The sequence below is a fragment of the Hylobates moloch genome, unplaced genomic scaffold, assembly GCF_009828535.3.
Source record: "Hylobates moloch isolate HMO894 unplaced genomic scaffold, HMol_V3 SCAFFOLD_2, whole genome shotgun sequence".
Lineage (NCBI taxonomy): Eukaryota > Metazoa > Chordata > Mammalia > Primates > Hylobatidae > Hylobates > Hylobates moloch.
Genome location: NW_026652277.1, coordinates 106,869,846 through 106,941,934, shown reverse-complemented (window position 1 = coordinate 106,941,934; position 72,089 = coordinate 106,869,846). Strand labels below are relative to the sequence as shown.

At 43.1% G+C, this 72,089-nt stretch overlaps 1 protein-coding gene across 2 annotated transcripts; it reads left to right on the top strand.

Moving 5' to 3' along the window:
- The first annotated feature begins 29,343 nt into the window (after positions 1-29,343).
- Positions 29,344-70,068, top strand: GABRR1 (gamma-aminobutyric acid type A receptor subunit rho1). 2 transcript variants are annotated; one of them, XM_032155202.2, is made up of 10 exons: positions 29,764-29,921; positions 44,314-44,364; positions 46,526-46,632; positions 48,349-48,416; positions 49,532-49,755; positions 57,491-57,573; positions 62,139-62,279; positions 65,513-65,665; positions 67,095-67,291; positions 68,508-70,068. In XM_032155202.2, exons 1-10 carry the CDS (start codon positions 29,800-29,802, stop codon positions 68,799-68,801), a joined length of 1,440 nt encoding a protein of 479 aa, XP_032011093.1. In that variant the 5' UTR covers positions 29,764-29,799; the 3' UTR covers positions 68,802-70,068. The 2 variants fall into 2 exon arrangements, with proteins under 2 accessions (XP_032011102.1, XP_032011093.1); XM_032155211.1 differs by lacking the exon at positions 44,314-44,364 and having other exon boundaries at positions 29,344-29,921.
- The last annotated feature ends 2,021 nt before the right edge of the window (positions 70,069-72,089 follow it).

Genomic DNA, 72,089 nt, shown 5'->3' with positions numbered 1-72,089 from the left:
GTCTATGTAGGTGGATCTTGCATGAAACAATCCATTTCTCATAGCATTTTCAGGAAAAAGGTGATTCATTCCCCACTTAGATGGACAGAGAAGTGGTTAGAAAGAGCAGACAGAAAATCTGGGTTATGCTGAAACACATCTACATGGTTATCTCTACACTCAGGTGAGAACTCGGAGTTAAACCAGGACATCTTGGTTTAGCTCCTTGAGGCTGGAAGCTGGCTTTGAGAGACACACACATATTCAGGGCAGCCAGGGCAGAGGCATTATGGATTTCCAGCACCGACTGTTAAAAGGCACTATTCATTTAATCAGTGCGCAAGGAGAATCCACAGCCCCCACTGCCACCACCATTTGAAACGTCTTGTCTTTTTCATTCTATTGTAAAGGAACGGACTGCTGTGGCCTAGAGAATTAGCACTGGTTTGGAAGCAGCTGACTCCCCACTCCCACCAATCACTAGGAAATGGTACTGGTAAAGAAGGCTGTGTGCCCTACATGTGTCTGAGGACAAGTGTGCTGGACTATTCTCATGGAGAGTTAAGTCCTGTGCTAGGAGGGTCTCATGACCCAGCCTGCCCAGCTTCCAGAGCCATCCGGAGCCTGCCCATATCTGCAGCATAAGAACATTCCCCATTAGCAGATTGGATAAAGCACTCAGTCCTGACCCCCTGACCTTCAGATGGCATTTAAAAAACGACATTTGGGCCAGCCATCGATAACATTAGGTTTTGGATTTATTTTAAAAGCTAAATTGAAAAATAAACCTTCGCTGTAGTACACTGTTGTTTAATCTAAACTGACCAGGTTAATGGTGGTGAATACTCTTCTCCACCGGGTCCATTTAGCCCAACATGGCTCAAATTGTAATGTGCATATGAATAACGTGGATATCTTCATAAAATGCAGGTTTTGATCCAGTAGTTTTGGGAGGGGACCCTGGATTATGCATTTCTAACAAGCACCAAAGAGATGTTGGTGCTGCTGGTCTGCGGACCAGGCTTTAAGTTAACAAGGCCCCAGAGCCCCCTGCTCGTCATTTGAAGTGAAACGCAGATGTGTCACCTCCCGTCTGTGGCATCCTGACAAGAGAGCTCACATTCCCCTCTCAAGGCAGAATGTATTATTATCTCTTCTGTGATCCCAAAGCATTTTGTGCATTGAGGCATTTCCTTTATGTTGTGATTATTCTATTTGAACAATGGTTCCCAGGCTGGCTGTATGTGAGTCACCTGGGGAACTTTTGAAAAAGTACCAGGGCCTAAGCCCAGCCCCATTCTGATTTTACTGTGGTCTCAACTCTCTCTCTCTTTTTAAATGACACTATTTTTAAAAGGCTGTTAAGGGGGATCACTTGAGCCCTGGAGTTCGAGACCAGCCTGAGCAACATAACAAGAGTCCTCTACAAAACAATCTAAAAATTAGTTGGGCGTGGTGGCACGCACCCATAATCGTAGCTACTCAGGAGGCTGAAGTGGGTGGGAGGATTGCTTGGACCCAGAAGGTTGAGGCTGCTGTGAGCTATGATTGTGCCACTGCACTCCAGCCTGAGTGACAGAGTGAGACCCTGTGTCTGAAAAAATAAAGGCTGGTACTAAAGTTTGAAATAAATTTCTCTGGGAGAGTATTGTGTGGACATGGTTTCTAAACTGTGTTCCCTGGAGACAAGGGGTTCTCTGGAGGGGCTTTAAGGTCTACTCTGGAGGAATGGGTGGGAGACAGAAAAACAAGAAAGAACAGTGCATGGGGATAAGAGATGGAGTCAGCCAACCAGCCCAACAAAGAATACAGAGCCTACTATGAGCAGGTGCTCTTCCAGGAACCCAGTGCTTTAGTTCTTCCAGGATCCCAGTGAAGAAGGATTTACAGAGAGAGAAGAGGTAAAGGGGGTGAGTTCCAAGGCCAGGGCTGGAACTGGGGCTTCTGTCCCCAAGCCCTTTTCACTTTTCACAGTTTCCTATAAGAAAGCTACGGAGTTCCAGGAAAAAAAAAATGGCCCAAGGGAGGTTTTAGTCTTCTACCAACGTCCTTTCAGATCATTCCAGAAGGCATCTGACTTCCTGGCCGGAGGCACGGAAATCAGGGGTGGGAGGGTCAGACAAGCACCCACGGAGCTTGGATTTGCCTGAGCTGCTTGGAAGAAGCTTCCAGGCCTGGATGCTGGGCCTCTGGTTGCCAGCCCTCTTCTGGCCTCCGGCCTTCACCTGCCTTTTCTTTTCCTTTCCCTAAGAGAGCCCCACTGTTCTACCTCCACTAGGAAGCTGGCAGCTGCTGTCTCCACATCACCAACCCTTTCCTGGTGTCTGCTCTACCATGGCATTGGAGAGGCTGTAGAGTGGCACCTAGCCACAGACCTTCCTCATCCTGCTGCGAGCAGAAAGGGTGCAGGAGGAGAGGTTGCCCCAGAGAATTTAATCACGGATGTAATAAGAAGCCCTAGAAGGTAAGCTCCCCAAGAGCAAGGATTTTTGTCCATTTCCTTAATTGTTGTAATTTAGGGTCTATTTAGGGTCTACAACAGTGCTTGGCACATGATAGATGCTCAGGAAATATTTATGGAAGAAATGAGTGAACTCTTCTTGCCCATGAGGCATCGGGTACTGTGCTGGATGCTTATTTACATTGTCATTTATTGTTAGCTACTGAGGTATCTCATTTCATGTTCAGTGTGGGGGCAAGAGCCTAGAGATTCAGAGGATGCACTTTGCTAGCTCTGTGGCCATGAGCCATTTACTTAGTCTCTCTGAGTTTTGGTTTCTCTACGTGAAAAAAAAATGTCTGTGTGTGTGTGTGTGTGTGTGTGTGTGTGTGTGTATACATAATTCTGGCCTCTCAGAGTGGATGTGAGAAGTGAGTGAGGCAATGTACCTACCCAGCCCAGGCTGGGCGTAGTGGCTTATGCCTGTAATCCCAACACTTTGGGAGCCTAAGGAGGGAGGATCACTTGAGCGCAAGCAACATAGTGAGATCCTGTCTCTACAAAAAATATTTTAAAATTAGCTGGGCATAGTGTCGTGCACCTGTAGTCCCAGCTATCTGGGAGGCTGAGACAGACGGATTGCTTGAGCCCAAAAGTTGAAGGCTGCAGTGAGCTGTGATTACACCATTGCATTCCAGCTTGGGTGACAGAGAAAGATAATACCTCTAAAAAACAAAACAAAACAAAAACTAAAATACTCAGCCCAGTGTCTGGCTCCTGAAGAAAAATGAAGTAGAAGAAAGAGAGAAGGAGAGGGGAGGAAAGTGAGGGAGGAGGAGAAGAGTGTTGCCATGTTCCCAAAAGGGGAAGAGCATTGCTAAGTTTTAACTCTGCCAAATGAAAAGATTTAAAACCACCCACAACTCAAAATATTACTTCCATCTATTATCACTGTCATTTTTTTTTTCTTTGAGAAGGAGTCGCACTCTGTCGCCTAGGCTGGAGTGCAGTGGCACAATCTCCGCTCACTGCAACCTCTGCCTCCCGGGTTCAAGTGATTCTCCTGCCTCAGCCTCCCGAGTAACTGGGATTACAGGCATAAGCCACCACACCTGGCTTATTTTTGTATTTTTAGTAGAGACAGGGTTTAGCCATGTTGGCCAAGCTGGTCTCGAACTCCTGACCTCAAGTGATCCACACCCCCTCACCACCACCTTCGGCCTCCCAAAGTGCTGGGATTACAGGTGTGAGCCACTGGCCCACTGTCATTTCTAAAACAAAAATTTGAACACTGAAACTGTGGGAAGGTCTGATTTCAGAATATACGAAATTCTTCCCAAGAAAACTCAGTCTGCACTTTATCCTTGACATTTTCACCAAAAGAACAGATGAGGGCTGGGCACGGTGGCTCACGCCTGGAATCCCAGCACTTTGGGAGGCGGAGGCAGGCAGATCACCTGAGGTCAGGAGTTTGAGACCAGCCTGGCCAACATGGCAAAACCCCGTCTCTACTGAAAATGCAAAAAATTAGCTGGGTGTGGTGGCACACACCTGTAATCCCAGCTGCTCAGGAGGCTGAGGCCGGAGAATCGCTTGAACCTGGGAGGCGGAGGTTACGGTCAGCCAAGATTATGCCACTGCACTCCAGCCTGGGCGACAGAGTGAGACTCTGTCTCAAAAAAAAAAAGAATACAGGGTGAGATAAACAGCTAGCTTAATTTTCTGGATGTTCCTTCTTAATAATAAAATAATACAAGAAATAAGACAGCATTTAAAAACAACATTGTGAATAATACTGTATGACTACATGAGTCAGTAATCTGGGCCATTTGTACACCTGGGATTCAAGTTACTGCTTATCTTAAGGCCATAGTGTCCAAAAATAATGACATCTTTCGTTTTCCACAATACTATTCTGCTCCTGTCTATTTATTGCATGTCATGTACACATGCCACATGAATATGGGCATCTAAAGAGTGGGAATATGTAGTCATATCTGTCATATCTGTGTTCTGGGAAAGTTACCTTTTCATAAACTATTACCAGATACAGCTGACAACTTTTATCAAGGTATGATTCGCATGCACTAAAATGCACAGATCTTAAGTGTATATTTCCATTCGTTTTGACAAATGTGTGTACCCATTAGCCCACAATCTACAGAGATAGAACATTGTTGGCACCTCATAAAGTTCTTCCATGCCCCAGATTAATCCTTATAATCACCTTCCCTTACTTCACAACTACTGTTCTGAGATCCATCACCACTAGATTGGTTTTATCATTTCTAAAACTTCATATAAATGGAATCATGAGGTATGTACTCTTTTATGTCCGGCTTTTATTCACTCCACATAGCATTTTTTAGATTAATTCATGTTGTTGCACATATCAGTTTCTCATTTTGATTTGCTGCTGAGCAGTATTCCATTGTATGAATAACCAGAATTTCTTTATCCATTCTTCTGTTGATGGACATTTAGGTTGTTTCCAGTTTGGAGAAATAAATCTTCTTAAAATAAATTATTTAAAATGATTGTAAAATAATAAATGTATTATAAATAAAGCTTCTACAAATATTTGTGTACAAGAGTTTGTGTAAACATATGCTCTTATTTCTCCTGGTATGTACCTAGGAGCAGAATTATTAGGTATTAACTAGGTTGGTGAATTTTTTTTAAGAAAGCATTTTATTGACATATAATTCACATGCCATACAATTTGCTTATCTAAAGTGTACAATTCAATGATTTTTAATATATTCACAGAGTCATGTAACCATTACTGCAATGAATTTTAGGATATTTTCATCATCCCAAAAAGAAACCACCTGGCCTTTCAGCCCCAATTTCCACATTCCTCCCCTCCCCTAGCCTTAAGTAACCATTAATTTACTTTCTGTTTCTATAAATTTGCCTATTCTGTACACTTCATATAAATGAAATCATGCAATGTATGGTCTTTTGTGACTGATTTATTTTATCTTGTGTAAGTTTTCAAGGTTCATCCATGTTGTGGCATGTATCAATACTTTATTCCTTTTTAATTGCCAAATAATATTCCATTGTATGAATTTACCACGTTATTTATGACATTTGGGTTGTTTTCATTTTCGGCTATTATGAATCATGCTGCCATGAACATTTGCGTACATGTTTTTGTGTAGACATATTTTTTCATTTCTTCTGGGAATAAACCTAAGAGTGGAATTGCTGGGTCATATGGTAACTCTATATTTAACTTTTTGAGGAACAGACTGTTTGCTAAAGTGTGGGCACCATTTTACATTCCTACAAGCAATTGATGAAGCTTCCAATTTATCTGAGTCTTCATCAACACTTACTACTGTCTGTCTTTTATTTTAGCCACTCTAATGGGTATGAAGTGGTATCTCATTGTGGTTTCAATTTGCATTTCCCTGATTGTTAATGATGTTGAGCATCTTCTCATAAGCTTATCGGCTGTTTGTATATTTTCTTTGGAGAAATGTCTATTCGGATTGCCCATTTTTAAGTTTGGTTGTCTTTGGCTGGGCGCGGTAGCTCACGCTTGTAATCCCAGCACTTTGGGAGGCTGAGGCAGGTGGATCACAAGGTCAGGAGATCGAGACCACGGTGAAACCCCGTCTCTACTAAAAATACAAAAAATTCGCCAGGTGTGGTGGCGGGCGCCTGTAGTCCCAGCTACTCGGAGAAGCTGAGGCAGGAGAACGGCATGAACCCGGGAGGCGGAGCTTGCAGTGAGCCGAGATTGCGCCACTGCACTCCAGCCTGGGCGACAGAGCGAGACTCCGTCTCAAAAAAAAAAAAAAAAAAAGTTTGGTTGTCTTTAATTATTGGGTTGTAGGGGTTCTTTATGTATTCTAGATACAATTATCAGATATTTATCAGATATATGCTTTGTAAATATTTTCTCCCAGTCAGCTGGTTGTCTTTTCACTTTCTTGACGGTGTCTGTTGAAGCAACAAAATTTTAAATTTCAGTAAAGTCCAGCTTATCTGCTGTTTCTTTGGTTGATTGTGCTTTTGGTGGCATACCTAAGTCAGGCGTACATTTAATCTTATAAAATCCTGAAGGTGTTATGTGAGTTGTGCATGTCTTAGCACAGAAACATGCTCACCAAAGATAGTTACTCGTGAATGAAGCTCGGGGTAGTGAATATACAACTAGAGCCTTTGTGAGGTTCAAGTGAAGAATTTGTGGAAGAAGTTGCCAAGATGAAGCAAAAAAATACAAGTTCATGCAGTTTTTAAAAGTTATCTACCAATTGCAATCAAATGAAGAAAATAGGCTTGGTTTGAAAATTCATGTTTACAATTTGTAGACAAGTTGCTCCTGGTGGGCTGTTGATGTCTCCATTTTACAGTGGAGAAAATTCCTGGACTCTGTTTCCTTATGTATAAAATGGAGGTGCTGACTCCTACCTTGCCTAACTCACAGAGTTGTTGTGAGAAGCAAATGAGCGAATGCATGGGAATGCGTCTGCCAGCTTAAAGTCCTGTAAAAGTGCAAAGTGGTGGTGTTGTCTATGATAAATTCACACAGTTTTCCCTTAAGCAACTGTTGTAGAACTTCATCTTAGTCTGTTCAGGCTGCTATAACAGAATACCATCAACTGGGTGCCTTAAACAATGAACACTTGTTTCTCATAGTCCTGGAGGCTGGGGAGTCCAAGATCAAGGCCCTGGCTGATTCAGTGTGTGGTGAAGGCTCTCTTCTTGGTTAGCAATATCCTCACTTGGAGGCAAGCAGAGAGAGATCATCTCTCTCATGTCTCTTCTTATAAGGACATCTATCTCACCTGTGAGGACTCCAGCCTCATGACTTAATCACCTCCCAAAGGGCCCTGCCTCCAAATACCATTACATTGAGAATTTGGGTTTCAGCCTAGAATTTGGTTGGGGGCAGACACAAACATTCAGCCCGCTGCAAACATTTTACCTATGTAATGCATGATTCTAAGCATTTTACATTTATTAACTTGTTTCCCTCCTTAAGAAGTATTATTGCTATCATTCCAGTTTCACAATGAAGAACTTGAGGCGTGGACAGGTTTCCCTCCCAGAGTCCATGCAAGTATAAATGGCCAAGCTGGGATTTGAACACAGATAGAACTGGCTGGAGTCTGAGCTGCTACTATTGTGCTGTCTGTCTTTCTAAGAAGATGTTGTTGTACCTCTGAGTAGCATCCCTACGTTATAGTAACTCTCTCCATCCAAAGCCTTTGCTTACTTGTGGGAGAGTTGCTATCTTCAAATTCTTTGGAGTGTTACCCATTAGAAATAACAGAAGATGCTGAAACTTTGTATAAAATGTTAATGATTTTCCATTTTGGTCTTCTAGAGGTTTGTAATGAGATGGCTGGATAAGCCATATGCTTCGTGCACACTATAACAATCTTTGTATTTATGGGACAACTAGAACCACCAACCTGATAGAGCAGATCTCATGAGCTCCTGTATGAGGCTGTCTTTCCAGGACGTGCAACATGGTGTCCAGCTGAGGTGGGAAGTGCCCTTTGGCTTTGATTGCTAAGAAGGAAGCATTCCCATATCCAAGGTCAATCTCTGTCCTCACCGCCTGGACAGTTTGGCCTTGCTCCTTATAGACTTCTCTGGTGCCTCAGGCTTTGCCTCCTTTTGCCTGAGAGGCTGTGGTAACCAGGCTAGAGAGGTACCTTGCATGACTGGGTGGGGACACATGGGGATGGAGAGAGCACTATTTCTTTCTTTTCTATTTTAAAACAACTAGTTAACACCTGTAAATTGACCAGAAAGCAAAACATTTTTTAAGCAAAATAATTCTGGTTTTCTAAAAGTTGCATGTCCCGATTACTGAGGTTTCAGAGCATGAGCTGTGGAAATTCTAAATTAGGTGAAATTTCACTCAGCAACTCCAGAAACTACTGAATATTCAACTCAAGAAGAACCAACTGAGAAAACCACCTGCATTGCCAACTTTAGCATTTTCTACAGAACAATTAGAAGCAGAAGTCACAGCCCCAAAGACCACATCACTAGAGATCGGCTGGCTCCATCTCCAGCATTGGCTGAAAGGGACAGGAAATTACCAGTTGTACCTAAATGGTACTAATAAAAAACAAGAAGCTCCTACAACTTTATAGCCACTTGAGAAAAGCAAACAAAACTGAATAACCCATCCGAATGAGTTTTCTGTTGGCAAATGAGGTAGATTAACTTAGGGGAGCCCCAACATCCATCCCACCTGAAATAGTCATGATTCTGAAAGATGCCTAAGGTAAGTTCATGCCACCAACGATCAGCTGCAACCCCTGCAAACCTGTGATTTATATTCACAACCAAGCTGCCCTGGATGTTCTCCTAGGCCCAGGTTATGGAGCAAGATTCATGGTGACTTTAGAGCCCCTAGGGAAAGCATAACCTAGGGAAAGCCTAGCCCTAAGCCTCACGGGGCAGAAATCCACAAAAATTAGTTCCACTGGTTCATAAAGAGCCTGTGTTTTCTCTTTTCCTTAAAGCAAAGAACCAAATAATCTGAAAAAAAAAAAAAAAAAAAAAAAAAATGAATGAAAACACTCTGAAGCTTATTATTTTGTTTTCATTTTTCAATAGATTAAAAGAGAGTGGAATTTATATTAACCTATTTTTAGAAATTATATGCAATCAAAGTTACTCTGTGAGTCAAGACAATCACATGCTGAAAAAAGTTAAATAGCAATACATTAAATCGCACAACTTATATTGTGTTATGTTGTTCTTTCCTATTGTATCTTTACCCATGAGTTCAATTTAAGTGTGTTGTGTATTTTATTATAAAATTAAATCACACTCTTTCTTTTCTTCAAGAGTTGACAGTTCTTAATGTGGCTTCTCATTCAAAGAATTTATTCTTGTCATCCCCCCAAGCCTCTAATTCATTCCAATGAATCAGCTCCTCTAATTAGCAGGGAAGATTCTGGAATTAATTAACTAAAAGATCTGAGTTGTCATCAAAATGTCTTTTTAGGGAACATGGTAAATAAGGAGAATGTATCACAAATAAAATCATTTTACAGATCAGCCATTTCAGGAAGGGGCAGAAGAGAACAGAGCTCACAAAAAAGCCCAGGCCTGGGATCAAAAGCACAGGTTTTCCTATCTATTAATCATGTGTCCTGGGGCAAACGACTTTATGTTTCTGGGCCTCAGGTGCTTCCTCAAGGAAGTGGAGGTAGTAACCTGCTATGCCTACTTCAAGGGCTTGTTCTTGGGGCCAAATGAAATCACTGATGTGAAAATGTTTTGTAAATGCCAAAGCACCATTCAATTGCAAACTATTATTATTCCAAGGCAGTTGGATTTGCTGGGGGGCACAACAAAAGAAGTCCTTGCATTTTGTATTCAGTCCTCAGACAACATGCTGAGGGAACCCCATTTCCACACTCTTCCATCCTAGCAACCCCCATGAAGAGCTCCTCACTGCCACAGTGGCTTTAAGCCTAATTGATCTCATGGCACTTCCTCTTTTCACCACCACATCTACCCCTAGTGACTTCCCTGAAACCTGACAAGCATATCAAATTTGATCAAAAACAAGCCTGGGGACTTCTTTTGAGTCTGTATTTGAGCCTAGAAGCCTATGGATTTCAATCAAAGGCAGGCTTGGAAATGAAGAAAAGGTTGCCTTAAACAATTTTACTATGATTCCAGCAGAGGGACACACGACTGCACTTTTCCACAGGACATGAATTTTAATTTAAAGGTTTACAATATGAATACGAAGAGCCCGCCTGCCCGCCTGCCCGCCTGCCCGCCTGCCTGCCTGCCTGCCTGCTTTCCTTTTTCTGTCAAATCATGGTAGTCATGATTTTAATGTCCCTTGGTGGAGAAAGTACATGGCTGAAGGCCATTACAAATTCAGCTATGCTTCCAAAATGAGTTTGTGTCTATTGATCACGAGAGCCACTAGGGCTTTTGGAAACAGCAGTCAAGGCATGTTATATATTCTTACTGACTCTAAATTGATAGTTCATATTTATAACCTCTAATTTAAACTGGAGATCACATTTTAAAAACCACTTATGGCTCCTGGTGGAAAGAGCTAGCAAAAGTAAGAAGTAGGGGTTGCGTCATTGGAAGGAGACTAAAGTGCCCAACTTCCCAAGAAGGATTTTGGTCAAGTATTTAATGGATTGCTCAGAGAATCACCAGATAATTGGTCTGAGTAGTTGTAAGACATTTATTATTTGTGGGTTTTTTTGAGCCAGGCCTTTAAGCAGGAGACGTTTATTATTTGATCAACAATGAAGAATAGGCTGGGTGTGGTGGCTCATGCCTGTAATCCCAGCACTTTGGGAGTCCAAGGAGGGCGGATCACCTGAGGTCAGGAGTTCAAGACCAGCCTGGCCAACGTGGTAAAACCCCGTCTCTACTAAAAATACAAAAAAATTAGCCAAGTGTGGTGGTGGGCGCCTGTAATCCCAGCTACTTGGGAGGCTGAGGCAGGAGAATCGCTTGAACCCGGGAGGTGGAGGTTGCAGTAAGCCGAGATCATGCCATTGCACTCCAGCCTGGGTAACAATAGCGAAACTCTGTTTCAAAAACAAAAAATGGTGAGAAATAAGAACTCAAAAAGAAATGTAATTTTTCATCCAATAGTGTACGAAGTGTTATGCTAGGTGTTGACTGTAATAAAAAGATGAATAAAATACAGTGATGCCATTTAGGTTGTCCTTTGAGAAAGAGGACTAACAAGGTATATGTGAAACAGTAGCCAAACGTTTTAGGCAGCAAATAATTAAACCCTAAAGTCATGTGGTACAGAATAAATACCACTGGTACATGGACAAAGAGAGCTCCCAGTGAGCTACTGTGGTCAGGAGAGGTTATTTTATGGAGGAGATGAGCTTCACATAATGGCTTGGGTTTAGATAGACTTTTCAAGGTGAGAAAAATTGGGGCAATTATGGTATTGGGTTTTTAAAAATGAAATCAATGCTAATCAGAAATACTTTTTGTTTCAACCCTTGTTGAAGTTTTTCCTAAAATGTATGAATATATGGACATCTGAAATTGTTTCCTATATTTTGAAAATACTTCAGAATTAAACTCAGAAAAAATGTAAATGTATTTATGCATTTCCTTTTTAGGAAATAAAAACTTTAGGCATTTGATAGGTTAATTTATTCGTTCATTAAATGTTTATTGAACACCTACTGTAAGCCAGGCAAGGTTCTAAGTGGTGAGTAAAATAAATATGTCTCATTGATTATTAAAACCTTGGGGAGATCAACAATAAAAAAGTAGTTATACATGCTTCAAAGGAAAAGAACAAATTGAAGTGACAGCAAATAACAGATGTAAAATCTACTTAGGTAGAACAGTCAGGGAGAGCTTTGGTTGAGATTTAAAGAATGAGCAAAGCCAAGCCAGCAAAGTGGGGAGCAGAGCTCCAGGCAGGCCCCCAGGACTAGTTTGAGGTGCCCAGGTATAGCATCATATGTAGGTTGTATGTATATGTATATAAAATCATATACATTATATATGCTATATATCCTACTTTATTTGCTTATTTATTTCAAGGAATTGCTTATGTGATTTTAGGAGCTGGCAAGTGTGAAATTTGCAGGCCAGGCCAGTAGGCTACAACTCTTGGGCTATTGCTGTAGTCCTTTTTTTTTTTTTTTGAGACAGAGTCTTACTGTCTTGCCCAGGCTGGAGTGCAGTGGCACTATCTCGGCTCACTGCAAGCTCTGCCTCCCGGGTTCACACCATTCTCCTGCCTCAGCCTCCCGAGTAGCTGAGACTACAGGCGCCCACCACCACGCCTGGCTAATTTTTTGTATTTTTAGTAGAGACAGGGTTTCATGGTGTTAGCCAGGACGGTCTCGATCTCCTGACCTCGTGATCCACCCGCCTTGGCATCCCATAGTGCTCGGATTACAGGCGTGAGCCACCGTTCCCGGCTATCGCTGTAGTCTTAAGGCAGAATTTCCTCTTCCAGGAAACCTCAGTTTTGTTGCGTTTAAGGCTTGCGAACTGATTGGCTAAGGCCCACACACATAATTGAGGGTAATCTCCTTCTACCTAAAGTCAACTGATTGTAGATGCTAACCACATCGCCACAATACTTTCACAGCTAGATCCAGTTTAGTGTTTGATTAAATAACTGGGTGCTATGACCTAGCCAAGTTGACACATTAAACCAACCATCCCAGCAGGAAACTATCACATCTAGCACAGTGTCTGGAGTACTGTGAGATAAGACAAGAAAGTCAGATAAATTTGGGAAGTTGGGTAGAGGTCTTGAGGCTAAGATAGAGTTTAGCTTTTATTCCAAGTGCATTGGGAAACCACAGAAATGTATCAGCAGGGAATGGAGATTCATGCATCTTAGAGCCTATTTTTCATTCTCTTAATCAGTGGGACCCAAATTAAAAAATAAGGCACTCTGGCTACTCTCTGGAGAATAAAATAAAGAGTGTATTTTGGGGAGAATAAAATAGGGAGCCTAGTCAAGATCTAGTGGAGAGGCAGAAACCAGTGGAGTGACTTCAATAGAGAACATTTGATAGACGGAGTTGTTAACTATGCACAAGGTGGATAACTTTTAAAAGGTGTAGAAGAGGGAGCAACTGCAGAGAACACCTGTCGGGCTGAGAGAAGAACAAGGAAGGAACTTGGAAATCTAGAGGAGGTCCTGTAAGGTCTGTGATCAATGCTGTGATGAGAAGGTGTGACTCCTGCAGGAACACGCTATTCACCACTGCGGGGAAGAAGAAACTTGCAGGGGGCTGCTTGCTGGAACCATAAGGACCTCAGCTGCTTTGAAGAACACCACAGGAAATAGCTGCACACTGTGCCCCTTCCTGCCACTTAAAAAAAAAAATAGAAAAAAAGATTCTTTTCTCCCTCTTCCAGCCTTGTAGACTTCGTCCTGCACCCTCTACTGGCAGAACCTAGCATTGTATTGACCGGCAAAGTAGAAATGCGGTTTACAGAGTCAGTTCAAGTATTATATAGTAGGGCAAAGAAAGGTGGGCTTGAGGATAAGAGCAAATAAATGGATAACTGGCACTGGGATCAAGGGTGGACTCGGTGGCCAGGTGTGGTGGCTCATGTCTGTAATCCTAGCACTTTGAGAGGTCAAAGTAGGAGGATTGCTTGAGACTAGGAATTCAAGACCAGCCTGGGCAACATAGTGAGACCCTGTCTCTACAAAAAATATAACAAATTAGCTGGGCATGAAGGTGCATGCTTATAGTCCCAGCTACTCAGGAGGCCAAAGTGGGAGAATTGCTTAAGCCCAGGAGATTGAGGCTGCAGTGAGTGGTGATCACACCACTGCACTCTAGCCTGGACCCTGCCTCAAAAAACAAAAATAGAAATGAAAATAAATAAATAAAAAAGGGTCGACTTGGAGTTGAAGCTCTTAGGAAGCTATTGCAGTGGTCAATGGGAGAGTTGATGGGGACTGGATGAGAGTGGTGGCAACATAGTTGGAGAAATAGACTTATTTTATCTATTGGAGGTAGGTGCTCAAAAATGTTAAGCTGACGTCTTTAATTATTCATTAGAAGAGAATATTGAAAATATGAAAATTCCATGGTATGACTTAGGCTCTTAACATTACACAAATAATTCCAAACATGAAGTCATAGTGGCAGTATTTATTAATTTACTTATTTGTGTAGGGAAATAAATAAAAAAGTTTAAATAAATGGAGAGATATTCCATTTTCATGGATAGAAAGACTCAATATTTTTAAGATGTCAGTTCTTCCCAACTTTGTAGATTCATTGCAATTCCAATCAAAGTCTCAGTGAGTTACTTTGTGAATATTGACAGATTCTAAACGTTTATACAGAAACAAAAAAAATAGAATGGTCAATACAATATCAAGGAAGAACAAAATTGGACTACATATACTACTCAACTAAGACTTGTTATAAAGTACAGTAATTAAGACAGTGTAGTATTGGTGAAAGAGTAGACAACAGATCAATGGAATGAAATCGAGAACCTAGAAATAGACACAAATGTATTAAACTGATCTTTGATAAAGGATCAAAGGCAATTCAATGGAGAAAGGATAGTTTTTTTTCCAACAAATGGTGCTGGAATAAGTGGACCGCCACATGCAAAAAAAAAAAAAATCTAGACATGGAAGGTATCTGGAAGAAAATGGTGGATAGGAGACAGGATCACATTGCAGCTCTCACTTGGACAGACAGAGCAGCCTGTGGAGACTTGCACTGTGGAAATTTTGCTCCAAGATCTACTGCAGGAATATACCAGTAGAGCTGAGAATCCACGAACCCTTTGAAGGAAGTGGATGGCTCTTGCAAGACCTAGGAGAGAGTCCAAATACTGCAAGTGCCCATACTGTGAAGATGGGAAAGGGGAATTGTCCACCCACAAACACACAACCTCACTGGGGAACCTGAAGGTCCAGATCACAGAAAAAGAATTTGACTTTACCTGGAGCTGAGACAATTTAGGGAGCCAAGCGAAATACAAGGGTAGAGGAAGCAGTAGGAAAAGCCCTGTGGGCTCTCTGGGTCCCAGGGAAGCCATTTCTGCCTTGTCTCACAGGGGTCCTTGGGGAGGGCTGCCAGAGGAACTGGGAAAATATCACAGGGAGAAGGAAAACTCCCGCTGAACTTTATAACAATTCCAACCAAACATGAAGTTTCTTGGCCAGAACTTGGGGGAGGACATGAATCCGGTGTGCAGATCCCACAGGTGGGGAGGCAGGAAAGCCCTGTTTGCTTTCTCAGCCAGGAGGCTGGTACCCTGGGGCAAGTTCTCAGCCCTGTTCGCCCACTTCCTAGAAACAAACTCGGTGCTGTTGGAGTGGGGGCATGGTGGGAGTGAGACCAGCCTTTTGGGTTGCACGGGAGCTGGGTGAGGCCTGTAACTGCCGGCTTTCCCCTGCTTCCCTGACAACCTGCATGACACAGCAGAGGCAGCCATAATCCTCCTGAGAACATAACTCCATTGACCTGGGAACCACATCCCCATCTCCCACAGCAGCCGCAGCAAGCCCCGCCCAAGGAGAGTCTGAGCTCAAACATGCCTAACCCTACCCCTTCCTGATGGGGCTTCCCTCCCCACCCTGGAAGCCAAAGACAAAGGTTATATTCTCTTGGGAGTTCCAGGGCCTCACCCATCACCTGGTCCTCCCCTATACTGCCACAGCTAATGCTGTCTCAAAAGTTCCACCTCCTGGCAGGAGGCCAACCAGCACAAAACTACGACAAGTGCATTAAACAACTACAACTAAGGACCCTCACAGAGTCCATTTCACTCCCCTGCCACCTCCAGTGGAGCAGGTCCTGGTATCCATGGCTGAGAGACCTGAAGACAGTTCACATCACAGAACTCTGTGCAGACACCCCCCAGTACCAGCCCAGAGCCTGGTAGCCCTGCTGGATGGCTAGATTCAGAAGAGAGTAACAATCACTGTAGTTCTGCTCTCAGGAAGCCACATCCCTAGGAAAAGGGGGAGAGTGCTACATCAAAGGAGCACCCCGTGGGACAAAAGAATCTGAACAGCAGCCTTGAGTCTCAAATCTTCCCTCTGACAGAGGCTACCAAAATGAGAAGGAACCAGAAAAACAATTCTGGTAATATGACAAAACAAGGTTCTTTAACATCCCCCCTTAAAAAAAATCACACTAGCCCACCAGCAATGGATCCAAACCAAGAAGAAATCCCTGAATTGCCAGAAAGAGAATTCAGAAAGTTGATTATTAGGAGGCACCAGAAAAGGTGAAGTCCAACTTAAGAAAATCAAAAAGATGATACAAGATATGAGGGGAAAAATCTTTAGTGAAGTGGATAGCATAAATAAAAAAAAATCACAACTTCAGGAAATAAAGGACACACTTAGAGAAATGCAAAATGCCCTGGAGAGCCTCAGCAATAGAATTGAACAGGCAGAAGAAAGAACTTCAGAGCTCAAAGCCAAGGTTTTCAAAATAACCCAATCCAATGAAGACAAAGAAAAAAGAATTTTAAAAACTGAACAAAGGCTTCCAAGAAGTTTGGGATTATGTTAAATGACCAAATCTGAGAATAATTGACATTCCTGAGGAAAAGGAGAAATCTAAAAGTTTTGAGAACGTATTTGGGGAAATAATTGAGGAGAACTTCCCCGGCCTTGCTAGAGATCTAGACATCCAAATACAAGAAGCTCAAAGAACACCTAGGAAATTCATCACAGAAAGATCATCGCAGAGGCACATAGTCATCAGGTTGTCTAAAGTCAAGATGAGGGAAAGAATCTTAAGAGCTGTGAGGCAAAAGCAGCACCAGGTAACCTATAAAGGAAAACCTATCAGATTAACAGCAGATTTCTCAGCAGAAACTCTACAAGCTAGAATGGATTGGGGTCCTATCTTCAGCCTCCTTAAATGAAACAATCATCAGCCAAGAATTTTGTATCCAGTGAAACTAAGCTTCATAAATGAAGGAAAGACACAGTCTTTTTCAGACAAACAAACGCTGACAGAATTCACCACTACCAAGCCAACACTACAAGAACTGCTAAAAGGAGCTCTAAATATTGAAACAAATCCTGGAAACACATCAAAATAGAACCTCTTTAAACCATGAATCTCGCAGGACCTATAAAGCAATACAATAAATACATAAATAAATAAACCAAGGTATTCGGGCAACAAATAGCACAATGAATAAAATAGTACCTCACATCTCAATACTAACTGAATATAAATGGCCTAAAGGCTCCATTTAAGAGATACAGAATTGCAGAATGGATAAAAATTCATCAACCAGGTATTTGCTGCCTTCAAGAGCCTCACTTGCTCACGCCTTTAATCCCAGCATTTGGGAGGCCGAGGCAGGTGGATCACAAGGCCAGGAGTTTGAGACCAGCCTGACCAACATGGTGAAACCCTGTCTCTACTAAAAATACAAAAATTAGCCGGCATGGTGGCAGGCACCTGTAATCCCAGCTACTCAGGAGGCTGAGGCAGGAGAATCGCTCAAATCCAGGAGGCAGAGGTTGCAGTGAGCTGAGATCGTGCTACTGCACTCCACTCCAGCCTAGGTGACAGAGTGAGACTCCGTCTCAAAAAAAAAAAAAAAAAAAAAAGCCTCACTTAACACATAAGGACTCACATAAACTTAAGGTAAAGGTGTGTAAAAAGACATTTCATACAAATTGACATCAAAATCAGGCAGGAGTAGCTATTCTTATATCAGACAAAACAAACTTCAAAGCAACAGCAGTTAAAAAAGACAAAGAGGGACATTACATAATGATAAACAGCCTTGTCCAACAAGAAAATATCACAATTCTAAATATATATGCACCTAACACGGGAGCTCCCAAATTTATAGAACAATGACTACTAGACCTAAGAAATGAGATAGACAGCAACATAATAATAGTGGGGGACTGCAAAACTCCACTGACAGTGAGAGGTGACAGCATGCTGGCAGTCCTCACAGCCCTCACTCACTCTCGGCACCTCCTCTGCCTGGGGTCCCACTTTGGCAGCACTTGAGGAGCCCTTCAGCCTGCTGTTGCACTGTGGGAGCCCCTTTCTGGGCTGGCCAAGGCCACAGCCGGCTCCCTCAGCTTGCGGGGAGGTGTGGAGGGAGAGACACGGGCAGGAACTGGGGCTGTGTGCAGTGCTTGCGGGCCAGCTGGAGTTTCGGGTGGGCGTGGGCTCAGCGGACCCTGCACTTGGAGCAGCTGGCCAGCCCCACTGGCCCCAGGCAGTGAGGGGCTTAGCACCTGGGCCAGCAGCTGCTGTGCTCAATTTCTCGCCAGGTCTTAGCTGCCTTCCCACGGGGCAGGGCTTGGGACCTGCAGCCTGCCATGCCTGAGCCTCCCCCTCCCCCCCCGTGGGCTCCTGTGCAGCCCGAGCCTCCCCGACAAGCGCCACCCCCCGCTCCATGGTGCCCAGTCCCATCGACCACCCAAGGGCTGAGGAGTGTGGGCACATGGCGTGGGACTGGCAGGCAGCTCCACCTGCAGCCCCGGTGCGGGATCCACTGGGTGAAGCCAGCTGGGCTCCTGAGTCTGGTGGGGATGTGGAGAACCTTTATGTCTAGTTCAGGGATTGTAAATACACCAATCAGCACTCTGTATCTAGCTCAAGGTTTGTAAACACACCAATCAGCACCCTGTGTCTAGCTCAGGGTTTGTGAATGCACCAGTTGACACTCTGTATCTAGCTACTCTGGTGGGGACTTGGAGAACCTTTGTGTGGACACTCTGTATGTAGCTAATCTAGTGGGGATGTGGAGAACTTTTGTGTCTAGCTCAGGGATTGTAAACACACCAATCAGCACCCTGTCAAAACAGACCACTCAGGTCTCTGTAAAATGGACCAATTGGCAGGATGTGGGTGGGGCCAGATAAGAGAATAAAAGCAGGCTGCCCGAGCCAGCAGTGGCAACCCGCTCAGGTCCCCTTCCACACTGTGGAAGCTTCGTTCTTTTGCTCTTTGCAATAAATCTTGCTACTGCTCACTCTTTGGGTCCACACTGCCTTTATGAGCTGTAATACTCACTGTGAAGGTCTGCAGCTTCACTCCTGAAGCCAGCGAGACCACGAACCCACTGGGAGGAACAACTCCAGACGTGCCGCCTTAAGAGCTGTAACACTCACCGCGAAGGTCTGCAGCTTCACTCCTGAGCCAGTGAGACCACGAACCCCACCAGAAGGAAGAAACTCCGAACACATCCTAACATCAGAAGGAAGAAACTCCGGACACGCCGCCTTTAAGAACTGTAACACTCACTGCGAGGGTCTGTGGCTTCATTCTTGAAGTCAGTGAGACCAAGAACCCACCAATTCCGGACACGACAGCACTCAATAGGTCATTAGACAGAAAGTCAACAAAGAAACAATAGATTTAAACTATATCCTAGAACAAAATGGGCTTAATGGATATTCTACCCAACAACTGCAGAATATACATTCTATTCATGAGCACATGAAACATTCTCCAAGATAGACTATATGATAGACCACAAAGCAACTTTCAACAAATTTAAGAAAATTGAAATTATATCAAGTACTCTCTCAGACCACAGTGGAATAATATTGGAAATCAACTCCAAAAGGAACCTTCAAAACCATGCAAATACATGGAAATTAAATAACCTGCTTCTGAATGATCATTGGGTCAACAAGGAAATCAAAATGGAAATTTAAAAATTCTTTGAACTGAATGATAATAGTGACACAACTTATTAAAACCTCTGGGATACAGCAAAGGTGGTGGTAAGAGGAAACTTCACAGCCTTAAATGCCTACATCAAAGAGTCTGAAGGAGCACAAATAGACAATTTAATCACACCTCAAGGAACTAGAGAAACAAGAACAAACCAAACCCAAACCCAGCAGAAGAAAAGAAATAACCAAGATCAGAGCAGAACTGAATGAAATGGAAACGAACAAAAATAAAAAGATAAATGAAACAAAAAGCTGATTCTTTGAAAAGATAAATAAAATTGATAGATCATTAGCAAGATTAACCAAGAAAAGAAGAGAGAAGATCCAAATAAGCTCAATTAGAAACGAAATGGGAGATATTACAACTGATACCACAGAAATACAAAACATCATTCAAGGCTACTATGAACACCTTTGCACTCATAACCTAGAAAACCTAGAGGAGATGTATAAATTCCTGGAAAGATACAACCTTCCTAGCTTAAATCAGGAAGAATTAGAAACCCTGAACAGACCAATAACAAGAACGGGGATTGAATTGGCAACAAAAAAAAATACCAACAAAAAAAAGTCCAGGTCCAGACGGATTCATAGCTGAAGTCTACCAAACATTCAAAGAAGAATTGGTACCAACCCTATTGACACTATTCCACAAGATAGAGAAAGAGGGAATAATCCCTAAATCATTCTATGAAGCTAGTATCACCCTAATATCAAAACCAGGAAAGGACATAACAAAAATCAAACTACACACCAATATCCCTGATGAACATAAACGCAAAAATCCTTAATAAAATACTAGCTAACCAAATCTAACAGCATATCAAAAAGATAATCCACCATAAACAAGTGGGTATCATACCAGGGATGCAGGGATGGTTTAACATATGCAACTCAATAAATGTGATACACCACATAAACAGAATTAAAAACAAAATCACATGATCATCTCAATAGACGCAGAAAAAGCACTTGACAAAATCTAGCATCCTTTTATGATTAAAACCCTCAGCAAAATCAGCATGCAAGGGACATACCTCAATGTAATAAAAGCCATCTATGACAAACCCACAGCTAACATAATATTGAATGGGGGAAAAGTTGAAAGCATTCCTCTGAGAACTGGAACAAGACAAGGATACCCACTCTCACCACTTCTATTCAACATAGTACTGGAAGTCCTAGCCAGAGAGATCAGACAAGAGAAAGAAATAAAGGGTATCCAAATTGGTAAAGAGGAAGTCAAACTGTCACTGTTTGCTGATGATATGATCGTATACCCAGAAAACCCTAAAGACCCCCCCGAAAAGACTTCTAAAACTGATAAGTGAATTCAGCAAAGTTTCAGGATACAAAATTAATGTGCACAGATCAGTAGCTCTGCTATACACCAACAGCGACCAAACTGAGAATCAAATCAAGAACTCAACCCCTTTTACAATAGCTGCAATGAAATAAAATAAAATAAAATAAAATAAAATACTTAGGAATATATCTAACCAAGGAGGTGAAATACCTCTACAAGGAAAACTACAAAACACTACTGAAAGAAACCATAGACAATACAAACAAACAGAAATACAACCCATGCTCATTGATGGGTACAATCAATATCGTGAAAATGACCATACTGCCAAAAGCAATCTACAAATTCAATGCAAATCCCATCAAAATATCACCATCATTCTTCACAGAACTAGAAAAACCAATCCTAAAATTCATATGGAACCAAATAAGAGCCCACATGTGCAAAGCAAGACCAAGCAAAAAGAACATATCTGGAGGCATCATATTACCTGACTTCAAACTATATTATAAGGCCATAGTCACCAAAACAGCATGGTACTGGTATAAAAATAGGCACATAGACCAATGAAACAGAATAGAGAAACCAGAAATAAACCTAAATACTTACAGCCAACTGATCTTTGAAAAAGCAAACAAAAACATAAAGTGGGGAAAGGACACCCTATTCAACAAATGGTGCTGGGATAACTGGCAAACCACATGCAAGAGAATGAAACTGGATCCTCATCTGTCATACAACAATCAACTCAAAATGTATCAAGGACTTAAATCTAAGATCTGAAACTGTAAAAATTCTAGAAAATGGCCGGGCGCGGTGGTTCTCACCTATAATCCCAGCACTTTGGGAGGCCGAGGCGGGCGATCACAAGGTCAGGAGTTCAAGACTAGCCTGGCTGACATGGTGAAACTCCATCTCTACTAAAAATACAAAAATTAGCTGGGTGTGGTGTTGGGTGCCTGTAATCCCAGCTACTCGGGAGGCTGAGGCAGGAGAATCACTTGAACCTGGGAGGCAGAGGTTACAGTAAGCCAAGATCACGCCACTGCACTTTAATCTGGGCGACAGAGTGAGACTCCATCTTGGAAAAAAAAAATTCTAGAAGAAAGCATCGGAAAAACTCTTTTACATATTGGCTTAGGCGAAGACTTCATGACCAAGAACCCAAATGCAAATGTGACAAAAACAAAGATAAACAGGTGGGACTTAAACTAAAGAGCTTCTGCACAGCAAAAGGAATACTCAGCAGAGTAAACAGACAACCACAGAGTGGGAGAAAATCTTCACAATCTATACATCAGACAAAGGACTAATACCCAGAATCTACAACAAACTCAAACAAATTACAAGAAAAAGAAATTCCATCAAAAAGTGGGCTAAGGACATGAATAGACGATTCTCAAAAGAAGATATACAAATGGCCAACAAACATGAAAAAATGCTCAACATCACTAATTATCAGGGAAATGCAAATCAAAACCACAATGCAGGCCGGGCGCGGTGGCTCACACCTGTAATCCCAGCACTTTGGGAGGCCAAGGCAGGCAGATCACCTGAGGTTAGGAGTTTGAGACCAGCCTGGCCAACGTGGTGAAACCCTGTCTCTACTAAAAATACAAAAATTAGCTGGGCGTGGTGATGCATACCTGTAATCCCAGCTACTACTTGGGAGGCTGAGGAAGGAGAATCGCTTGAACCTGGGAGGTAGGGGTTGCAGTGAGCCAAGATCATGCCACTGCACTCCAGCCTGTGCGACAGAGTGAGACTCCATCTCCAAAAACAAAACAAAACAGAACAAAACAAACAAACAAACAAAACCCCTGGCGGCCAGGCATGGTGGCTCATGCCTGTAATCCTGGTACTTTGGGAGGCCGAGGCAGGCAGATCACGAGGTCAAGAGATCGAGACCATCTGGCCAACATGGCGAAACCCCGTCTCTATTAAAAATACAAAAATAAGGTGGGCGTGGTGGCACATGCCTGTAGTCCCAGCTACTCGAGAGGCTGAGGCTGGAGAATTGCTTGAACCCAGGAGGCAGAGGTTGCAGTGAGCCAAGATGGTGCCATTGCACTCCAGCCTGGTGACAGAGCAAGACCTCTGTCTCAAAAAAAAAACAAACAAAAAAAACCCACAATGCAATACCACCTTACTGCTGCAAGAATGGCCATAAAAAAAAATAGATATTGGTGTGGATGCAGTGAAAAGGAAACACTTCTACACTGCTGGTGGGAATGTAAACTACCACACTATGGAAAACAGTGTGGAGATTCCTTAGAGAACTAAAAGTAGAAACTACCATTTGATCCAGCAATCCTGCTACTGAGTATCTATCCAGAGGAAAAGAAGTCATTAAATGAAAAAGATACTTGTGCACACGTGTTTATAGCAGCACAATTAGCAGTTGCAAAAATGTGAAACCAGTCCAAATACCCAACAATCAATGAGTGGATAAAGAAACTGTGGCATATATATACAATGGAATACTACTCAGCCATAAAAAGGAATGAATTAATGGCATTCACAGCAACTTGGATGGATCTGGAGAATATTATTCTAAGTGAAGTAACTCAGGAATGGAAAACCAAACATTGTATGTTCTCACTCATAAGTGAGAGCTAAGCTATGAGGATGCAAAGGCATAAGAATTTCACAATGGACTTAGAGGACTCGGGGAAAGGGTGGGAGGGAGGTGAGGGATAAAAAGACTACAAAATGGGTTCAGTATATATTGTTTGGGTGATGGGTGCACCGAAATCCCACAAATTACCACTAAATAACTTACTCATGTAACCAAATACCACCTGTTCCCCAAAAACCTATGCAAATTAAAAAAAAAATCTAGACAAGGACATTGATTTCTCCCCACTGTCAGACATCAAGTTCATGAGGATGCTTGGGATGACAAAATAATATGTATGGAAAAATTAAGCCTCTGCTATCAAAAGGTCATAGTTTAACGGTCTATTGATCCTTGGCACCACAGTTGTGGCTGGAGCTGTTGTGGAACGCTGGGCTGGGTATGTTCAGACCACAAAACTTAGACTGTAAAAAAATTTAACTCAAGCTAATTGAGGCTTCCTGTCCATCTAGATCTCTCATCAATCATGAAAATTTCAGTTTAGATGGTGGGCAGTCTCCAAAAAGCCTATTGTCATGATTGTAATTAATAAGTAAAGTGCTTTCAGAGTGACACCAACACCAGCTGGTTTATGGCACTGGTAACTTAGCAGGGAAGGAGAGACAGGGAAATGACAAAAAGAGCACATTACAGATAGGCATTAAAAAACCTCGAGATCAAGGAATCTGACCTGAATTAAACGAGCAGATGCAGAACGGGGGTGGTTCCTTTGGAAGCACACTACAAATACCACAGCCTTCTCGACAGGACTGGTATTAACGGTCTGACTGATGTTTTGTCCCCTCTTTGTTTTATTTGGATGTTCTGACTAATCTGAGTGTTTGGCTCCAGATATGCAGTGGGCCAAGGGGAAAAGGAGCCCCACAAAGTGGGTTTACAGGAATCGAATTTGGGATCCAAGCCACTGCTACCTGACTCTTGGGATGGGAAGAAAAATTGGAGAGTTCAGCACATTGCTGATTGTTCCCCCAAATTTATTTTTTGTTTTCATCATGATATAATTTTAGCTAGGTATAAGATGACTCATCGAGAGACTACATTTCTTGGACTCCTCACAGTTAGGAGTGACGACGAGGCCAAGTTTCTTGCCAATGAAATGTGAATTGAAGTGATGAGTGCGGCTCCTATGTCACTTGCCTAAACAGAAATTGCTTGCCTTTCATGTCTTCTCTGCCTACTGGCAGCCCAACTTTAACCAAGTACACAAAGACCACACCGTGAGAAAGGGCAACAAGACGAAAGGCACTTCGTCCTGGAGCAGATTCCCATCAGCCTGGACCACTCACCTCTAAGCTGTTCCATGACAAAGAAACGCTATTCTATCTTTATTATTTTTTTTTTTTGAGACGGAGTCTCGCTCTGTCGCCCAGGCTAGAGTGCAGTGGCGCAATCTCGGCTCACTGCAAGCTCCGCCTCCCGGGTTCACGCCATTCTCCTGCCTCAGCCTCTCCGAGTAGCTGGGACTACAGGCGCCCGCCACCACGCCCGGCTAATTTTTTGTATTTTTAGTAGAGACGGGGTTTCACCATGGTCTCGATCTCCTGACCTCGTGATCCGCCCGCCTCAGCCTCCCAAAGTGCTGGGATTACAAGCGTGAGCCACCGCGCCCAGCCGCTATTCTATCTTTTTACTGATCTTTCCATGGCTGGATTACAGCAGCAGCTTAAATTGTAGGCTTGACAATATAGTGAGCAAAGAAGCAGCTGCATCAGTAACTGAAAAATGGCTCTTCGGGTCATTGTTTCATCAAATTCCTTTCCTTTGCCTTTTTATTTGTCCCTTATCCCCTACCTGGAAAGGAACAGTCCAATGCTGGGAGATTATGTTTAGGCACTGAGCTCAGAGCCAGAAGCAAAATTGGTGCACGTGTACAGTCATCCCTTGGTACCAAGGGGATTGGTTCCAGGACCCCAAGGATTCCAAAATCCATGGATGCTTAAGTCCCTTCCTAAAATGGGGTAATATTTGCATATAATCTACACACATTCTCCTGTATACTTTAAATCATGTCTAGATTACTTCTAATATCTAATACAATGTAAATACTAGCAAGTAGTTGTTATACTATATTAGTTTTTTGAATTCGTGTTCTTTGTTTTTCTATCCCCAGATATTTTTGATCTGCACTCGGTTGAATCTGCAGATGTAAAACCCACGGATGCAGAGGGCTGACTGTGGCTAGAAAATGTGCTCCTGGGAGCATGTGGAAACAGCTGATGAGCACCTGCAGCCACTGTTTGGGAGCAGCTGGGGTGTGCTGCCTGCAGTTCACCCATCAGTCAGTGAGTGCCTTGTGTGTAGTGTTGGGTTGGCTCTGAGGGCTTGGGGCAGGGGGACTTTTGATGGCCATGAGAAGATAAGCTGGAGTTAAGTACTGCCTGGTCCTTCTTCTGCTGATGAAATTATTGCCCTGGAGACCCTGCATTGCTGTAGGGAAGGCCATGATGGCTGAGGAATAAAAAGGAGAGTGAGAAGAGAGAGAAGGCTGGTATACTCAATAAAGGAAAAGAAGAGTTTTGTCAAAAAATAGTGTTTTTGGCCAGGTGCGGTGGCTCACGCCTGTAATCCCAGCATTTTGGGAGGCCGAGGCAGGCGGATCACCTGAGGTTGGGAGTTAGAGACCAGCCTGACCAACATGAAGAAACCCTGTCTCTACTAAAAATACAAAATTAGCCGGGTGTAGTGGCACATGCCTGTAATCCCAGCTACTTGGGAGGCTGAGGCAGGAGAATCACTTGAACCTGGGAGGCAGAGGTTGCGGTGAGCCGAGATCATGCCACTACACTCCAGCCTGGGCAACAAGAATGAAACTCCGTCTCAAAAAAAAAAAAAGTATTTTTAAAAATTGGTCTGGAAGTGTTATAATTCAGTAAGTCAGTCTGGATCCTTAATACGCTCTGATGCTGGCCCTGACTGGTTCTCTCAGGCCTCTTTACAGCCCCCTCCTACATCCTTGTCCTATAAAGAGGGCACAGATACTCTCTGCATTAGAGCCACGTGGTGTTAGTGGGAAATAAAGTTGATTAAGAACATTTACAAGCAGCAAATTAGCGAAATGCCATGGCTTTCTGAGCTCTCATGACAGCAGTAAGAGGGATGCATGGTTGGCTCGAGCCCAAAGCAGAAAGAGCTCTAAGACAGGGCCCTTCCCCTCAAGGTTCTGCCATAGGAACTTCTGGGTGGAGGAAGTGGCCTTGTTGCAAAGGCTCAGAAGCTGGTACCGCCTGTCCTGCCGTCAAGCTAACTGGGGACCTGCTGAACCAGCTCTCTGCTTAGCTAAGAGAGGGTAGGAAATGCGTGTTTGAGGCCTTCTGGTTTGCTCTCTTTGGTTATGCTCAGGCTCCTGGCCCCTGGAGCTAGTCCGGGATCCTCTAAACAAGAAAGAAAGGTATTTTCCAATCTGGGCATTAGAAGGCATTTAATGTCCTTTCTACCTCCCCAATTTAATGCCTTTTTGTCCTGTTCATTTTGATGTACTCAGCCCCAGAATATCTCCCTTTAGACAATTTGGTCTTTAAATCAGCAAGTCACTACAACTTAAGTATCTAACCATGTTTAGCTTACGTTGACCTCTGGAGACATCACATATTCTGCCTTTATTTCTATATGTTGAATGTTTTTGACATCTATTAATTGAAAGTACATTAAAGGATGATTTATATAAGAGGATATAATCATGACTCTCACATAACTATAAAATGAACAGACATTGAAGATTTTATTTAACTCATTATTTAGTTAGGGGACCAGTAAGATGTTACAACTGGTTGAAATAAGGACTTGATTTATAGAGATGTATACTCTCCACAGCACTAAGGGAATAATTTGCATAGCTATGGACAGGAAAGATGCGTTACTATCAATTTTCTATGTGTTAACATCTACTATTACAGAATTGTAAAATAGCCTAAAGACAACCAAAGGCATACATCCCTATAGGATCAGACAATCCCTATAGGATCAGACAATCCCTAGAGGACCCGCAAGACAAGGCTCAGCATTCTATTGAAAGAACACCCAGTAATCTATTTTGCTCATTTCAAAGTTTGACGATTTTTCCTGACCATCTTCCTTCTCCTTGTTATTATATATAATTCTAAAGATTATTCTTCATCACAAAAAAAGGCTGGGCTCCTTAGGTTTGCTGACTGCTTCTACAGTGCATCAAGAGAGTTATGCATCATAGAGGCCTCCTTTGAAGTTTGCTTTGCAAAACCTAGAGCCATACGGTGTTGAATGATTCCAAATTAGCTTCTGCCTAGAAGTTATCATAAGGAATCTTAGATTGGACTTCTAAAAGTGTCTGTTATTTTCTTTTCTTTTTTGGGGACGGAGTTTCGCTCACTGCGAAACTCACTGCAAGATCAGACAATCTCGGCTCACTGCAACTTCCACCTCCCGGGTTCAAGCGATTCTCCTGTCTCAGGCTCCCGAGTAGCTGAGATTACAGGCGCTCGTCACCACACTGAGATAATTTTTGTATTTTTAGTAGGGACAGGGTTTCACCATGTTGGCCAGGCTGGTCTCAAACTCCTGACCTCAGGTGATCCTCCCACCTTGGTCTCCCAAAGTGCTGGGATTACAGGCATGTGCCACCGTGCCTGGCCGTGTCTATTATTTTCTATCCTGTTAAGATTAGGAGACCAAGCCCAAGAAACCACCAAATTTTACCTGCAGTACCTATAGATTTGAGTGAATTCCTTTCTTCTAGAGGTTTCAGAAAAATACCCCCAAGTACTTGCCTAGAAGTGACTTTCCTTACTAACTGTAAGACTGGACACTATAAACTGCACCTATGTCAGGTTTCCTGAGAGGACATTGTAGGCATTGGTTCTGTAAGTACAGCCAACCTTTATTCCTTAAAATGGCTTGTCACACTTCGTTAAATGAACATTATTCTCATAGGGCATTCAAGGCAAGGCTTTCATTGCATAATTGATGCTTCCAGTTGTATTTTGGCAAAAGGGAGGACAGATTCTTACTAAACCTATGCAAACAACTATATTGCCAAGAAATGTAAAGAGACTGGCTAAGAGTTTCTGAATTCAAATAAGGAGAATCGTGTCAGTGAGAATCATATATCATTTAAGAATATTTCATTTTGGTTTATAAAAGCAGAGTTTAAAAACTTATTGTGAATTACAGATAGCATAAGAAGAGAAAGAAAAGGCTTCTTGCAATCTGGCAACAGAACCTTAAAACAACTACATTTCAAATAACTCCAACAAAATTTCTCTCATCAATTCGTTAAGTCTTGTGTAATTCATTCTCATTCTGTTGGATCTTGGGTTAGCAGTTGTGTGAAACTGCTTTTCAGCTACAGAGTTCTGGGAATCCTGACTCAGTTTATCAGTACAGTCTGAAAGTTATCAAAACCATGTCAGCTCAGCTTTGAAGAGTCAATAGTTTGGAGTACCTAGTGCGGTCTCTTCTACGAGGCTCTGAGACTGTCTTTTGATGAAGACACAAGCTCTAGCCTGTAGCTTATAGCAGAGTCTTAGAGTAAGCATTAAAGCAAAAGAAAAACTGTCTACAAATAACATAGACTTGAAGCTACAGTTAATTTATTACTGGTATTTTTCAAATGTGGAAAGTGCAGCAAGGTTCATGATAAGAATAATGCAACTGACAAGGAAATTTACTTGTTTCTGCGCCAAAGACAAAAGCCTCTTCCCCAGTTGCCCTCCCAATCTCAGCCATATAGACAGCCCACGCAGGTACCGAGCCCTGGGGTTTCAGGGATTCAGCCACAGGAAGTGGGGGCAGGAAGCTGTCCAAATCCAGCCCTCAGCTAAAGCAAATAATAATGGCCGTAAGCTTAAAATAGATCCAGGGAGGAGCTCATTAACGTGAACATAGAAAGCGGTTCCGCACCTCTGGCCTTACTCCTTTTAGAAATTGCTTTGGTCCATTTTTACTTCCTTTTATTCGACGCACCAGAAAATAAAAGACTTTTTACCAACATTTTTACCGCATTTGACGATGAACTAATTTAGACCGGCTAAAATAATTGTTCCACTGGGACACAGGAATTCAACCTCAGTTCAGAAAATCCCTGACATCTGACGTAGGAGGATTTATAGGTTTAGTGGAAATTGCTTTCTCCTGCTCTCCAGATTGCATCCTGTGGGTTGATTTTTTTTGCATGAGTAAACATCCTTCTAATAATGAACGGACCAATAATGTCTTAAGAGAGAAAAAGAACAACATTTTCCTTTTTGCTCTTTCTGGAGAGAGGTGTTTGAATTTGGAAACCCATGCTGGCTGTCCCAAATATGAAATTTGGCATCTTTCTTTTGTGGTGGGCATGGGTTTTGGCCACTGAAAGCAGAGTGCACTGGCCTGGAAGAGAAGTCCACGAGATGTCTAAGAAAGGCAGGTGAGTGGACATTTAGGGATAGAGGATTTAGGAAAAGAGGGTGCACAAAGTGAGCTTACAGTGTTGTTCTGGAAACTGAGCATCCTTTCCAGCGTATGGTGTTTTGTGTGGATGCCTCTTTCTTCCCTCTCCCTTTGTTCTCCTGCTGTCCCCCTTTTAGAAAGTTAGAATTACATTTTCTTTTAAAATGATGCTAGATTAGATCATTTTATCAGTGCATTTTTAAAATTCCTTATGAATTGTCCTGGGTGAAACGTAGATTCTAGAAAATAGAATATATGCACATTTTTTAAAAAATCAAGGGCAATTGTTTGCTGTCTGTGTCCTAGGGTTAGAACAACTCTGTGAATTCTCAAATTACCAATGGGATCTGTATTTCATGAGAATGATTCTGCTCTAATTATTTCTGTTAGATTTGTGAATCACTTTTTAATATTTTAAAAGAAAGCAGCTTTCTCCAAGCTGTATGACGAGAAGGATCATTATTAGATGGTCCCCTACCTGTAAATTGGGAGGGCCAGGGACGGAGCTGCCTGCAGGCAAGTGCTTGCCTGTGGTCAACACCAAAGGTGCATGCTGCCCTGTCTGCCAGCACTTGCAGAGGGAGCTTAGACAGGAAACCAGGTTCCCCACCAGCCCCTTAGCACTAGGCCTCACCTGGGCCATTCTGACAGCAGCACCGGCAATGCCTATCTGGGATGCACACCTGCTTGCCCAGCATCAGTCAATAATACAGGAGACTGGGAGACAACCTAATCCAGTGCTCTCTCTGTACTAATGAGGAAATGGAGACAGTAGGGTGTTGTTGATTCTTGGTCCTTTATTAGCCTTAGCTTCAAATTGAACTTCACCTTTCTTTGAGTGTAAATATAAATAGAGTCTGAGAGATCAGTGAATATGAAAAGAAATCTAGCTTTTGGGAGTTTGGGGTTAGGAGGAGGGCTGTGTGTCTAGCACCTCAGTGCCCTTCCTCTGGGGCTGGAGGGAGCCCTCCTCACATGGTCTCCCAAACAGCCAGCTGTAGCTCACAGCATTTGTTTCAAGCTGTTCTTAACAACATCACAAAACTAGGAGCTGAAATATCCAGTGGTCATGGTGAGCCTGGGGTACTAAGGGAGGCCACTGTGCCCTATTACCATCAGAGTCAGAAGTTGCTTGGGCAAACACTGGAACTTGAGGAGTGGTGCAGCCGTAGAGATTATTTGATCGAAATGTGCTTATAGGGATTAAAAGCAACAACAAAAACAACAAAAAACTCTGTTGGTCTTTATCAAAAACTTTTCCCAAGCCAGAGTTAGAGTGGCAACCTATTTGCAAATATCGGTGATTAAGAAGTCTAAGAGAGTGAAATAGACTTTCTTTTAAATAATTTATTTAAAAAATTTAAATTTTAAGTGACAAATTATGATTGTATATATTAATGGGGTACATACGAAATGATGTAAGGATATATACGTACAATGTGGAATGATTAAGTCTAATTAATGTATCCATTACCACAAATATTTACTATTTTTTTGTGGTGAAAACATTTGAAATTTACTCAGCACTTTTGCAATATGCAATACACTACTTTTAACTATGGTCACCATGCTGTGCAATATGGCTCAAAAAACGATTCCTCCTGTCTAACTGAAACTACCTCTTGGCCAACATCTCCTCGTACCCTCAATCTCCCAGCCTCTGGTAACCATCATTCTGCTCTCTGTTAATATGATTTCTATTGTTTGAGATTTCACATACAAGTGAGATCATATGGTATTTGGCTTTGATGCTTGGCTTATTTCATTAAGCATAATGTCCTCCAGGTTTATCCGTGCTGTTGCAAATGACAGAATTTCTTTTGCTAAGGTTGAATAGTATTCCATTGTATACCACATTCTCTTTATCCATTCATCCACTGATAGACACTTAGGTTGTTTCTATAACTTGGCTATTATGAATAATGCTGTAGTGAAAATGAGAGTGCAGATATCTCTTCAACAAACTGGTTAAAGTCCTTTGGATATATACCTGGACAGGGGATTGCTGGATCATATGGTAATTCTGTTTTTAGTTTTTAGAGGAACCTCCATCTAGTTTTCCATAATGGCTGTGCTAATTTACATTCCCACCAGTGGTGTTACAAGGGTTTTCTTTTCTCCACATCTTTGCCAAGGCTTGTTATTGTTCATCTTTTTAAGTTTGTTTTGTTTTTTGTTTGTTTGTTTTAGAGACAGAGTCTTGCCCTGTTACCTAGGCTGGATTGTAATGGTTTCAAGTGATCCTCCCACTTCAGCCTCTTGAATAGCTGGGACTACAGGTGCACTACCATGCCAGGCTAATTAAAAATTTTTTTTTTCTATAGACAGGGTCTCACTATGTTTGTTGCCCAGGCTGGTCTTGAGCTCCTGGCTTCAAGTGATCCTCCCACCTTGGCCTCCGAAAGTGCCAGGATTACAGGTGTGAGCCACCATGCTTGGCCATCTTTTTGATAATAGCCATTCTGACTGGTGTGAGATGATATCTCATTGTGGTTCAAATTTGCATTTCCCTAATGACTAATGATGTTGAGCATTTTTTCATATATCTGTTGGCCACTTGTATATCTTGTTTTGAAAAATGTCTATTCAAGTCCTTTGCCCATTTTTAATCAGGTTACTTGTTTTCTTGCTATTGAGTTGTTTGAGTTTCTTATATATTTTAGATATTAACCCCTTATCAGATGTGTATGCCTTACAAATATTTTCTTCCATTCTGCAGGTTGTCTCTTCACTGCATGAGTTATTTATTCCGCTGTGCAGAAACTTTTTAGTTTGATGTAATCTCATTTGTCTATTTGCTTTCGTTGCCCAAGCTTTTGGAGTCAAATGCAAAAAATTCACTGCCTAGACCAATATTGTGTAACTTTTCTCCTATGTTATCCTCTATCAGTTTAACAGTTTCAGGTCTTATACTTAAGTCTTTAATCCATTTTGAGTTGATTCTTGTATATGGTGTGAGATAGAAGGTCTGATTTCATTCTTCTGCGTGTGGATATCCAGTTTTCTCAACATATTTATTGGAGAGACTTTTTTTTCCATTGTGTGTTTTTGAGACCTTTGTTGAAAATCAATTGATTGTAAATGTATGGGTTTATTATTAGGCTCTCTCTTCTGTTTCACTGGTTGATGTGTTCATCTATATTCTAGTTCCATGATGTTTTAATTACTATAGCTTTGTAATATAGCTTGAAATCAGTTAGTGTATCAGGTAGGATCAGGTAGGAAATCAGATGCCTCCAGCTTTGTTTTCTTTGCTCAAGATCATTTTAGCTATTTGGGATTTTTTGTGGTACCATATGGATTTTAGGATTTTTTTTATGTTTATGAAAAATTACTTGGAGTTTTGACAGGGATTACATTGAATCTGTAGATCACTTTGGGAGTATGGACATTTTAACAATATCAATTCTTTCAATCCATGAACATATGTTTCCATTTATTTGTGTCTCCTTTAATTTCTTTCATTGGCGTTTTATAGTTTTCATTGTACAAATTTTTCACTTCCTCAGTCAAATTTATTCATTAGTCTTTTTTTTGTAACCACTGTATACTGGATTTTTTTAAAATTTCTTTTTTTAGATAGGTTGTTGCTACTGTATAGAAACACTTCTGATTTTTGCATGTTGAATTGAATCTGCAACTTTATTGTATTTGTTCATTAGTTCTGACAGTTTTCTTGGTGAAGTCTTTAGGGTTTTCTATATATAAGGTCATGTTATCAGCAAACAGCAACAATTTCACTTCTTCATCTCCTATTTCTATGCCTTTTCTTTCTTTCTCTTGTCTAACTGCTTTGGCAAGGACTTCTGGTACTATGGTTGAATAGAAGTGGTGGGAGTGAGTCTTGTCACTGATCTTAGAGAGTGAAATAAAATTTCTTTGTAATTTTACTTTTAAAAACTTTCATTTCTTTAGTTATGAAAGACACATATAACTATTATTTAAATTTACTAGAAAAAGAGAAAAAAATTTTAAAAACACCCAAGAATTAGCCATAATCTCCAAGCCCAGAAGTAAGCTTGTTAACATTTTTGCGTATTTTCTTCTTGTCTTTTTTGGTAAGCATATACTGAATACTAAGTAGTCTGGAATTATGCTACGCATATAGTTTTATAACCTTATTGTATTTAATATAATATTGTCTGCATGTTCACTTATTTTAAAAGTCAATAGAATTATCATTTGATTGGCTGCATAATAATGCAAATATGTAAATTAATGCACAGTGTGCCACCATTTAAGTGTTTTCCTCTATTTACAGACATTTGGTTGCTTCCTCTTTGTTATTACAGATATTCTGTATGTATGTCTTTGTATATAAGAAGAGTTGTTCACATACATAATTATTTAATTAGGATAGACTCCTGGAAGTGTTCTGGATCAAATGGCACAAGAACATTGAAAGCTCCAGATATATGTGGGAAAATTTCTATCCAGAATGTTAGGTGGATCCAACTTATACCCCACCAGCCAGGTTAAACTTCATTTTTATGTAGCCTAAACTTTTAAAGGGCTTACTTAATTTAATCCAGACTCTAAATCCATAAGCTTCTGGTAATTTGTATCCAGGTTTATTTACATGGTCATGCTAATAAAATAGCTCAGGTAAACATGGGCACACCAGGGGGTGAGACCAGTGAGGTGCCTAGGGTGCAAAACTGAAGGAGGTGTTACACGCCCCAGAGAGTGACTGGCTCTTTACATTTTACTCCCTACACACCTTACCTGCCTCACTCTAGTCTCCACCCCAGCAAATAATTCATGTTTTCCCGGAATCTCCACAGGAGGCACATCCAGACAGGACCCATCTTCACCAATCATGCAGAATCAAGATCAGAATGCCAGGGCACTGGGCAATGTTTCTAGAATCAATCAAAACTTACTGTCTCAGGCCGGGCATGGTGGCTTATGCCTGTAATCCCAGCACTTTGGAAGGCTGAGACATGAGGATAACTTGAGCCCAGAAGTTCAAGACCAGCCTGGGGAACAAAGTGAGATCCTGTTTCTATAAAAAGTACAAAAAAATGTAGCTGGGCATGGTGAGGTGTGCCTGTAGTCCCAGCTACTCAAGAGGCTGAAGTGGGAGAATGGCTTGAGCCTGGGATGTCAAGGCTGCAGTGAGCCGTGGTTATGCCACTGCACTTCAGCCTGGGCCCATCTGACCCTGTCTCAGAAAAAATAAAAATAAAAAAAAAATAACCCAAAACTTACTGTCGGTCCTCTCCTCCTCTCTTTCCTGGAAGAATGGAAACATAACCTGTTTACACTACAGGCCCCTGGACAATGCCAGCTCAGGCTGTGGGAGGGCATACTGATCCTACCAGAAGCTGGAAGTACATTATCATGCATTCTTTGTTGTGCTAAAGAAGTCACGTTTATTCTGAAGGTGAAGAGGAGCTGAATGGTCTCAGCAGATTTCCATTTCAGAGAGATGATGCTTGCTTGCTCAGCAGCATGATGGAACACCAGGAAGGGGGCTAGAGGGGAAACAGAGAAAGTAATCCAGAGTCTATGACCAGAGTCTGAGGCCAGGTAAGAGCTGGTGCAAAGCTCATTCATAGTGGAATGAACAGGATGGGGATGGGGGAGGAATGAATATGAGAGCTTTCAAGGAGCTAGAATGGTCAGAATCTGATTGGCTTCAGGGTGAGAGAGAAGTTTAGGGTGAATGTTCGGCAGGTATTTCGATTGTATGACTGAGTAGATGGTGATGCCAGGAAGGAGAGCAGGCGGAGGAGTAGGTTTGGGGGTGAAGGTGATGAGTTTGGTATGGATGATATAGACCTAGATGTGCTTGCAAGATACCAAGAGACAGCTGTCCAGTCAGCAGGAAGGGATATAAGTCTGCAGCTCAAGAAGGAAACTGGGCCTGGAGAATCATTTAAAGGGAGTCTCCATAGGTGGCAATGGATGAGGTGGCCAGAGACAGCATGTGGCATGAAATAAGGGCCAGATCAAGGACAGACCTTGGGGAAGAGCAGCGTTTAAGGAGAAGATAAAGGAAGGGGCCTCAGTGAAGAGCTGGAAATGAGTGATCAGAGAAACAGGTATAGAACTGGAACACAGAGGTGTTGAGGATGTTAAGAGGCCCATTTTTTCGACAGTTATCAAGTGCTTATTACAGAGTAGGCACTACACTGGGCAATGAGCTCTTTACCAGTCACAAAATGAGATGCAGGCTGTGCCATCAGAGTCTTTCCGACTAGGAAGGTGTTCTAGCAAGGTGTCAAGGGTTTTAAGAAGGAGGGAGTGGTCAATAGGGTCAGATCACTCCAAGGTCAAAATCAACTAGGTAGAGGACTGAGAAGTGAGCCCTAGATATGGTAGCTACGTGTCATTAATGATCATCCCAAGAAAAGACAGATGTCAGTGGGTTGAGGAGAGGAGAAGAGAAAATGGAGTGAATATAGACAGTATTTACAAGAAACTTGGTGTGAACTGAAAGACTGAGACAGGATGAAGGTGAGAGAGGAAGACAGGAGAGTTTTAGGGTAGGAGGGACTTTGGAGGGTTCAAAGGATGAAGAGAGGCCAGGGGCGGCAACAATGTGGCATGAGGAGTTGCTGTCAAATCCCTGTCTTGCATGACAAAGAGAAAGGTTTGGGATTGTGGACTGGGTCTCTGATCGCCCTAAACGCCTTGAAATTTGATTTTCTCTTAAGTTAGTAGTGCTCTCTTCATCTTGTCCCTTTGCTCCCCAGAAAGTTTGCTTGAACTTTCGAGTCCCCACTTTGTGCTTCCTGGTTCTTGTCTCCCTGCTGATTACGACCTGCCCCTCCTCCTTGCAGTCTCCTAAGGCCTCTGCACCTGCTGCTTCCATGCTCACAACACCATTCTCTTTCTTATTTCTCTGACCCGTTTTTTTCTTCCTCCGATATTTAGCAGAGGTGTCACCTCCTCTGAGAAGCCTTCCTTGGCCCTCCCTCACCCCCTGCCTCTCAAGTCTCAATTAGGTGACTGACTTTTGAGCTTCTGCAGCTCTCCACCACCCTTCTCTCCAAGGACTAATCACTCAGCATTGCCTTTTTTATCTCATTTTTCTCTGCTTCTAGACTATGAGTCCCTTGAGGGCGCATTTATCCTTGTTTCCCCACAATCAAGAACAATGGTGAATGTTCATGAAATGTTGGGCATGAATAAATGAGTGAACCCTGACCCTTGCTATTTCCTGCACTTCATTCATTCATTCAACAAATATGTATTGAGGGCACTATACTCCAGGCACTGTGCCCATGGCTTGGGAGGCAATGGTAAGCAAAATAGACCTGTTCCTCCCCTCAGGGTGCTGACAGTTTAGTGGGGGAGACAGACCTTAATCAGACCATTTTTGCAGAATGCAAAAATTAAAAATTTTGCAGAAGACTGGGCATGATGGCTCACACCTGTAATCCTAGCACTTTGGGAGGCCAAGGCAGGAGGATTGCTTAATCCCAGGAGTTCGAGACCAGCCTAGGGAACATAGTGAGACCCCATTTCTACAAAAACAAGCAAAATTAGCCAGGTATGGTGGCACACACCTGTGGTCCTAGCTACTCGGGAGGCTGAGGTGGGAGGATCACTTGAGCCTGGGAGGTTGAGGCTGCAGTGAGCTGAGATTGCGACGCTGTATTACAGCCTGGGTGACAGAGCAAGACCTATCTCCAAAAAAAAAAAAAAAAAATTTCTACAGAATGTCAGATCTTCAAAGACCTTAGAAACCCCCTCACTTTAAAGGTGAAAAGAGCAAGGCCCAAAAGGGTACACAAACTTGTGCCATGGTCACATAACATATCCACAGAGCTCCCACAGACCCCGTGTTTCCACTTCTGGTGCTCTCCTCTCACCATCAGAAAACGAAAGTTATATTGATGGACGTAAAACTCAGGTTGAACCAAGTGAAAATCTTTTTGTACGTCACAAACAGTTGAATGTCAGCCATTTCCTGTGGTTCAAATTAACATTTTCTTGCCTAATTCTTACAGCACGCCAGTAAAGTTAGTATTATTCCCCCCATCTTTTAGGAAACTGAGACAGAGAAAGATCAAGTAACCTGCCCAAGGTTAACAGCTAGTTTGTGGCTCCCCTGGGATTCACACTGAAGTCTGACTGATGCAAAGTCTGTACTCCTTCCAATACTGTAAGCTGCCTCATCAAATAAATTTAACCCCAAACAAGCAGTGGTGGCTCTTGGGATTGCGGTGATAGCATTGAGAAGACCTCGTGAGTCTTGACTCACCCCTGTTGAAGGCCTGGTCTCTGCTCCACTCCCCAGGTGAGAGGGCAGGAGGTGAAGCGAGGTAGAGATGTTCCATCCGCAATTTCACATTCTGAAATGCATTGCAGGCTGTCCCCTTGACAAACACGTGTTTTTGTTTGTTTGTTTTGTTTTCGTTTTTAGGCAGCTGAGACATTTAATTGGCTATGGGGATTTCACTCAAAAGGCATTTAACAAGAGTCTAAAATGTTGGCATTAGGGTCAAACAGTTATCTACAAGTTAGAAAGTAGTACGTTCTATAAGAAATGGGAATAATACAATCTGAGAATTCTAATAAAGTGAATAGGTGGACAAAATTCAGAGCTTTAAATTAAAAAATAAAATAAAGTAACCCAGTGTCTTCAAGTGGGAGGCATATGGTATTCCCAGGCATAGGAATTCAGACATATGTACAAGGAAAAAAAAGGGATGATCTAGGCTGAGATTTTTTTTTAAGCCCGCAACTTGGATGATAGGCTGAGATTTTATCTAAGAAGCAGTTAGACAAACATTCTTGATGTGTTCTTTTTACTCTGTGGCAAGGCAGTAGCAGGCCAGGGCTGTCTGTGTGTTAGGGGCCCACCAAGTTGGTGGAAACAGAAGTCAGTAATGGTGGCAAGAAGACAGCTTGATCAAATACCCTGAGACCGGAGAGAAGCTGATAGTTCAAAGCTGGGCTTGTACCCCCACCGTAGACAGCCCTGGTAGCCCTTTGGCTGCAGGCAACAGCTCAGATCTCCCTCAGATGTGCAGGCCTCAGAGGTCAAGGAGTGTTCGCACTGTATCAATAGTCAGGGATCTCCAGAGGAAGAGAACCAGTAGGCTGTCCACATCCACATCCTTATGCCTTTCTCTGTCTGGATCACACATTTGTAGGGGCTGCCAAGTCTGAGATCTGCAGGGCAGACCAGCAGGCTGGAAGTTCTGGCAGAAGCTGGCATGTTGCCATCTTGAGTAGGAAGGCAGTCTGGAAGGGAATTCCTCCTTCTTCGAGAAACCTTAGTCTTTTCTCTAAAGGCCCACAACTGACTGGATGGGGGCCCCCCCACATGATGGAGGGTAATCTGCTTTACTTAAAGTTTGCTGATCTAAATGTTAACCACATCTTTTAAAAATATCGTCACAGTAACATTTAGACTGATGTTTGACCAGAACCAGTACCATGGTCTAACCAAATTGACCCATAAAATTAACCATCACACATTTTAGAGAACATGATTTGAAAAGCACAGTATTAGTTACCAAAAATCCACTTAGGAAGGAATCAAAGGAAATGAACTATTTAATATTTACAGTCAAGGAAAAATACAAAATGATCAACTCATTATGTGGAAGAATGCACAGCCTCTATAACAATTCAAGAAATGCAATATAAATAACATGATGGGTGCATGCTCATTAAATTAATGAAAGTTAAGCACACACACACACCCAGTGCTAGTGGGTCTGTGTGGAACCCACACCCCTATTGGTGCAGCTCTGGCAGGGAACCTACCCTTCTAGCATCGCCTTCAGCCAACAGGACTAGAGCAGTGAAGCGCCTCTCACATCTCAGGGAGCCTGCCGCCTTCTGGAATGGACTTGAAAGGTTTCGAAGCCATCTCATTGCCTAATCCCTTATTTCACAGCTGAGGAAACAGACCTGGAGAGAAGCAACTTGCCATCTCCCACCAGTCAGCAAAACAGGTTCAAGGTAGTGTGCTGGCTTCCTAACTGCCTGCTGTCTTCCTGCTGTACCAGGTCATGGCCTCAGAGAGCTGTGCAAAAGAGCCCCATTTTAAAAAACTAGAAATCACAACTTTGGCTGAACATTGGAATCACCTGAGACTTGAAAACTATTGCTGGCTGGGTCCCACCCTTAGAGGTTCTGATTTCATTGGTCTGGTCTGTGGCCTGGGATTTTTAAGCTCCTCGGGTGATTCCAATGTGTAATCAGGGCTGAGCATTAGATGGTTGTGTGCTACGTGTCCGCTATTCTGGTAGCAAATAATTCTTTTTTCTCTTCCTAATTTGAAGACCACTCTCTTTGATGAAGAATAGCAAAGTAAAATTGGATTCTGTTAGCAGAATCTCAGCCTTATCGTAATTGTTTATTAACATTGCCTCATCTCTGCCAGGTGTGGTGGCTCACACTTGTAATCCCAGCATTTTGGGAGGCTGAGGCGGGCAGATCGCTTGAGCTCAGGGATTCAAGACCAGCCTGGGCAACATGGCAAAACCCCAACTCCACAAAAAATACAAAACTTAGCTTGGCATGGTGACACACGCCTGTAATCCCAGCTACTCAGGAGGCTGAGGTGGGAGGATAGCTTGAGCTCAGAAGGTCAAGGCTACAGTGAGCTGAGATCGTGCCACTGCATTGTAGCCTGGGCAACAGAGTGAGACCCTGTCTTCAAAAAAAATTAAAATAAAAAAAATTAAATCTTGCTTCATCTTCTCCAAGTGGTATATTTCCTTCTACTGACTCTCCTAGCTCAGGATGCAACTGGAAAGAATTCTGCTTGTCTTTACCATGTCTCTTGAGTCTCATTTAGACTCTGGCCTCCCTTGACTCATTCCTTATGGATCCCTTCAATTCTGTGGAATACACCCTTGGGTTTGTGCTTCTCCTTTCATGTTTTGCACCTGTCTTTGTAAAGTCAATTCTGCACACTGCTAAGGGTTTACAGAGATGTGTAACATAGAGGCCGGGCATGGTGGCTCACAACTATAATCCCAACACTGTGTGAGTTTGAGGCAGGAGGATCCCTTGAACCTAGGATTTGGAGACCAGCTTGAGCAACATAGTGAAACCCCTTCACTACAGTTCTTTTTTTTTTTTAATTAGCTGGGCATGGTGTCACATACCTGTGGTCCCAGCTACTTGGGAGGCTGAGGCAGGAGAATTGCTTTAGCCTAGGAGGTTGAGGCTGCAGTGAGCTATAATTGCACCACTGCACTCCAGCCTTGGGCAACAGAGAGAGATCTTGTTTCAAAAAAAAAAAAAAAAAAAATAGAGTCTCTCATCTATTGATCCTATGGTGAAGTGAGTGGGATGGTCAGAAGGCCTATCACCACAACAGCACGGTGTGCACATTCTGATGAAAGCATGTAAAGGAGAGAAGCTCAATAATGCTTTCAGGAGGAGGTGGTATTTTATCTGGGAATGCACGGAGTTCTCTGGGTAACAAAGGGTATGAAGAATGATGGGAGGGGCATTCCAGACAGTTGGGACATCGGGAGCAAAGCATAGAGATGTAATTGACAACGGCAAGAAGTTGGGGGCAGAGTGGGAGCTGAGAGTGGGAAAGTGAGTGGGAGCCTTATTATGGGCCTTATATGCCCAACTTCCACGGATTTTACTTTGAGGATGAAGGCTTTTAAGAGGGGAAGTGACATAATTGTGATTTTCATTCCATGGTGTTGGTGGGATGGTTGGATTAGAGAAGGATAAGACCAGAGGCAGGAAAGCCTGCTGCCTCCCATATGCTAAGTAATGACACCTGAGGCAGGGGGCATAGGGATGGAGAGGGCAAGACAGCAGGGGCGGGGCAGGGGGCGTTGAGAAGGAGGTCAGCCAGGACTGGCCGCCTGACTGCTGTGGGCAGGGTCCCAGTTGGCCTTTCATGGCCTTTATGCACATCAGAAAAATGGAGCCCTATGAGCAGATACATGTTTAAGAAGAGCTAGAGCCAGTGTTCTCAGTGTCCCTGGAAGAGGATGTGAGAGACGCAGGGGCGGGGGGTGGGGGTGCCAAGGACAACATCTGGGTGTTTTGCACTACATACAAGGACTTCTTTTCTTGGCTGTTACAAATGCCGAGAAAGCAAGATCATTTTCATTAGCCAGTTTCTGCTTCCTTGTAAAAATTAAGTTCTCTGTCTTCTCAGATGAAATAGTCAGCAAGGTGAAGTGTAACTTATCAGATGCTCGGCCATTAGCTGAATGAGCCTTCCAGCAGACCTCCCTCATCACAAACCTCCATCCCTGCTCTAGCTCACCTCCGAGAAAGTTCTGACACCTCTTTTGGGAAAACATCCATGCACAGACTAAGAACTAGAACAAGCAGACATCAAGAAGAAGTCTCATAGGTTGGAATTTGTCGTTTTATCCAAAATAAAAGTGGGTGTTCAACACATGTACACTCTATGTTCAGTTCAAAAAGCTGTCTCTAATGTCATCCTGTATCATCTTAACTTGGTACATGCCTATCCTGTCTTCATAACCTCCTGGGGCTCATTCAATCAATATTTATTGTGCACCAACTTTGTGCAAGGTCCATGTTAACTTCTATATGAGGAGACGATAAGCTCAGACCTTCCACATCTAAGCCAATTTCCTGGCAGTGGGAGGCAAATCTTCCAATGTGATGCTGTGGCCAGCCTTGCTTCCAACCCTGGAGCCAGAACCCGTGGCTCTGACTTCTGGCTCCTTCACTTTTACAAGTTATTTAAAGTCTTTGTGTCTCAGTTTCCTACATATAAAATGGGGATAATGACGAGGCCTACTTCGTAGGGTTGTTTTGAGGAATAACCTGAGTTAACACATGGAACAGGAGTTAGCATAGTAACTCGCACATAGGAAGTGCTCAAGCAGTGTTAGATTTTCCTATTATTTGTTCTGTGTAATACATCATTTCAAGATTAATAATCATACCCTCAGATGGTGAAAAGATGCCAATGATGTGAAAAATATTCCATGATATATTATAATTTGAGTTTAAAAGAAAGTTTCAAACAGTGTAATTCTCCAAGAATTATAAGAAAATACAGATGCAGAATGGCAGAGGTTACTTCTGAGTTATATTCATCTTCTCCTTTATGATTAATCTACTTTCTAAATTTTTTTACATGGGCATGTAAACAGGAAAAAAATTATTTAACAATATTAAACAATAATGAAAAAGACTATAACCGTATCCTATTCATCCGTGTTCTCTTGGCTAGAATCCAGGCTTCATGAAGGCAAAGGCAGTGGCATCTCAGAATTTGACAAACCTCCTTTCGTCAGTGTCTGGTTCCATTTCAGGCTGGCCCAAAGTCAAAGTAAGAGCTGGGCCCAGCTTTTTTCCATTCCAACCTCCTCTTTCATTCCCTCCTGTCTCCCTTTTTAAAGGTGCCCATCTAGGGGGCTGATTCCTTCCTTCATTCAACTAACAGGTATTGAGGGTCCACAGGGATCCAGCACTGTGCAAGGGACTGCATGCGAAGAGAACTTTGTCCCCGGTGTCCTTCGGCCTCATGCTGCCCATCAACTGTGATGGCCCATCGCCCGAAGCGCATGCCACTCCCCAGTCTTAGCTCTGCCCACGCCTGCAGAGCGCACACCTGTCTCTGCTCCATTTTCTACAGATGACATAATCCCTGTGCATCTGTTCTGATGTGTCCCTGTGCATCAGTCGAGTCCTGGCAGAAAGCAGCATTGCCTTCGAAAGGGCTTAACTCATGATGATTCAATAAAAGGACAATTCAAAGAGATGTGAGCAGAGTTCAGTGATCCAGTCAGGCCTGTTGATGCCCCCAAGGACTAGGAATAGCAAGAAGCCAGGACTACCCCTCAACTAGAAGGGGAAATACTACTATTATTGGAGCTTATTGAAGATACTGTGATTATCTGCAATCACAGAGTAACACAGGCATTGCTAGTCCTGGCACCAAAGCCGGGAGAGAATGAGGAATAAATACCCTGACCTCTTTCTTCCTCCTCCTCCTCTCTCATCTCCTGTCGGTGCCCATTTGGCTGAAATCATGAGCCAAAGAATGAGGATGCTCAAGTGATGCAGTCCACCTAGCGATGTGTTACTCTCCATAATGATGGTTTTATGGTGGATCAAAGTTAAAATGTACACATCCTTAAGAGCCTTCTAAAAGAATGGCATGCATTTCAGGCCTGGGTAGACCAGTGGGGGAGATATTTTAGCTCAGACCTCTTCAAATTAGGCCTTCTGAACAATGAATCCTCCAGTTTCTACTGTAGGTGTTTGGAAAATGCTCAACAAGAGGCTAAATGAATGCATTGAATCTTTGTAGTTTTTTCTTCTTCTTTTACATTTTATTCTGGATCGATTTGAGGCAAATCTGGAGGGAGAGGGGTGCTTGGTGGATTTGAGTACCTAGACTGTCTCTACAATGTCTTTACTTCTTATGTTCATAGTAGGCCTCAAAGACAAAGACGAGAAGTACATGAAGATGCCCACAAGCAAGTCAGGTATGGCCATAAGCACATGCCCACTGTTCTGCAGATGTTTCTTCCCTGAACCTCAACTGTGGTGGTTTTCAGCAGGGCCGCTCCCTGACCCCTCCCCAAGGATCAGAAAGTGGAGGGTGGGGGACCAGAGGAAGGGGAGCCTGAAAGGAGACGGCAGTCGGGGGTCGGGGGGTGGCTCCTGGATGGAGCTGGTGAGAGAGGATGTCCGCGGCAATGGGAGCTGGTGTTCCTCCTCTTGACGAGCCCGGCTTCCTCCCTTATATCTGTAAGCAGCTCGCTGGTTCCAGTTCTTTCCCTGGGCCACCTCCTTTGCTGCCAGCACGGTAATTCCTCACTTTAGAAGGACACTTCCTGGTGGGTTCAGAAATGGCAATGGCTCCTCCCATTTGTGTACCAGTTTCTAGTTTGAGGAGTACTTCCAGATTGGGTGTGGTGGCTCACGCCTGTAATACCAGCACTTTGGGCGGCCTAGGTGGGAGAATTGCTTGCAGGCCAGGGGTTTGAGGCCAGCCTGGGCAACATAGTGGGACCCCCATCTCTACAGAAAATTTAAAAATTAACTGGACTCAGTTGCATGTACCTGTAGTCCCAGCTACTTGGGAGGTTGAGATGGGAGGATCACTTGAGTCCAGGATCACTCGAGCCCTGGAGTTTGAGGCTGAAGTGAGCTCATGATAGGTCACTGCACTCCAGCTTGGATGACAGAGCAAGACCCTGTCTCTAAAAATAAATAAATAAATAAAAAATATAAAATAAAGAGGGGTTAACTAAAAATATATATCTGTATATACTTGTATTCAAGAAACTCTGGTCAGATAGACAAGAAACCAGTAAGAGCAACACCTGGCCAGGTGCGGTGGCTCACATCTTTAATTCCAGCACTTTGGGAGGCTGAGGTGGGTGGATCACTTGAGGCCAGGAGTTTGAGACTAACCTGGCCAACATGGCAAATCCCCTGTCTCTACTAAAAATATAAAACTTAGCCAGGCGTGGTGGCAGGCGCCTGTAATCCCAACTACTTGGGAGGGTGAGGCATGAGAATCACTTGAATCTGGGAGGTGGAGGTTGCAGTGAGCCGAGATCACACCACTGCACTCCAGCCTGGGTGACACAGTGAGACTCTGTCTCAAAAAAAAAAAAAAAAAGCGAAACACCTGTGGATGTGGGCTGGGGGGTGGATGCAGAAGTGGGAGGCTGAGTCTTCACTACATTTCTTCTTTTAAAAAATCGTCAACTGCTAAAAGTATGTTACCAATCGAGAAAAAGAGAAAATAAATACAAATGACCCCAGGTGCGGTTCAGAAGCAGCAGCAGGAGTAGCCACCTTCCATGCAAACAGGATGGTCAGCATTTCCCTCGAGGGCAAGGTCCCGCTCCCTCCACAGTGGGCCAACAGAGATCAGGGGACCAGGCTCGGACCATACTCACCGGCTCTCCCATCCAGCTCAAAACCCCTCAAAAGGCTGAGGCACTTTAAGGGAATTTGGGCTATTAATAACAAGACTAGAACCAGCTATTTTCAGTCTTGGTTACACATTAAAATCATCTGGGAAGCTTTAAAAATACCAGGCCCTATTCCCAGACAGTCCAAATCAGCATCTCTGAGGTGGGGCCTGGGCATCGGTTTTTTTGTTTTGTTTTTTTTTTTGAGACGGGGTCTCGCTCTGTTGCCCAGGCTGGAGTGCAGTGGTGCCGTCTCGGCTCACTGCAAGCCCTGCCTCCTGGGTTCACACCATTCTCCTGCCTCAGCCTCCCGAGTAGCTGGGACCACAGGCGCCTGCCACTACACTGGCTAATTTTTTGTGTTTTTAGTAGAGATGGGGTTTCACCATGTTAGCCAGGATGGTCTCAATCTCCTGACCTCGTGATCTGCCTGCCTCGGACTCCCAAAGCGCTGGGATTACAGGCGTGAGCCACCGCACCCGGCCCAGGCATCAGTATTTTTAAAGCTCCACAGTCATGATCAAAGCCAATGTCTTGGACCTTCTGGGTTAGTTCATTTATCCAGAAAGATGGAGAAAGGAAGAGGGGATGTCCGATAGCTTAAAAGAAGAAATAGCACACCCCATCACACCTATCAAGATCAAGTCAGAATGCAAGTTACTTTTTATTTGTCTTGGTTGGAATATATATATCAGCCTGGTTTCTTCCCCGTTGGCAGCCCAATTCTGAGACGAAGCCCTGACATCACCAAATCGCCTCTGACAAAGTCAGAACAGCTTCTGAGGATAGATGACCATGATTTCAGCATGAGGCCTGGCTTCGGAGGTATGGGATATGTGCTCTCGGGGTGTCCTCTTTCTTCTGGTCCTCTGTCTGTGGGCAGGAAATTAGCCAAGGGACAGCACAGCTTTGCTCTCCGCTGACCCGGTCTGCCTCGGTTGTGCTTGGTGGACAAGACGTCAAGCCCACAGTACATTTTGAGCATCTGTCTTGCCCTGCCCTGGGTTCTGCTGAACACAGTCTCAGGAGGCATCTGCTGCTGGGTGGCTGCTGCCCCTCTAGGATGGCTCACCATGAGGGAGGCCAGCGGCTGGCTGTAGGAAGGGCAGGGGGAACACAGGGCAGCTGCAGCCCAATGTGGCCTCCTAAAAATACTTGGAAATAATAAACTTGGACTAAATTTGTTGTCATCTGGGAGCTGGCAGACAGAGTTCAGGGTACATATCTTACGGCAGAATGTGGTCTGCTCATTTTAATTAAATGAAAATAGCTTGAGAGAATAATGATTTAGTGCAGAAGAATAGCAAAGCCCTATGAAGCTTAGCCTGCAGCTGCTGGGTTTCAGCCTTCTTAATGTCAGGAATTTTTCATCCTTATGGGTTTATTTTCCTGGAAAAAAATATTCATTTTAAAAATAATTCTCGGCCGGGCATGGTGGCTCACACCTGAAATCCTAGTATTTTGGGATTTCATCTGCCCTGGCTGAGGTGGGCAGATTGCCTGAGCTCAGGAGTTCGAGACCAGCCTGGGTAACATGGTAAAACTCTGTCTCTACTAAAAATACAAAAATTAGCCAGCTGTGGTGGTGTGCACCTGTAGTCCCAGCTATTCAGGAGGCTGAGGCAGGAGAATCGCTTGACCCCAGGAGGCGGAGGTTGCAGTGAACTGAGATCACACCACTGTACTCCAGCCTGGGCAACAGAGTGAGACTCTGTCTCCAAAAAAAAAAAAAAAAGAAAAAAAGAAAAAAGAAATAATTCCCTTGCCATTTATTTCTTCCAGTCACTTTTACCCAAAGAATAAGTAGGCTGTAGAAGAGAGTCTCTGTGCAGTCCCTAATCCACCATTGTTGAACCCAAACCCACCTTTTTACTCCAAATGATTCAGTGTGCTCCATGCCTGCCCTTCATCCTCAGAGCAGGGAAGAAAGGGGGCAGGAATTGATTCCTTTATATACTTCCTTACTCTTTATCACTATTGAGTCTGTACGGTCCAGAAATAACAAAAAATCGAATGTTTTAAGGCCATCCTTAAAACAGGCATGCTGTCTTCCCTGGAAGCTACTCCATCATGTTGCAAAGATGCAGATCTGTGGGTTTGGCAAATGACCTGAATATGACTTTGGTTCTGAGTGCCTATTACCAAACAATGCCTTTCTCATGGCCAGACAAGAGACACCGGCTTCCAGGATGAAAGAGGGTGCAAAACCAGAAGGCAAATATAGAGAATAATGTGGGTGACCTCATGCTAAGAAGTCAGTTACTCTTAGATCAGACCCAGCTTTTGACCTAGGTCTTCATCATACCTTCCGATGAGCATATATAACCAAGAAAGGATGTTTTCAAACTTCTGTTGGAATATTTCAGAAAGCCAGCCTATGATTGCTGCTTTTATCTCCGGTTTGACTTCAGGTTGCCATGACCAAACCTCCAAATCTGATATGACATTGAGGTTCCAGGGGAAATGCTCCTTTTGCCTACTTCCTCCATAGTAAAATTTCAAGCAAAAGCAGTGAATGCTCTTGTCATGCTCTGTCCCCAGGCCCTGCCATTCCTGTTGGTGTGGATGTACAGGTGGAGAGTTTGGATAGCATCTCAGAGGTTGACATGGTAAGTGCTTCTCTGACCAGGGCCATGGCAGGGGGATTCACAAAGCCGGTCCAGGGCCAGGAGCTCCACGCACCTGAATTCACTTAGTCTCACAACTGCCCTGGGCGGTGGGAATCCCCACACTACTTTTACAGATGGCTCAAGAAGATTTGCCCAAAGCCACTCAATTGACATGAAACAGAGCCAGATAACAAGCTTAACCTTTCCCACTCCAGTGGCCAGGCTCTTGCCACTGGGATGCATTTTCTGGACAAAAGCTCTCAAATGTAAGCAGCAGGGCCCAAGTTTGCAGCTGCCAAGTAGTCAAACACATCTTATTCCTGTGGATTCTGTACATGGCTGTGGAAATGCAAAAGAAGCAAAAGAGTGTCCTTTCCCCCCGCCTGTTCCCTTTTTGGTGGGTTCAGATAAAAAGTGCAACATTCTCCAACTCCTTGACTTACAGGATGTTTTAGGGACCTAGCTTAGTTTGGGTCCCCCAAAAAGCAGACCTGAGACAAGCAGTCACAAGCATAAGTATAAGCAGTTTATTTGGAAAGTGATCCTGGGAAACACCAGAACAGAGTGGGGAAAGGAGAGAGGAAGAGAAGGTAGCAAAGAGGACTGTGCTATCAAACCAGTTACTATAGAACTGGTATAGAACTCAGTTATAGAACCATAGAACTCAGTGCCACTGGAGTACTCTGGGAGTCAGTGAAGAACACACTTCAGGGTTATCCCAACTCGGGTGTGGGAGCTGGGGTATTTATCCACCGCCTTCTCTCTGGTTGAGTGCTGCTTGCAGGTATTAACTTTCTGGCACTTTTGGCTTGAGTCACACATGGTGGCAGTAGCAGCCCCTCAAGTGTAGAGTGAATGCCAGGGGCTTGAGGCAGGGCCAGGCACACTTACACTGTCTGCTCCAGGCTTCTCCCTGAGTTCCACGCTGCGCCCCACCCCCGCCCCCAGCAGCGTTCTCTTCCTCCTACTGCAGCAAACTCCGGAGACTAGAAGCAAGACCTCTCTTGGTTCGGTTTCATTCTCCAGCCAAGTGATGGCTCCATAGGGGCTACAGAATCCACATCTCAGTGGGTTTGTGTGTGTCTGGGGTTCCCTCTCTGCCCCTCTGCCCCCAGGACTTTACGATGACCCTCTACCTGAGGCACTACTGGAAGGACGAGAGGCTGTCTTTTCCAAGCACCAACAACCTCAGCATGACATTTGATGGCCGGCTGGTCAAGAAGATCTGGGTCCCTGACATGTTTTTCGTTCACTCCAAACGCTCCTTCATCCACGACACCACCACAGACAACGTCATGTTGCGGGTCCAGCCCGATGGGAAAGTGCTCTACAGTCTCAGGTAGGAAGAAAGGCAGATCATTCATATTAACCAAGAAAAGCATTGGTTTCACAACAGCAATTTGGGTTTTTGGCTCTGAATGTCTACTTTCTAACTTTTCAGTAGCTGCCAGCTTCTCAACATCAAGGAAAACTAACTTTATACATGAGTAGAAATTTTAAAGAATTATTCAGTCTTGAAAATACCTTTGGGGCAATTTCTCAAACTGATACTATTCTATGTGTTATATTTCAATAACAAACAAGTTTATTTCTCTAGTAGGAGTCAGAGAAATAATGTGTTATCAAGGACTTACCTCTTACAATCCCTCTGATTCCCATTTTTGGGAACATTTTAGAACTTTGATTAAAAAAAAGTTCTTCTGCTTCATCTGGCCACCACAGGCATGTTTTCTCTCCTTTCTCTCCATAGTGTCCTACTTGAGAAACTATGGGGATCCCCAGCTACGTTATGACTTGACATGCCATTCTAACGTCACTTTTTAAATATAATGAATAAAATCTTCTCACCAGCTCAGACACTTTAAAAACGTTTAATTGCTCATGAAGCGCTGGCCTGGGGAAGCTTTCCTTAAACACAGCTCCACGGTGTGGTTTTCAGGCTGCACAGGAACTTTAGAAACTCATGGCACTCAAGGCACATGGAGATGAGCAGCAGGCCTTCACAGAGAAGGGATGTGGTCACTTGCTGTGGTCTGCTCCTCTTGGGCTGTGTGGACGGTGCATTCCAGTTTCATAGACTTTGCTTTGGCTTCCATGCTGATGAATGGTAAAGATGAATCCACACATCAGTGTATAAGTAGAAGATTCATGGATGCTTGCACAGTAGACCTATAGACCTATTGAGTCAGAGATTGCAATGTTGAAGCTGATTTTCTGTCCCCATTCCCTAAAGGAATATTTATGATGATCCCTCCATACTCATTCTGGCCTGGAACCTAAGTAATTAGGTACCTGACACAGAGTGGAGTTATGGGATTTTCATCTTTAAGGCTTAAAATGCTTCCTCCCATAAGAACTACTCAGGCGGGTTCAGGATGTGCAACCCCTCTCCCAAGCCATGTTGAGCTGGTTCTCCCTGAAATCCTCGTTTCTGAGGCAGGTCTTTTCTTTTTTCTTTTCTTCTTTTCTTTCTCTCATCTTTCTTCCTTCCTTCCTTCCTTCCTTCCTTCTTTCTTTCTGTCTTCTGTCTTCTTTTCTTTCTTTCTTTTCTTTTTTTATTTACAGAGTTTTGCTCTGTTGCCCAGGCTGGAGTGCACTGGCGTGATTGTGGTTTACTGCAGCCTCAACCTCCCAGGCCCAAGCAATAATCTGACCTCAGCCTCCCAAGTGGCTGGGACCAAAGGCGTGTGTCACTATGCCCAGCTAATTTTTTAAAAAATTATTTTTGTAAAGACAGAATGCCCCTATGTTGCTTAGGCTAGTCTTGAACTCCTGAGCTCAAGCCGTCCTCCCACCTTGGCCTCCCAAAGTGCTGGGATTACAGGTGTGAACCACCACACCTGGCCCACTGAGACAGGTTTTCAAGGCATCTTAAGGCTCAAAAACTACCAACACAACAACACAAGTCAATGGCACCACCAAGGCTACAGAGTACTAGACCATAACATATGTGACCATTGGTATGCTAGTAAATGTTTAACAATTGGTTACCTGGGGGAAAAGTATGCATACCTGTGTGTATATAAGTTTATTGTAAACATCACTAACATAAAGGATGTATAATGCTCTTTATTATAAATTACATATATTTATAATTTGAGCATGATTTCCTAGTTCTTGGAAAAACCACTATGAGTTTTTATCATTCTATCATCAACAAATGAATGTAGATCTGATGAATGTTGCTTGATATTTTCTTTTCCATTAGTAAGACAAAAGTGAAACAATGAAGAACTATATAGAAACTTTAGTCATTCATCAAAGACATAAGCAACTTCTTTGCTGAATTGGATGATAGCTTTCAAATACTGAAATATGTCCTCAATATTTTGTACTACTCACAATGTAATGATAATAGGCATAACACCCTTTTAGGCTTAATCTGCCTTAAGTCTAGACAATCAACAAAACAATAAATCAAGCCCTGATTTGTAGTGTTTGCTGATTTCTGTAGTATAAATACTCCCATCCTGGCTGATTACAAGCTCCCACCTGATGTCACTAAATGCAGAATTAGGAAGAAATTCATGGCAGCACACCATTATGCAGTGTTTCCACCATACAGATGCAGTAAATATAAATGGCTTCAAGAATATACATAATAATAAAATATAGTGAAATCATTAGGGAGTGATGAGTATTTTTTACTTTTGTTTTCACAAGATAAGTCTGGTAATAGTGAATTATCTCAGCTTTTGTTTGTCTGAAAAAGACTATCTCTCCTTTATATTCAAAATAATTTTGCTGGATATAATATTCTTGGATGACAGTTTTTTTCTTTGAGCATTTTGAAAATATTCTTCTACTTCCTCCTGGTCAGCATGGTTTCCATTGGGAAGTCTGTTGCCAGACAAATGGGAGCTTTTTTTTTTGGAGACGGAGTCTTACTCTGCTGCCCAGGCTGGAGTGCAGTGGCGTGATCTTGGCTCACTGCAACCTCCACCTCTCAGGTTCAAGCAATTCTCCTGCCTCAGCCTGTCAAGTAGCTGGGACTACAGGCACATGCCACCATCCCTGGTTAATTTTTTTGTATTTTAGTAGAGACGAGGTTTCACCATGTTGCCCAGGCCGATCTCAAACTTCTGAGCTCCGGCAATCTGCCTGCCTCAGCCTCCCAAAGTGCTAGGATTACAGGCGTTAGCCACCATGCCCGGCCCAAATTGGAGCTTTTTAATGTGTTATTTGTCTTATTTATCTTGCTGCTTTTAGGATCCTCTCTTTGTTCTTGACCTTTCAGATGGATTACTATATGCCTGGAGATAGTCTTATTTGCATTGATTCTGTTTGGTGTCCTCAGACCTTCCTATACCTGTATATTTATCTCCTTCTTGAGTTTTGGAAAGTTTCCTGTTATTACTCCTTTGAATAAGCTTTCCACCCCTTGCTGTTGCTCAGCTCTGTCTTGGACACCAGTAATTCTTAGATTTGGTCCTTTGAGGTAATTTTCCATATCTTGTAAGCAGCCTTCGTTCCCTTTTATTATTTCTTCATTTTTTTCTCCTCTGACTATATTTTCAAATAGCCAGTCTTCTAGCTCACAGATTCTTTCCTCTGCTTGGTTCATTCTGTTGTTGAGAGCCTCTAAAGAGTTCTTCAGTTCAGCAAATGTATTTCTCAGTTCCAGGATTTCTGTTTGATTTTTGTTGTTGTTGTTATTTCAGTCTCTTTGTTAAATTTCCTGATAGATTTCTGAGTTGCTTTTTTGTATTATTTTGGATATCACTGCATTTCCTTAAAATTGCTATTTTGGATTCTTGGTCAGAGAGATTACAAATCATGGTCTTGTTAGGATCCCCTTTTGGGGAGGTCCTAATTCCCTGTTTGCTGTTGTTTCTTGTTGGTATACATCTACGTCTTTGCATTGAAGGATTAGTTTTTTATTCCAGTTTTCTCTGTCTAGTTAGTTTTGTTTTTTATTGACTATATTTGCTTAGTGAATCTGTCGCTAGGTTGCTGCCTCCTTTTCAGCTCTAGGTGGCACCTTAAACCCAGGTTCGCCTCGCTCCAGTAACTGGTCTGTCTCTGCACTGCCAGTCCCGAATGGGGGGAGGTCCTGAAGGGATTATCCCGGCAGTGTGGGAAGGCTGGCTAGGGGTTCGTGCCCAGGGGACCTAGAGAATGTTCCTCCTACAGTACTACTGAACAGTCACTGTGATTTGGCATCTCCTTTGGTCAAGTTACAGAGCATAGTTTCCAGGATGGGGATGGTAGTCCTGCCTCCCCTTTGTCTCTGCCTGTTCTCAGGGCTATTTCTCCCTTCAGGTAATCATGATGCTTCCCATTGGTTAAGGTAAGGACAAGTCTCCTGCCAGGGAACCCAAGAAGGTAGGGAATCTGATTGATCACCTCAATTTCACTTTTTCCAGTGTAGAAGTCATGAGTTGGGGGGAGATTTTCCATGCATTTGGTGGCAAGTAGAATGGGAGAGAGGAGCATCGGGGATGTGTAAGTCCAGTTCTCCTACTGTCATCTCAGTTTTTCTACTTCTCTGTGGCCCAGGGAACTGTCTCATCCTCATCCATGAGCTCTGGGTTATTGCTGTTGAAAATCTTGGCATGATATGTTTGTTTTTGGTTTTCTGTGGTGGGGAGTGAAGCAGCTTGCCTCTATGCCACAATTTTGGAACTGTAGCTATTATTCATGTTTCTTAATGTGGCATTTAATTTTAATGTTTAATAGTGACTGTGTTTAACAACTGGCTCACAAGCTTCCTGAAAATCTAGCAATCAGCTCCCAAAAGCCCGTAGAAATCTAGTCCAGTGCACCACTGGATGTGAGTGCAAGAAGGGAGTAGAAAATCTTTTGTATGTTCAGAATAAAAATCCTCAGTAAGCCTCAACCACCAGGAAAACACCTCCTTTCCCTCTCTGTGCCTAAAAGCAGATGAGTTGATTTCTCATTGCAAATAAAGTTATGAGTTTGTTTGATTTAAATGAAAAAAAAAAAAAAAGAGATCTAAGTTTCTGAAGACCACCACTTTGAATTTATTTTAAGGAAAACATGTTAACTCTGTCAGCCACTGGCCAGCTCCTAAAATACATCCTCACCTCATTCATTCATTGATTACTTCAACAGATTCTTATTAACAGCATCCTGGGTGCCACGGTGGCCTGTGGAGTTGTACGAATGAAAGCCATGCCAGATTCTAGATCAAGCTCTGGGGACCTAAAGCCAGGAATAGAGGTCACTGTCCTTCCTAGGACTGCAGGCCAGTGGAGGAGACAGGCACAGAACCCAATGCTTAGGACACAAATGAGGAATGCAGCAGTGTAGTGGGTGGAGGAGCAGGGAGCCACAGATAACAGGATGATGAGAACAGTTTCATAGGCACCAGCATACAATAAAAACTGAAATCCACAAGTGAGATACTCTGTTATGCTTGGTAGATTTTACTAAGGTAATATTGAAAAACCAATTCCATGACTTTTGAATCCCTAGTCAACTTCAAGATATAAAAGAGTCAATGAGGCCGGGTGTGGTGGCTCAGGCCTGTAATCCCAGCCCTTTGGAAGGCTGAAGCAGGTGGATCGTCTGAAGTCAGGAGTTCAAGACCAGCCTGGCCAGTATGACAAAACCCCATCTCTACTAAAAATACAAAAATTAGCTGGGCATGGTGGCACATGTCTGTAGTCCCAGCTACTCAGGAGGCTGAGACAGGAGAATCGTTTGAACCAGGGAGGTGGAGGTTACAGTGAGTTGAGATCGCACCACTGCACTCCAGCCTGGGTGACAGAGCGAGACTATCTCACAAAAAAACAAAAAAAGAAGAAGAAGAAGAAGAGGAAGAAGGGGAGTCAATGACAGCGGGAGAAAGGAAAGATTTGTGAAATGTTCACGGGAGAGCATTGTGGGCGTGCCGTGAGTGGGCCTTCACTGGGACCTCTCAAAAAGCTTGGTGCGTGTGTGCCTGCAGTTTGGGACATGGTGCAGTTAGGTGGGAGAGAAGAGCTGTCTGACCACCCTGGGGGCAGAGCCAGAAGTTTTTGCCATAGTGGGATCAGCCTGTACTTATCTGTGAGTGTATGTGGAGAGGACGGTGGGTGAACCAAGAGCTGGAGAATGGAAACCTGCAGTGTGGAGGCGCCCAGTTGTGGGAGTGAGGAAGCCAGGAAAGAAAGTATCAGCTTCCGCCAGGTAACAGGCCCAGAGAGCAGGAAGCCGCCCAGCCACAGAACTGCCCTGCGCCCATCTCCCTGTCTCCTTGCACTTCCACCTGTGTGGGAGGAGATCGGAGATGGGCAGAAACTGACCACTCAAATGCCAACTTTTTTTTTTTTTTCAATGGAGTCTCACTCTGTTGCCCAGACTGGAGTGCAGTGATGCGATCTCGGCTCACTGCAACCTCCGCCTCCCAGGTTCAAGCAGTTCTCCTGCCTCAGTCTCCTGAGTAGCTGGGACTACAGGTGCACACTGCTATGCACGTCAAATGCCAACTTTTTATCTTAGCTGAGGAGGGACAGCAGAAGTCTTCATTTGAATGAACTTTGAAGCTGATGAATACCTCAGACCAAAACTCTGAATTTCTTAATTAAGGTGTGGTTTGTGACTTAAGAGGGTTTTGACTGTTACATAAGAGTGAGCAGAAGAGCCACGAGACCTGCCAAGTTTCCAACCAGGGCAGGGAAGAGCTGCTCCAATGAATCGATTTAAAGGGACTTATGGAAACAAGAATAAACATGGGCTTTGATTACATCACAAATGGTTGTTTTATGTGTAAGTTATATGGAGAGAAGCATCAACTCAGGGTGGGAAGACCCATTCTGGTGATGTCTGTAATTCTGAAAACAGCTGTTCCTGTACCAACTAACAGAAAGAGGAGTATTCAGTCCCCTTGTTCGTAGCAAAACATTTCCTTCATTGGGCATTCCATGTCCCTAAAGTTAGCTCCAAGTGTCCCTGAAGTTAGTTCTTAGCTTATTTCATGTTGATGATGCCATTGGGCATCGTTGTGAGATGATATACCCATAGAAAAGGAAACCCACCCATTAGGCATCCGAGTCAGCTGCCAGCCTGACCCCACCTCGACCCCTGCACTCTAACATTCCCTGTTTATCAGGATTTCCAGGAGACATAAGACCACCCAGCTGATGGCAATCAAAAACGCCTCATAGATGGAATACAACCATTCCACCCTCAAAGTAGTGGGAAGAAATGAGGCAAATATTTGAAAAATTACATCTCAAGAATGCTCTTTTCCTTGAAATTTCCATTTAAATTAAAAGTGATTTTTCTTTTTTTACCATGAATTATTCATATAATTTCCACAACTTTTGCATAGCAAATATTGCATGGTCGAAGGAAAAGGAGTCCATTCAGCACCAGCGAACAAATGTTAATCATGTCCTGCTGTGAAATTCCCCACTGGATAGGAGGCTTTTCACTATGAAGAATGACCTGTATGTGTTTGGCTTTTGATGCAGAAGCCTCTTTCCCAGTGTAAATTCTGAAATAAAATCACTCAATGCCAGCAAGTGCTTGCCTATTAACACAATAAGACCTTTCAGTGTTTTTCCATTACTTTGATCTCCAAGGAATTATCCACTAACAACACATATGTCCACTAGTAAATACTATTATCAATATAAAAATATCAACATCGTTAAAGAAAAAGTGCCAAGCTTGGCAACTGGGGTAAGTATACACCATACTGTATATGATATTGAATATCAATAAAATCAATAAAAGAACAAAAGAACTGGAATTTTTCTGAAACAGGAGAACAATATATGGTCCTAGGGCTCCTTTTAAGACACCATATCATGTAAGTTTTTATTTCACATTATTATATTGATTGAGACCATTGCTTCTTTAAAATGCTTGAATGTGATAAGAGTTAGTAGAGACATTCTATTTGCCTCACACTGACCCTTGGGTTAAACATAAATGCCTAAGAGTACTCCAGTGAGGGTGTCAGTCATAAGCTACTTATCTAAACCCTGACACATTGCTTATGAAGTATGAGAAGAGGCATTTATCATATTGGAAGGAAGCAGAGGCCTTTTCTGTTTGTTTTATCATTTTGCACTTGTCTTTTGCAGGCTCTGAATAAATCAATTTTGTCTTTTTGGCCCTAGGGTTACAGTAACTGCAATGTGCAACATGGACTTCAGCCGATTTCCCTTGGACACACAAACGTGCTCTCTTGAAATTGAAAGCTGTGAGTAGACTTGTCCCCAGGCATCAGCACACAGCTCCTGATAATTCTCAACACCTCTAACTCTCAGCTGCAGGAACAGTGTGTGTTCCTTGTTCATGAGTAGACTTTTTTTTTTTTTTTTGAGACGGAGTCTGACACTGTCGCTTGGGCTGGAATGCAGTGGCACAGTCTCTGCTCACTGCAACCTCTGCCTCCCAGGTTCAAGCGATTCTCCTGCTTCAGCCTCCCGAGTAGCTGGGATTACAGGCACCTGCTACTATGCCTGGCTAATTTTTTGTATTTTTAGTAGACAGGGTTTCACTATGTTGGCCAGGCTGGTCTCGAACGCCTGACCTCGTGATCCACCTGCTGGGATTACAGGTGTGAGCCACCACGCCCGGCCTTCGTGACTATACTTTTAAAGTAATGTGTTAGATTGAAGCTAGGTCTAGGGTAAGTTTAAATATCAGGAACAAATGCGAAACTAAAACCTTCATTGCCATAACTGATCTTTTTAATGACCTGTGGTAATGGTTTTAAACTTTGTTCTATTGAATCAGGGTAACTGCTTGGGGAAGGGAAGTAGAGGGCTAAGCGAGTGTGGGTCTCCTTCCAAGCCCTTTGCCCAACACACACACACACACACACACACACACACACACACACACACACACACACACACACACACACACACACACACACACACACACACACACACACGAGTTCATCCAGAGAGCTCATTTTTGATGTTTTATTGCTCTTCTAAATGTAATTTCTGCTGAAGAAAGGATTTCCTGGCCAAAACAAGTTTGACAACAGTTGCCCTAGGGAACTGCCACTGTGAGTTCGTGTGGCGGTTGAGACGTTCAGGCACAACAAGGAATTTCAGGAAGCTTGCACACACACAGACGTCCTGCAAAAACTGAAAACTAGGTGCTATGACACCACAGGTGCAGTCAACAAAAGAAAAAATACGCAAATTGGACTACATGAAAATTGTCGATTTTGTGCATCGACATTATCAACAGAGTAAAAAGGCAACCCACAAATGGGAGAATATATTCATAAATCATCTATCTGATAAAGGATTGACATCCAGAATATAAAGAGAACAGCTAAAACTCAACAACAACAATAAAACAATCTGCTTAAAAAAATGAACAGGCCAGGCGCGGTGGCTCACGCTTGTAATCCCAGCACTTTGGGAGGCCGAGGCGGGCGGATCACGAGGTCAGGAGATCGAGACCACGGTGAAACCTCCCCCGTCTCTACTAAAAAATACAAAAAATTAGCCGGGCGTGGTGGCGGGCGCCTGTAGTCCCAGCTACTAGGAGAGGCTGAGGCAGGAGAATGGCGTGAACCCAGGAGGCGGAGCTTGCAGTGAGCCGAGATTGTGCCACTGCACACAAACAAGACACCCACACCAAGACTCCGTCTCAAAAAAAAAAAAATGAACAAAAGACTTGAATAGACATTTCTCCAAAGAAGGTATACAAATGGTCAGGAAGCACATGAAAAGATGTTCAACATCACTAATCATTAGGAAAATGCAAACCAAAACTACAATGAGTTATACTTACTGGGATGAATACTGTCAACAAAACAGAAAACAATTCTAGGGAGGACGTGAACAAATTAGAACCCTTATCCTTTGTGGGTAGTAATGTGTGATGGTGCAGCCACTGGGGAAAACAGCTCCTCAAAAAATTAAAAAATGACTGGGCACGCTTGCTCACACCTGTAATCCCAGCACTGTGGGTGCCGGGGTAAGAGGATCACTTGAGCCCAGAAGTTGAAGACCAGTCTGGGCAACATAGCAAGACCCTGTCTCTACAAAAAATACAAAAATGTGCCGGGCATGGTGGCTGGCACCTGTGGTCCCAGCTACTCGGGAGGCTGAGGCAGGAGAATCACTTTAGCCCAAGAGCCTGAGGCTGCAGTGAGCTGTGATTGCACCACTGCATTCCAGCCTGGGTGAGAAAGCAAGACCCCCGTCTCTAAAAAAAAAAAAAAAAAGAACATATGATTCAGCAAATCCATTTCTGGGTAAATAACCAAAAGAATGGAAAGCAGGGTCTTGAAAAGGTACTTGTATACTCATATTTATAGCAGTTTTATTCACAATTGCTAAAACATGAAAACAACCCAAGTGTCCATCAGTGGATGAGTGGATACACAGAATGTAGTATCTGCATACAGTGGAACAGTGTTCAGCCTTAAAAAACAAGGATTTCCAATACATGCTACAGCATGAATGAAACTTGAGGGCAGTGTGCTAAGTGAAATCAGCCAATCGCAAAAGACAAATACTGTATGATGTCACTTTTAAGAGGTACTTAGCGTAGTCAAAATTATAGAGACAGAAAGTAGAATGGTGGTTGCCAGAGGCTGGGGAGAGGGGAAACAGGGATGAGGCGTTATTATTAAATGGGTATGGAGCTTCAGTTTGGGAAGAGGAAAAGAGTTCCGGAGATGGGTGGTGGTATGACCATCATAATGGTTGTATTTATATAGTAATGTAGTACAACATAAATACTACATGAAAAATTTAAAATGCTGTGCATCAAAACATTATCAACAGAGTAAATGCAACCCACGAATGGGAGAATATACACTGGCAAATGATATATCCAACCATAAGAATGGTTGTATTTATGTAGTAATTTTCATGTAATATAATTTTCATCATATTTATCATGCATCATAAATACAACACTAAGAATGTAGTGCAATACCACTGAAGTTACACTAAAGAATGGTTAAGATGGTAAATTTTATGTTATGTGTATTTTAACACAACACAACACACACACACACACACACTCACACACACCCCAGAAACCAGGCCACAGAGCCAGGCTGAGGCAGTATAAAACGATCCGCATGCATCTCTGTCCCTCTACATATCCGCTCCGTTCTCCTCCCTGCCCAAACACTTTCTCTCACAGCACAGTGGACACCCCTGTGACTCCTACACTCCTCCTGAACACTGGCACTCCCTGGCAGTGTCAAAGCCCTAGTGAGGGTTCTCACTGGTCCAGAGCACTTTGTCAGCCAGCCTGGGCTTGTAGCAGTGGATCAGGTGTCCCTTGGCTCCAATCATCTGGGACCAAGGAGTGCAGGGATGTTGACATCACACACCGCTGGGGCCAAAGGGACAGCTGCGTAGGGCACTGAATGTGGGGAAAGGGTGTAATAAAACCCAGGACCAAGGGAGTGGCTACTTATTGCACGGTGGCTTTACCTCTGCCTTGTCATTCAACCCTCACAAGACCCTAAAGAGCAGGTTATTATCATTATACAAAGGAGGGACAGAGCTCGGTGGCAGAGCCAGACTGAAATACTGAGTTCATTGTCTCCAGAACTTAGTTTTCCCCACTATGCCTGGGCAGCTTCTGCCTCCATCTGGAATGTAGCCTTTTTTCAGGTTGTATCGGTCATGGCTCCACCAAATAAACAGAACCAGTAGGATATACAGAGTAGAGATTTATTGCAAGGAAGTGGCTAGCGGGATTGTGGGGGCTGGCTAAGAGTCCCACATCTGCAGGGCGGGCCATCAGGAGTGCCGGAGGGGCACTCTGGGGCAGGAGCGGATGCCACAGTCCACAGGTGGGATTTCTTCTTCCAGGAAGCCTCAGCTCTGCTCCTAAGGCCTTTCACCTGGTGGAATCAGGCCCACCCAGATTATCCAGGGAAATCCCCTTTAAAGTCCACTGGTTGTAGATATTAGTCACATCTAAAAAACACTTTTACAGATTAGTGTTTGATTGTATAATTGGGCACCATAGCCAAGCCAGGTTGACACATGAAACTGACCATCACACAGGTCAAGTGTTAGAAAACAGGAATAAAATAGTCCCAGGGACCCCTGGAAGGAACTGTTCACACATGAACAGGCTGGACTGGCAGTGCCATGAGGCTTCTCCTCAATTATGCTCAGGCTGGAGGTAGGTTTGTTCACTTGGAGTTCACCGGAAGCAGGTGAGGGAAGGGGAAATGGTAGCACCAGAAAGGGTGATGATCATGGATTCACTTCGACTTTACCCTGAGTAGGAGTAACTGGAGTCCTACAGAGAAGGGACTTGTTCCACTCCCGTCTCTTTATGGATCTTTTCTTGCTAAAATGCAGCCTTTATTACCTGATAGTGTTTACAGGCACTTGCCATCAATTGATGAGTCATCACACTTTGAAAGAAGAAAGGAAAAGGCTAAATTACTCCCCATTTATAAGGCTGAGCCATGTGAAATTTTGCCAATATTTAACCATTTCTAACCTACAAATATAGAATTTTCATTTGATTTAACCTAATAAATGGCAGGCTGAATTGTAGGGTGAACCCTTTTTGCAGGAATTGTGAGCATGTGGGCTTGAGAACTTTGCTCTGATGACTTTTGGAAGAGTGGAGGTAATTAGATTTGTCTTTTTGGATATTGTTTTGTTTTGTTTAGACTGTGGTTTGTTTTTCAAACTATCATATCACAATCCCAGTAGTCGGTGTGGGCGGTCAGGACACAGCTTCTACATAGCCCCACAGACCATCCTGTCTTGCCACCACCTTGTCTGATGCTGGCCCATGTCTTTTCAGATGCCTATACAGAAGATGACCTCATGCTGTACTGGAAAAAAGGCAACGACTCCTTAAAGACAGATGAACGGATCTCACTCTCCCAGTTCCTCATTCAAGAATTCCATACTACCACCAAGCTGGCTTTCTACAGCAGCACAGGTAGGTGTAGAGTGAGGGCTGAGAGTCAGGGCAGGCTTCAGCTTGGTCTCCAAGGTTCACCCACTATTATAGGAAAGGTTTGAATTGGTCGTCAAGTAAGCAGTGTCACTTATATTTGAAACTAAAGACAGAGGCTGGGTGCAGTGGCTCATGTCCCAGCATTTTGGGAGGCCAAGGTGGATGGATTGCTTGAGCTTAGGAGTTCAAGACAAGCCTGGCCAACATGGTGAAACTCAGTCTCTACTAAAAATACAAAAATTAGCCAAGTGTGGTGGCACATGCCTGTAGTCCCAGCTACCTGGAAGGCTGAGGTAGGAGATCCCTTGAGCCCTGAGTTGGAGGTTACGGTGAGCCGAGATCACACCACTGCACTGCAGCCTGGGTGACAGAGTGAGACCCTGCCTCAAAAAAAAAAAAAAAAAAAAGAAAAGAAAAGAAACTAAAGACAGAAATCCTAAGTGAAATCTAGTGGGTAGCAAGCAGTGGGTGGAAGTGATTTTTTTGATACTACCCATGCATCAGAGTAATAACCTAAAAAAATTAGTAAGAACTTAAAACATAAGCCATGTGAGTGGGTTTATTTGAGACAATCGCATTGCCAGCTTAGGAACTGGCATCTCAGCCATGATACGCTCATCCGAGCCCCCTCTTTGACAGCAGGAAACAAATACAATTCAGGTCTGCTGTTTTCAATTTACATTCTCCCTGCTACAGCCAGCCCCGTGGGGTCGCTCCACTCTTGACCAGTCTGCTCTTGCTATGCTGCTTGCACAGCCTCTCCTGGTGACTCTCTTCTAAGTCTCAGTGCAGGAACCACTGGTCAGTCCCCTGTGGACCCAGTTGTTCCTTTTTGAACCAAGGGTTGGGACAGGCTTAGCCCCTCCTGTTGCTTGAGGGCATGCTCTGTGACCTTTCTCCTGGGAGCTTGCCTGTGCTAAATAGCTGAGGTTAACTTGCTTCATTTCTTGCCTTAAAAAAAAAATAGGGATAAAAGTGGGTTTTGATTACATCGATGAATTGTATAGTGGTGAAGTCTAGGATTTTTTTTTTTTTTTTTGAGACGGAATCTCACTCTGTCGCCCAGGCTGGAGTGTAATGGCCAGGTCTGGGCTCACTACAACCTCTGCCTCCTGGGTTCAAGCAATTCTCCTGCCTCAGCCTCCCGAGTAGCTGGGATTACAGGCACCCACCACCCCGGATGGCTAATTTTTGTATTTTTAGTAGAGATGGGGTTTCGCCATGTTGGCCAGGCTGGTCTTGAACTCTTGACCTCAAATGATTCGCCTGCCTCGGCCTCCCAAAGTGCTGGGGTTACAGGCATGAACCACCGCGCCCAGCTGAAGTCTAGGATTTTAGTACATCTGTCACCTGAGTGGTGTACATTGTACCCAATAGGTAGTTTTTCATCCCTCACTCTCCTCCCACCTTCCCCACTTCTGAGTCTCCAGTGTCCACTATACCACTCTGTATGCCTTTGTGTTCCCATAGCTTAGCTCCTACTTATAAGTGAGAACGTGTGGTATCTGCTTTTCAATTCCTGAGTTATTTCACCTAGAATAACGGCCTCCAGTTCCATCCGAGTTACTGCAAAAGACATTATTTCATCTTTTTTTTTTTTATGGAAGAGTGGTATTCCATGGTGTATATATACCATATTCTCTTTATCCATTCATCTGTTGATGGGCACTTAGGTTGATTCCATATCTTTGCAATTGTGAATTGTGCTTCTTGCCTCTTTTTTGACCAGTCACCTTTCAGGATGATTTCGCTCAAATCTTCATGCAGTTTCTATGGCTAAAACTTGCGCAATTGACTGCACAGGGAAGCACATTCTTTTTAAGTACCCCATGGTCTTTCTAATCTGTAAGAGGGAGCACCAATATAGCACTGCAACCCAGCACATATTATCTCCTGTATCCATCACCCCAAAGTATTGATCCCTTGGAGGAACCCTGTTCTTTTGACCCTCAACATTCTGACAGTCCCTCAGCACTAGCTTGCTGGTAACCAGAGGCATGTCCCATGCATTATAATGACCCAGGGTGCCAAGTTTCCAAGTTCATATTGCCAAGTCCCCATCCATTTTATTTTTAGTCCTAGGCATCTCATGCATATAAGGCCTTTTCCTTTTTTTTTTTTTTTTGTTTTTTCCATCATCCTCCCTTTCTCTTCCTCCATTCATATGTTTTCCTTGTAAGCACACAAAAGAAGAGCTAAAATGTAGCTGGACCTGTGATTGTTCACTGTGTTTCTAAATACAATGTTGTATTTAACTTCCTTTTTTAACTTAAAGCACATTTCTCCCCATAAAGAAATCTAAAGAGATTGTTTAAATCAGTGCTTCTCAAACTTTGACGTGCATATGAACTATGAACAAATTATATATATATATATAAAATTATTATTTTTTCCTAATAGAGACAGGGTCTCACTCTGTGGCTCAGGCTGGAGTGCAGTGGGCGATCATAGCTCACTGTAACCTTGAACTCCTGAGCTCAAGCGATCCTCCTGCCTTGGCCTCCCAAAGTGCTGGGATTACAGGCATGAGCCACCGCAGCTAGCCGAGAATATTGTTAAATGGACGTCCAATTAAGTAGGTTTGGGGTGGGGCCCAGGTATCTTCATTTATAACAAGCTCCCAGGTGATGGTGAGGTTGCTGAACCCTAGACCAGGTAATGAGAGTAACAGGAGTTTAAATGACCCAGGCGTGATGGTAGTTCATACCTGTAATCTCAGCATTTTGGGAGGCCGAAGTGGGTGGATCACTTGAAGCCAGGAGTTCGAGACCAGCCTGGTGAACACAGCAAGACCCAGTCTCTACCAAAAAAATTTAAAAGTCAGCTGGGTGTAGTGGTACCAGCTACTTGGGAGGCTGAGGTGGGAGGATTGCTTGCACCCAGGATTTCGAGGCTGCTGTGAGCCAAGATTGCACCACTGCACTCCAGCCTGGTGACAGAGTGATACCCTGTCTTAAAAAAAGAAAGAAGCTTAAATGATCTTTTCAAGGGGTTCCCTTTGTAAATAGGACAAGGGCCAAAAGTTTCTTGAGATAGATTCACCCAGGTGGTATGTATTACTATGTAATCACTTTGTTCCACGATTTCTCTCACTTTCACCTTATAAGGACATGGTAAGAGTCCATCGGAGTGTCTAAGGCGCTTACGATTTCCTGAATAACGTGTTTTGTGAAGGAGCCGTGATGTGTACTGTCTTTTATTTCTGTGTCCCCCAGGCTGGTACAACCGTCTGTACATTAATTTCACATTGCGTCGCCACATCTTCTTCTTCTTGCTCCAAACTTATTTCCCCGCTACGCTGATGGTCATGCTGTCCTGGGTGTCCTTCTGGATCGACCGCAGAGCCGTGCCTGCCAGAGTCCCCTTAGGTAAGGAATATCTCAAGTGCATATTCCAAGCATCTGCAAATATAGGTATTAACAATTCCTTCCAGATAAAACCATTCTTTTCAAATTGATTCTATATCCCTTTTGGCGTTATGACTTGGAAAATCTCAAGAGTTATTTATTTATAGTTAAAATCCTATAGTTAGGAATCTACGTAGCAAAATGCTTTCCAGGACTCTGCAGGTGCCCATCCGAACAGCCTACCTTTAGTCTTGTCAAAGCCGTGTTCCAGGGTGGGCGAGCCTGGTCTTTAGGTGCCTTCTTTGCTCACCTGCAAAATGAATCATATCCTACAACAGGTTTCTCAAATGGTAGCTCAAGGGATTTTGTGATAGAATCTTTGTGGGAAATTGTTAAAAATGAAGGGTCCTGGGTCTCATCTGCATCTAATAGAATGAGAATCTCTGAGAGAGGACCAGGAACCTACATTTTTAACGAGCTCTCCCAGTAATTATTCTGTGTACTCAAGTCTGAGAATCCCTTCTCTATAAGCATTCCGCTTATGGCTATTTGCCATGAGCTCTTTTTCTCACCTTAAATATTATACTCATTTATACACACCACCATTGCTCAGACAGTTCAGGGGCTGCAGGGGAGAATGCAACCCACCATGTTTTAGTGAAACTGGATTGCAGCTGGCCCTTAAGATGACCCCAATCCCCTATGATTTGATGTTTGCCAAACAAATGTTCTGAGCTTAATTTGAAATCCTGGGCAAATTTCCATGGACAGATGCCTTGTCCTCTAACAGTTGTTCCATAGTTTGAACAGTTACTGTGCTAAATAGATAAACACTCTAGATTTGTGAATCTGAGTTTTAAAATCTGTTTCCTATAAATGAAGTTAACGTTGTCATCCTTAGTGAAATTGACCCATAAGTCCTCAAGTGGACAATGCTGAATGGGCAGCTAGGTCCAGCATGGTGGTGGCTGCTGGCGGTGCCCTGACAGCTGTTGACACAGGCCCAGGACAACAGGACTGCACACCAAGAGCCAGGACATGATATTAAAATAAACCCCATGGGCTTTTTCCCCTTGATGGAGCAGTAGTTATAAGAAACATATATACCTGTTCATATATGCAACCTCTTACTTTTTAAAAATTGAATTGAAATAAATGTTTTAATGCCAAAATGTCTAGCGTTCTTTGCAGAACAATAGTGACACAGATACTACGATGAATACACAGGGTATGCAGAGGAGCGAAAGGGTAGGGATGCAGGGGGAGAGGAACAGGAAAAGCTTCATGAAAAGCTAAATCTTGAAAGATGTGTAGGTGTTTGCTAGACAGTGGAGCAGGAATGGAGACATTCTAGGTTGAGGGAGCAGCAGGGACAAATCAGCAGAGGCATGAAACCATCCCGTTTGGTGAAAGACAAGCAAACACTTGTTTCTCGTTCTTGTGTTTGCAGGTATCACGACGGTGCTGACCATGTCCACCATCATCACGGGCGTGAACGCCTCCATGCCGCGCGTCTCCTACATCAAGGCCGTGGACATCTACCTCTGGGTCAGCTTTGTGTTCGTGTTCCTCTCGGTGCTGGAGTATGCGGCCGTCAACTACCTGACCACCGTGCAGGAGAGGAAGGAACAGAAGCTGCGAGAGAAGGTGACTTTGCCATGCGCTTATAGTGTGTCTGGTCAGGATGGAGCCTGCTGTAGCTCTGGAACCTCAGGCAGGGCAGACCTTCTCTGTAAAGCAGGGCCATGATACCCTCTCCTGTGGCTACTTCGCAGGTTTGTTGTGAAGAGCAAACAAATTGGTGTATTTCAAGTCATTGTGAAATTTACTTTGGGTGACATTTTTCGTTCATTGGAACATTGATTTTGCACCTACCACATACTTGGACCAGGTCTTAGTTAAGTGTTAGGGAACATCTTGGTGATGTTCATAGTTTAGTGAGGGAATCCTAGGAGAAAAATAAATGACAATTTAACATGGTGGAACAAATTATTTATGAACATAAAGGTGTAATAAAAGAACTGTCCAGGTAAGAACTTTTCTCATTCTAGGAAATCTTCCTTCATGCATAACCTCACGCATCCTCCACCTTTTCCCAGGTTATCTTCCCTCCCACCTGACTCTCCTTTCCTCCTCCAGTGCGCAGCTCAATGGTTATCTCCCCCAGCAAACTCTTAACCATGTTACAGTAATCTATTCCCACAATGCCAATCCTCATCCCCATGACAAATGCACACGTTCATGCACACACTTGTAATAATGTGATCTGTAAACATTTTTATCAAGGGCTCATAACAGCTTATGATCCCATGGAGAACAGGGTGATCTATGAATTATGAGCATTCTTGTTGGTCTTTGGTATGGCATTGTGGTATTTCTTAAGAGTCAGTATGTAGATTTTAGATCAGCAAAAATGGATACCAGGCTGGACGCAGTGGCTCACGCCTGTAATCCCAGCACTTTGGGAAGCCGAGGCGGGTGGATCACCTGAGATCAGGAGTTTGAGACCAGTCTGGCCAACATGATGAAACCTCGTCTCTACTAAAAATAAAACAATAGCCTGGCATGGTGGTGTGCATCTGTAATCCTGGCTACTTGGGAGGCTGAGGCAGGAGAATCACTTGAACCCCAGAGGCAGAAGTTGCAGTGAGCTGAGATTGATCGTGCCATTGCACTCCAGCCTGGGCGAAAAGAGTGAAACTCAAGTCCCAGAAAACAAACAAACAAAACAGGATACCTACCCTCTTCCCAAACTGGGAATACCAGAAACCAGGCAACACCCTCCACTATGCAGTTCCTTTTGAAGGGCTTCTGAGAGATGATGCTGAGCTCACACCCCAACGTGTGTTTACTGTGTTTGCAGCTTCCCTGCACCAGTGGATTACCTCCGCCCCGCACTGTGATGCTGGATGGCAACTACAGTGATGGGGAGGTGAACGACCTGGACAACTACATGCCAGAGAATGGAGAGAAGCCCGACAGGATGATGGTGCAGCTGACCCTGGCCTCAGAGAGGAGCTCCCCACAGAGGAAAAGTCAGAGAAGCAGCTACGTGAGCATGAGAATCGACACCCACGCCATTGATAAATACTCCAGGATCATCTTTCCAGCGGCATACATTTTATTCAATTTAATATACTGGTCTATTTTCTCCTAGATGCTTGTAATTCTATAAATTTCACATTTCCATGGCATGCACTACAGAAATAACTGTATAATGAAAAAGTATTTAAGGATATGGTTAAAAAAAAAATCCCAAGACCCACCCATGTTTTCACTATCCCTTCTGCAGCTTTCCAAAGCTACATTGACAAGACACTTACTGGTTTAATTTGCACTTATTAACCATCTATTGAATACACAGCATTATATTAGGTGCTGCAGGAAATACGACACTGTAGCGACTGATGTTAGTTGTTACCCAGATCCCCTGGAAAAGCACACTACCAGTGTTGTGGGCACATTTAGTTCCACCCGTTAGACCCTTGATGCTATTCACATGAATAATTTATTTTCCTTGAGCGTCATTACATTCTTCAGGCTACGTGAACTTGGAAGCACCTACAGGCCATTTGCATGAAATTCACATGCACCTAAATCCTCACTTTGACAGAAACTCATGCTTCAGTTTATAACCTATTACCTATTTTGTATGCAACTCCACCTCCACATGTTTATTTTAAGAAAAGGCAATGATAATATTCACATTATTTTTCTTGATATGCTGTGGTTCACAGGTTTTACCCCTTCACAAGAAAAGCTCTTTAGATTGGCGCAACTGCTTCTGATTTTGGTGAAATTTTCCCTGGTAGGGAAACTTTGAAGATAAGAGTACACACATGCATTTTGTCTGTTGTGTCATAGAGGTAACTAGGCTAGAAAATTTGTGTTTAAATGTTCCCTATTTTATATAATCACCACTTCATGTATCTTCTTCTTGGAGCACGTCCTTGTTCAAAGAGAAGTCCTTTCTCAGTGGTGTGATATCTTCACTGAGGAACTTGGGTAGAGAATGATTTCTTCTGCATAAACATTTCAAGGAAATACATAATTTGGGACTACTTGTAACTCATTAGAATGAGAAATACTCACATGGTTTCTTAAGAGAAAAAGAACATCAGAAAGCAAAATAAATGGGAAGACATCACTGGACATCTGCATTTATACTCGAAATACCAGCATTTTCTATGGACCAGAAAACTGGCATCACCTAGACCACACAGCCCAGATACCAGGCAGAAGGATGGCCCAATGGCAACTGATGTCAGGGCATGGGGTAAAGGAGAGGGTTCTAATTTGATGTATCACTTAAAAACAGTTATTTATATTATATATCTACTATATAGATCAACCCCCACCAAACTTACCCAAACAGCATTTGTTTTATTTGAAACTCACTTTAATAAAGTGAATTATATACACAATAATGTCATTTTCATTTCAAAGTTAATTTGACTCATCACCAATACTAAATATTATGATATTTCTACATATGCAGAACTATATTCTAATTTGAAAAAACCTATTTGCATAAACCCTAATTACAATGTCATCTCCCATTATCTCCAATGAAAACTCACCAAAAGAAAGTTTTTTGGCAAGCTTGAATAAACTTAAAAGGACTTAGATGAAATAGTTAAATGTTAACTATTTAAGTTTTGTATTCTCATTTTACTTTTTTGAGACAGGGTCTCACTCTGTCACCCAGGCTGTAGTGCAGTGGTGCCATCTCAGCTCACCGCAACGTCTACCTCCCAGGCTCAAGTGATCCTCCCACCTCAGCCTTCTGCGTAGCTCGGGCTACAGGCATGCTCCACCATACTCAGCTAATTTTTTAAAGTGTTTGTGGAGACAAGGTCTCATTATATTGCCCAGGCTGGTCTCAAGCTCCTGAGCTCAATCAGTCCTCCCACCTCAGCCTCCCAAAGTGCTGGGAAAAAAGGCGTGAGCCATCGCGCCTGACCCCTAAATGTTAACTTGTGATATTTAAAAATGTTATTTTAAAAACACTGTTTTTTTCCATGATTATTTTATAGAACAATTGCAATCAAACTCTTTACAAACATCTTTGCTGCTGTCTTCTTCCTCATGATCACTAGGGCCACTGTGAGTGAGCTGGAATGTATCCAGGGCACACCATCTGAACTTCCATCTATTTCTATGGGATACTCCACCATTTGAAGCAACCTATGGGGTACTCTATTAGTGTGCTAGAGTTGCGATAGCAAAGTACCACAGACTGCGTGGCTTAAACAACAGAAATTTATTTTCTCACGGTTTTGGAGGCTGAAGTTCAAGACCAAGGTGTTAGCAGGCTTGGTTTCCCTGGAAGCTTTTCTCCCTGGCTTGTAGATGGCCATCTTCCCACTGTGTCTTCACATGGTCTTTCCTCTGTAATGTGTGTGTCCTAATTTCTTCTTCTTATAAAGACAGCGGTTATGTTGGAATAGGGCCCATGCCAATGACCTGATTTAACCTTAGTTACCTTTGTAAAGGCCTATCTTCAAATACAGCGATGTTGGGAGTTAGGGCTTCAATATATGAATTTGGGGCCCATAGGGAGACACAATTCATTCAATAACAGATGCCAATGGAAATTATCAATTTGCTTAATAGTATATCGAATGCATCTTTTAGATGTTTATTCTTGATTTTTGCAACACAATCACATGCAGCATTGTTTTTTAAAGTGATATTTAAAAGACTTATTTACATTGATAGTCACACAGTGATTGTGAGGAATCAGTGATTAAATTCATATTAAATGTCTTTGCTATCTTTTCTGGCAACTCCCGGTGACCACTATGAGTATCTAAAACTAGCATTAGTTGAATAATTTCCATGCTAATGTGTTTTCTTAAGGCATTACTTTTCTGTCAAAGTTATGTAATTGACAGAGAGCTCTGTAGTATGACTTCGGAAGGACCCAAATATAAAGCAACTCCCTCTTTTTTGAAGGATAATTTTGGAGAAAACCCCATAATATATCTGAGTATCTATGGTACTTAATACATTTTACTGGCATGAATAGGAAGATGTGGTTAATAATATTGTCTGGTTAATGGGCAGATGCCATGTGGCCATATTGAATATTTTTTTTAATTTTAAAAATTTTTTATAGAGACAAGATCTCACTATGTTGCCCAGTCTGGTCTCAAGCAAACTCCTGACCTCAAGCAATCTTTCTCTGCCTCGGCCACTGTGCCTGGCTTGAATAATTAATTTTTAAAGAGTTAAAATGTATTTCACTAAAACTATATCAAACATAATGTATTCTCTGCCTGGTAGTTCAGAAGGCGCTGTAGGTTTCTGAAGGATTTTTATCACTGTGATAGAATGTTGGCATCATCCAGATGTGCAGAAGGGTTATAGGCAGTAGAGAACAGGAGTTTCAATATTCTTCAGTTGCTTTCGTAATTCATTATAGGAAAGGGTGGTGATGTTA

Bases quoted from the DNA above. Each gene is read 5' to 3' on its own strand.
- GABRR1 (XM_032155202.2), top strand. From the start codon at position 29,800: ATGCTGGCTGTCCCAAATATGAAATTTGGCATCTTTCTTTTGTGGTGG. The intron at 29,922-44,313 runs GTGAGTGGACAT...TGTTCATAGTAG, and splicing joins GAGATGTCTAAGAAAGGCAG to GCCTCAAAGACAAAGACGAG. The intron at 48,417-49,531 runs GTAAGTGCTTCT...CTCTGCCCCCAG, and splicing joins GCATCTCAGAGGTTGACATG to GACTTTACGATGACCCTCTA.